This window comes from Eptatretus burgeri, unplaced genomic scaffold (assembly GCF_056783735.1).
Source record: "Eptatretus burgeri isolate ZD-2024b unplaced genomic scaffold, Ebu_testis_v1 Ebu_testis_scaffold_3155, whole genome shotgun sequence".
Classification (NCBI taxonomy): domain Eukaryota; kingdom Metazoa; phylum Chordata; class Myxini; order Myxiniformes; family Myxinidae; genus Eptatretus; species Eptatretus burgeri.
In genome coordinates, this window is record NW_028225103.1 from 540,579 (window position 1) to 611,763 (window position 71,185).

The window sequence follows — 71,185 nt, forward strand, 5'->3', positions numbered from 1 at the left end:
CTGTGTCCATCTTATCCACTCCATGTACCCTCTGTGTCCATATTGTCCACCGCATGCACCATATGTGTCCATCTTGTCCAACCCATGTACCCTCTGTGCCCATATTGTCCACCGCATGCACCATATGTGTCCATCTTGTCCAACCCATGTACCCTCTGTGTCCATCTTGTCCACTCCATGTACCCTCTGTGCCTATCTTGTCTACTCCATGTACCCTCTGTGTCCATCTTGTCCACTCCATGTACCCTCTGTGCTTATCTTGTCTACTCCATGTACCCTCTGTGTCCATCTTGTCCACCCCATGTACCCTCTGTGTCCATCTTGTCCACTCCATGTACCCTCTGTGTCCATCTTGTCCACTCCATGTACCTTCTGTGTCCATCTTATCCACTCCATGTACTCTCTGTGTCCATATTATCCACTCCATGTACTATCTGTGCCCATATTGTCCACCGCATGCACCATATGTGTCCATCTTGTCCACCCCATGTACCCTCTGTGTCCATCTTGTCCACTCCATGTACCCTCTGTGTCCATCTTGTCCACTCCATGTACCTTCTGTGTCCATCTTATCCACTCCATGTACTCTCTGTGTCCATATTATCCACTCCATGTACCCTCTGTGCCCATATTGTCCACCGCATGCACCATATGTGTCCATCTTGTCCACCCCATGTACCCTCTGTGTCCATCTTGTCCACTCCATGTACCCTCTGTGTCCATCTTGTCTACTCCATGTACCCTCTGTGTCCATCTTATCCACTCCATGTACCCTCTGTGTCCATCTTATCCACTCCATGTACTCTCTGTGTCCATATTATCCACTCCATGTACTATCTGTGCCCATATTGTCCACCGCATGCACCCTATGTGTCCATCTTGTCCACCCCATGTACCCTCTGTGCCCATCTTATCCACCCCATGTACCCTCTGTGTCCATCTTGTCCACTCCATGTACTCTCTGTGTCCATCTTATCCACTCCATGTACCCTCTGTGTCCATCTTATCCACTCCATGTACCCTCTGTGTCCATCTTGTCCACTCCATGTACCCTCTGTGCCCATCTTGTCCACTCCATGTTCCCTCTGTGTCCATCTTGTCCACCCCATATACCCTCTGTGTCCATCTTGTCCACCGCATATACGTGTGTTTTGCGACTTGTTTACCTCCACCGCCGAAGGTGGACGCAGGTTATGTTTTCACCCTTTGTCTGTCTGTGTGCAGGTGATACCTCAACAAAGTTGTGACCGGATTCGGATGAAAGTTGTTGGACACGTAGGGTGTGTGACAAGGGCACGTTGGGTGTGTGACAAGGAAGAAGTGATTCGATTTTGGGGAAGATCCGAATCCGGATCTGGATATGAGAATTATTTAATTTTTTTATTTTTGAAGCCATTGTTCACCATTGAGAGATTGGACCATGAAGGACAAATCGCACGACATTTTAAACACGTATTGTGCCCGAGATGTTCTCATGGATCAGACATTGAGTGGTGGAGGTGTGCGCTCCACCGAGTGTCCTTCTTGTTTTGTCTGTTACGTCCTGATCCGTTCAATGCACTCTGTCTTCCACGACACGAGCTCTTCCATTCAACCCAACCGATGGAGATGAAAATTGAGGACGAGGAAAAGTTCATGGAAGACCCAAACCTCAGGAGAATGAGAAGGAAAACCGTGTTGTGGAAGGTTTCAGTGTGAAGCTCGGTTCGAGTATCAACGTCAGCTTTCTTTCTTCCAAACGATCACAATTATTTAATGGATTGTTATTACCATTAGACAGCAAGACCACCTCCTCCTCCTCACGGCATCGAAGGTCAACTCATCTCAGGGATCACTGACTTTCTCCACTCCCGTATTCAGCTAAATGGCCGCGAGTTGTGTCATTACTGGATGCGCGGTTGTGCCGCTGATGCAGTGCCCCCTGTTTCCAGGAAAATGGTACTCATTTTGCCGACCTCAGAAGGATGGCAGGCTGAGTCAACCTACCTGGTGTTATTTAACGGCACAATAGACGCTCAAAGCGAGCCACCTTAACCGTAAACCCCACACCAGGATGACCATAAACTGACGTTTGCAGACAGACAGACAGACAGACAGACAGACAAACAGAACAGAGAGTCAGACAGACGGCTAAACCCCGCTTTTCGCTTTTTGGACAGTCGTCTGTCCTTGGTGCTGCAGTAAGGGTCTCGTAGTGGGTCCCGTGAGTGTCTGAGTGCAGTTAATCAATGTAAAGATTTATTTTTAACTCTCACTCCAAACCCCAACACAACACGGGGTCAGTCATGGGCACAAAATAACCTACCCCCCCTATCCTCCTTCCATGAGGATGGGATGGGTAGATGATGTGATTTCCCCCCTTGCGCACATGGTATACTGACCCCTGCTAGAGGGAAGGGATATTCGTAGCCAGAACAGCAATGTGGAATGATCACAATTATTATACATAGACCCTGTTGGGTGGTCATCTATGTATTACTAAAAGTCTCATCTTGTATGTATGTGTGTATGTATGTATGTATGTTCCCAAAATACAGCCAAAACGGTACACGATAGCGCAAAAAATTTCGGGCCACCTTAATCACCATTCTCCTGCGGTGTGCAGTATCAAGTTTCGTTCAAATCGGGCAATTAAAAAATTATTAAATAATCAATTCCCGATTCAGTCAAATACTCTTTGGGATTATTTGATCAATGCAAACAACCTCAGCGATATAGTTTGCTGGAGCTATCTTTTTATATTTTTTATGAAATTATTATTTTTATCAACCGCTGTCACTGCGGGAACCCAAAGGGTCGTCTAGTACCCTGTAAAGATGTCCCCACAAAAAGGGGAATCAATGAATGGAAAAAGTACAAAACGTTTCTTTCGTTTTGTACATCAATGGACGTTACGGTCGAGGTGGAGAATAACAAGTATCAACACCACCTGCGTTTGAACCTCAGGTGTTTCCTCATGCCAGCTTTTCACCCATCAATGTACCTGAACTCCATCCCGACCCTGTACCCCTTATTGAGAAACCCACAGCAGTCGTAAGCAAGGACAGACCTCCACGAGCCCTTAGAAGGTCAGCTCGTGTCTGTAAACCTCCTGAGCATCTGGATTTGTAAAATTAATAAATAAATAAAGGGGGCGGGGGTGAGGAGATGAGGTGGTTAAGGAGGGTCATGTGACCCGCCCGTGTTCCGATGCTGTGCTGCGTTGTCCCCGTGCCTGGATTAAACCTATTGTTCCCACTTTAGAGTCTTCGTCCCTGTTTATTGAGTACAACACACCACTCATACAGGGTGACGAGACAAATGGAGAGAAAAAACGGGACGTGAAACACCTGAGGGCACGAGCAATCTTGCTGAGACCGAAGCCTCCACCTGGGCCTTTCGATAAACAAACACAAAGGTAAATCCGTAAACAGTATAAACACCAACAAAGCATGAGCGCCTCCCTCTTCTTCCTCCCCTTCGCACCACCACACCCATCCTGAGGCCACAGTTCTATTCCACATCAACAGCTGCTCACACGAGGCTCCCCACACGACCATTGAGCAAGTTCCTCGGCTCCAGCTGACTCGAGTTGGCCATCTCCATCTTCATCTTCATCCTCATCCTCGGTCGGCGGGGAATCCAAGGAGGGCATCGGTTGTTGCCTGCAAACCGAACACAAAATCATTGGGGTCACGTGATGAGGACAACAAACAACACATACTTAACATGACAAAAACTCCAGCGCTTGTTCATTTCCCAAAAGGCTTTTGCTCGACTCTCCCTCGGCATATTTATTTAATTCTCGTCTCTTCTGCCTTGTGAAACCGCCTTTCCGAGTCCGCTGTCTTGAGGTCTTCCCTGCGGGGTTTCGGGTCAGCCGGGCTTGCCACCACCTCGTGATCTCCCCCAATCACAAGACCGACCTTCACTACACCTGTTGACTGCTGACACTGTGTTCCCACCCACGTCCTGCTGATCCCCTCCTTGTGTCTGGTGTCTCCGTACATTGTTGTCCGGGTGTTTTCCCTCTTTCCCCATTTTGATTGTTCATCCATCGCCCTTCCCTATTCTCTTGTCTTCTTCATATTCACTTTTTTCACCAGTCGAGCACAATAAAGACTTAAACGATTACAATGATTCCAATTTCTCATACGAGGAAGTGACATTGTCTATAATCCAAGTAATATGTGCCATAATCAAATGGTCATGTGACGTGTGGTGAAGTTTAAACTTCCTCCGTTGAACGGTTTTCGATGTGCGCTCTTCACATTCGAACTGCCGCTTCATAACTACCGGCAGTGATGACCGGTTACCAAGACGTCCCGCTTTGATGCGACGCCTGATCCATTACATCCTCTTTATTAAATAAAATTCAGGATGGGATTTTTAAAAAAACAAAAATTACAAATCAAAATGGAAGACCAAATCGGACCAGTCCTGACATTGGAGTAATCAGAAGGAACCCAAACAAGGAAAAAAAACAAAGATATCATCAGGAGGAACCTGGATAGGATTCTCATTACAGCTGCTGCTCCTCGACCCTCAAACCCGTCCAGGAACAGCCAAGTGAACCTCATTCAAAAAATAAATAAATAAACCCAGATTTAAAAAAAATTAAACAATTCTGACAATGCCAGACCTTGTATCCGATCAAGTTGAAATTTAAAACGTGTATTCCCCCTTCACGACTAGATCATAATTGTGAAGTTTCACTTCGATCGATGAAGCGGTTTCAAGAGAAAGAATTTTTGTAAAAAATATTTTCTCTCAATCTAATATGGCTGTCAGACCATGTGACCGATCAATTATGACCATATGTGAAAAGGATCAATTATGACCATATGATAAAAAAAAACAGACTATATGGCAGTCAGACCATGTGACCCGCCACGCACGGGACCGATTGCTTAACACCACTTTTCGCTGCACAGGCGCGGAGCTAATTATAAAGCCTCTCGCTCCCTTCAAATCAATTGTGGGATCAAGGTATCGCGAAAGAGCGTCCGCTGGATTTGCTTGGGAGGATGAAGAAACTTTCCCCTCGCCATGAGGAGCAGTGTCAAGCGACTCCTTTAACCACAACCAAATAGTCCAGCCATGAGAGTGGTACGACCCTTGCTCGACTTGACTCGTTTGACTCCCTCCACCTTCGTACACCCCCTCTTGACTTCCCCCCTCTTGACTCACCAAAGTTCATTCAAAACATCTGATAATCCAGTCTGCAAAACAGCGTTGGTGTCTTCCCGCCCTTCCAGCATTTTTTTAACATTTTGAAGCTGCATGTCCAACCAATCAAAGTCCAGCTCAGAATCCCCCAGTTGTTGCTTGGTCATCTTCAAATTGAGGTTCACCTGCACAAAGATAAACAGCCCCCCACAACCCCAACCATTAACAATCAGCCTCAGGTGTCGTGGAGAGCCACGAACAATCAAATGTGGAGAAACAGATACGATTCCCAAACCAAGGTGTGTCGTTTCTCAAGAGTGAAACCTTCGACCGGAGTGAGATGGCGTCCTTCCTGTATTGTGCTTCACAATATTGAGATACTCAAGAACGACATTGTTATAACTAGCAGGTACCCACAGAAATTCAGCGTCATGCAAATGGTGACTCGCAATATTATGCAAAGAATAGTCACTTCATTAAATCAACCCCCATTCCAACCCCAAGACCTCAACCAGAAGACCTTGATAGGAAGCGATGATGGATTCCATAACCTTGCTGATGATTGGGAGAAGGCTGATTGGTCTGGAGTTGCAGGGATCTGTTTTTGTACCTTTTTTATGCAGGGCAGTAATGTTTCCATCCAAGCAGATGGAAGATGACCTTGAGCAAATGAGAGGGTGAATAGAACAGCGAGAGGGTGAGCAAGAGCAGAGGAGCAGGTTTTTAGGACACGTGGGCTGATGCCGTCTGGACCGGTTGCAGAATCTGAGTCGATGTTTGACAGCAAGCTCTCCACCTTGTCAGGAGAAAAGGACACAGAGTCCAGGGACAGCTGGGTGTGACTGGGTAAGGTGGGTAGAGAAAGTGATGGGTTTTGGACACAAGATTTAGTTGCAAACACCGAGTTTAGGCATTCAGCCTTTTCACGTGCGGTATCAGCAGTGCGGCCATTTGAGGTAAGGGAGGGGATGGAGGGGGAACATACACCAAAAACAGATTTGTTTAGACGGCACCAGGATTTTGAGGAGGGAGAGAGGTTTGAGAGTTCAGACTTGAGATGAGAAAGATGTTTTCTGGCTCTCCTGAGGGTAGATACACATTTGTTCCGAGCTTTATGGAAGGAACTGAGATGACCCTCAGTTGGGTTTGCCCTCAATGAGACGAAGGAAAGTTCTTTCATGACAACTGCTTCACCACAAGCTTCAGTCTACCCAAGGGTGGGAGGAAGGTTAGGTCAACTGACGATGACATGGGATAAATCTGTGCCTGAGGGAGAGCAAGTCTCTTTGAAAGAATTCCCAGGATGAGTTGATGTCGGAAGTAGCGATGGGAGACTAGTCAAGAAGTTTGATAAGTCCCTGCTGCTTGAAGTCCCTGCCAGTCAGCCTGAGTGAAGTGCCAGACTCGTCGGCCCTGAGGTCGTTCTCTAATAACAGCCAGAGGGATGACCGCTTTAACAAGCATATGGTCAGATGAACCGATTGGAGCGAAGGAAGAACTATATTCCAGATATTTTCTGTAAAATTGGTCAAAATCAAATCCAGAAGAGATGGAGTACAGTTAGTTGAGATCCCGGTTGGGAAGTTGACCGATTGAGTCAGTCCCAATGATTCGCAGAAAGCTTTTTCTGAAGTGCCATGACAGGTGAGAGAGGTACCTACACTGAGCCAACTGGCACGATGGCAACTGAAGTCACCGCATATGAGGAAGAGAGAGTTTGGACGAGTGGATCGAAGTTGGTCCATGTTTTCAGCGAGAGAGATGTAAATGGAGTCATCGCTGTTTGGTGGACGGTACAACACACATGTAAACAAGAAGTGGCAGCCGAGGGGAAGCCGTAGCCAGAGGTATTCCTGGGGGTGTGGGAGAGTGAGGGCAGTGCTTGGAGAGTGAGGAATAGAGTCTTTGATGAAGAGAGCAACTCCTCCACCGGGACGAGGCTCAGGTCTGTCGTACCGGAGCAGGGAGTAACCAGGGAGCGATACTCGGAGTCAGAGACGTCTTGAAGGAGGAAAGTTTCTGTTAAGCAGATTATGTCTGGTTTGTCAGTGGCAACCTGGATGGAAAGACCTGACAGGTTTGAGTGAAGGTCCCGGATATTTGAAGTCCACACTTTTAAGGAAGAGGGAGGGAAGGAGGCTTTGGGTGCAGGGTAGGGGAGGGATAAGGGATCGTGTGAGAGAGGAGAGGTGGAGGTCGTGAGAGTTGTTGACAGTTGATGACAGATTGTATAAGAGCTCGGGGAGAGGGTCGGATGAGGAGGAGGACAAAGGGCTAGGTGGTGAAGGGATGAGTAGCAGTGGGGCGTAATAAGAGAGGAGGCAAAGGGAAGTGGGAGATTGGAGAAGGTGGAGGAATGAGCTGCAAAGGAGAAGTTGGGGGATGGAGACAGCTCTGAAGATGTGAAAGGGGGGCAGCTTTAAGAAGGGGGAGTGAGGGGTGAGATTTGAAAGGGAGGGGTGAGAATTGAGGGAGAAGGGTGAGGGGGAAGAATTGAGGGAGAAAGGTGTGGGAGGAGCTTTTGAGGAGGAAGAGAGTGAAGTTTGCTTTGAAGAGGGAGGAGGCGGTTGATTTGCGAGGGAGGGGTGAGAGGGTAGCTTTGAAGGAGAGAGGAGACGATGAGAGCAGGCATGGCCATGGAGGAGGAAGGTGAAGGGAGGGGTGGGGAGAGGGGAAGGATGAGACTGGGTAGACGTATTGTGGAGAAGGGAGCGGGTGGCCGAGGAACAGAAATTGAGGGGGTGGGAAGAGGGGGAGGTTTGATGAGAATTGAGGAGGTGCGAAGAGGGAGGGGGCAGCTTTGAGTTGGGGGAGTGGGGAGGGAGATTTGAAGGGGAGGAGCAAGGGGAGAGATTTGAAGAGGAGGTTTTTTTTTTTTGAAACAAAACGAAAACAGAAAACACGAAGGCAACAAAAAAAGAGGCCATAACGCGACAAACAGTAAGAATTAATGAATGGAATCATTCCTAGCAGTGCCCATCCTCCCTGGTCTTCTGAGAACAGGGATGGTCTGAAGGAGGAAATTGGGGGGGGGGGGTAGTGTTATGGAAATGATGACTTCTGGTTAGTAGATGCTTAGTAAAGCACAGTTATTTCATTACTAACAGAGTCTACCTGTCGCTCCATTTTGAGCGAGAAGGAAAGGAAGACAAATATACCTGTGTATAGAGGGCATCACGTCGTACACACACCTGCTGTTCACACTATAAACCCCACCACTGGAGGCCCGTCCATCCAGCAATGAACCTGCTGTTAAGTTTGTCCACAGGAGCTACAGGTGACACTGTGCTTACCTTTTCCTTCTGTTTGGCCGCCTCCTGACGTTCACTATCAATCTGTTTTGAAAGTTGCTCCACCTGCTTGGCCAGGCAGCGGTTCGTTGCTCGCAGCTTCACTCGTTCGCTGCGCATGGAAACATGGACACGATGCTTTGACTTTCTAATTATTCATCAGAATATCATGAAAATTCATCCCTATTATTGATTATCAATCAAAACACCTGACGACCAATGGAAAACGTGGGGACAGGAGCACTGCACTGTAACTGGTGTAGACTTGTAATACCCTCCTCCACCTGGAGGCGGCGCTACACGATACACATTTCCATAGATAATTTGCATCACTGCTTCATCCCCCCAAGACCACCAGCAAAGATAAAACACCCCTGTACATTAATTGGGGTCATGCTGATCCTCCATAACCAGTCTGGATGTAACTGGGCTCAAACTACAGGAGTATATCCCAACAAACAAACCCACAAACACCGGTCAGTGAATTATCGTAAGAACACCGAAACAAGACCCGTTTACGTGAGACAGCATGTTCCCACACATCTTTGTGCAAAAGAAATGGGGAACCCCTCGACCCGCCGAGACCCGGCAGTTCCGCCACATTTACGTGTCTCCACACAGGTGAGGTTTCCAGGTTTGTTTTAATGTCGCATTCACGTGCCCAACGTACCAATCATCGGCTTTCATTCGGAGCTCGAGTTTGTCGGCCTGTCCTTGCAGCTGGGCGAGGGCGTCCTCAAAGTTGGCTCTCCCAAAGTCCTCGATCCCCACCATCATTACGCGCATTCTCTTGACCTGCAGGTCCGCATCGGCGGAGGGAGGAAAATGAAACAACACGTCGGAAGATTGGCTGATGCACAATCAAAAAAAAATCCACTCCGTATCAAATGAGTATTTTTAATTTGTAGTGGTCATCTAAAATACCACGTTCAAATCTCTACTCTTCTTCTTCATGCATTGAGAGGCAACGTACGGTTGTTTTGTGTCTCATTGTGTGAGTTTCCCCTGCGCCCTCTACCGTCTCCTCAATATGAGCACACAGGTCCTCATGCAGACACCTCTGTGACCGGAGCGTTGGACCGCATGAGGCACGTCCTTTCAAACAAACCTCGGGTTGGTTGAGCTTTTGCATTTTCCACTCTGCGGTTGTCGCTGTATTTGTAAATAAATAAATAAATATTTTTAATTACTTGGCCATTTTTTTTTTTGACAAATCTGTTGATCACTTCTGTTTGTTTGTTTGTTTATCCGCTCACCTTTAATGGCCGACAGGTCACAATTTCAAACCGATCTTCACAAACCTTCACCAAACGGATGAGTTGGTGGTCCGACAGAATGCAATTTTTTTTTAAAGTCAAAACGTCAGCATCGGCCAAAGGTCAACAACTCTTTCAAATTTCTAAAACCTCAATTTTCATTCGATTGACTTCAATTTCAAACCGATCTTCACAAACCTTCACCAAATGGATGAGTTGGTGGTCCAACAGAATCCAACATATTTTGGTTTTTTTTAAGTCAAAAGGTCATAATAGGCCAAAGGTCAACAACTTTTTTAAATTTCTAAAATCCTCAATTTTCATTGGATTTATTTAAAATACGAAGACCATTTGCGTATCAGGTCAATGAATTCAACCATTATTTTTGAGGTCAACGTCGGTCAAAAGGTCATGAGAGGCCAAAAGGTCAACATTGGCCGCATTTCTAAAATTGTCAATTTTTATCCAATTGACTTGAAATTTGAAGAGGATTCATACATCAGGTCACTGAATTCAACCACCGATTAATTTTTAGGTCAACAAAGGACAAATTCCTAAAACTGTTTCGAGAATTGTCAATTTTCATCCAATTGCTTTAAAATTTGAAGACCATTTGCAAATCCGGTTCTTGAATTCAAGCACCAACTATTTTCGAGGCCAACGTCGGTGAAAAGATCAACATTGGCAGAGATTCTAAAATTGTCAATTTTCATCCAATTGACTTGAAATTTGAACAGGATTTGCATTTCAGGTCAATTAATTCAACCATTATTTTTGAGGTCAACATCGTTCAAAAGGTCATCAGAGTCCAAAAGGTCAACATCGGCCAGATTTTTAAAATTGTAAATTTTTATCCAATTCACTTGAAATTTGAAGAGGATTTACACATTAGTTCACTGAATTCAACCACCTTTTAATTTTTAGGTCAACGTAGGCCAAAAGGTCAACAAAGGCCGAATTCCTAAAACTGTGTCTCGAATTGTCAATTTTCATCCGATTGCTTTAAAATTTGAAGACCATTTGCAAATCCGGTTATTGAATTCAAGCACCAACTATTTTCGAGGCCAACGTCGGTGAAAAGGTCAACATTGGCTGAGTTTCTAAAATTGTCAATTTTCATCCAATTTACTTGAAATTTGAACAGGATTTGCATAGCAGGTTCATGAATTCAACCACCAATTATTTTTAGGGTCAATTGTGAACACAGGCCTAGTTTATAAAATTGATAGATAGGGCCAAAAAACTATGTGTATATATATATATATATATATATATACATCATTACATCTCAAAAAGTTGTGGACAAGCAATGACAAAACAAGGTGGATGAGGTGGTTTGGTCACAAGAACAAGCGGATTCCATTTTGCTTCAGATCCAGCCCATCAGGGGCGACAAAACGTAAACTGTTCAGCCTGGTGGAGGTGTGTGCTCTATTGAGTGTCGTTCTACTTTGTTATGTTTTGACAAGTGTCGCTCCATGAGTGATTTTTCATTTATTTATTGTTTCGTAAAATAAATATTATTTATTTTAATTAATAAATTAACTTTAAAATAAACGTTCTCTCAAATATAAACTCTTCGTTGATTGGTTGGTTATACTGTACTGCTTTCTTACTGAATACCAATCTGTTCAGCAAATATGGAGGAAGTTACTGACAAAGCATCATTGGTTTTAGCAAACTGACGTTTATGATGGAAACTTTGAGGGTGAAGGGGACTCGGGTCCGAGGTAACTCAGCAACTTACTGAGACAAATGTTTGTGCTGCCTCACGTGGAGGCATTTCTACCTACAGAACTGCAACAGTTTGAAAAGGCCGACTACAACTACCCTCGTAAATCCTACCCAAATCCCTCCTCTTTCCAAATTTCCAGTTTTCCCTCCTTGGCGTTTCCCTCTGTATCCATATTATCCACCCCATGTGTGCTTCTTTTCCATCCTGGTTTTATCTGTTACGTCTTGATTCACTCAGAGCACTGTGATCTCTTCCACGAGCTTCAACTGTGAATACAAAAAGAATGAATTAAAATTCTACCACGCTTCATTATCATACTCCGCATGAGTAAGATGCTGTCTCTCCGAGGCCCAGCACACACACACACACACACACACACACACACACACACACACTCACACACACACACACACACACACACACACACACACACACGCGCGCGCGCACACACACACACACACACACACACACACACACACACACACACACACACACGTACACACACACACACACACACACGGAGGGATTGAGGCCCTCACCTGTTGCTCCAATGACATCTTGTTACGGTCAAGGTTCTGCCGCTCACCTTTTTCTTGCAGGAGCTCCATGCACAGCCGGTTGACATGCAGACGTACAATTTAATACATATTGTTGCGGAGCCGGGTATCGGCCGCGAGCACGACCGCTAGGTGGAGCGGTAGGGTCGACTCTACCGAACACCCGGAATCTAGATCGTACCTTTTGGAAAACTCCGAGGGTACGGGTCCCTTACAGGACCGTGAAGCGTCAATAAATCAACCACGTGGTACAGGGTTATTTGCCAATCTTCAAAATACCGAGAGATCCACGTGGCGAGCTACCGAGTATTCACACCCTCGACGGCCCTCATACGAGTCGATACCGATAACGTGCCCGACCTGCGCGCAACCCGAGCGGATGGTTGCCGAAACCCCGTTGGTCCAAATATATCTTTACAGCGGCAACAGCCTTTGTAATTCACCAACACACGCCGTGCTAAGCCAATGGAAGAAACACAGCAACGAACTGATACATTTAACAAATGTATTTATTTATAATGGGGGACGGGGAGAGCACGCAAGAAGCAGAGTTATCCGACTATAGAGATGCAAGTATGTACAGCAAAGAGCACTTAAACAATTCCTACTTACAGACGGGCCCAGACACAGACGCACACCCAAAAGAAACGGACCCAAAATGGTCTTTATTATCCCTTCGGCTCAGAGGGAAGTCGAGCTGAGGGATGAGAAAATTGCAGGCTACCTGGCCGCGAGCGCGCGGCTCGACATCCGCACCTTCCCGGAGCACCAGTCGGCCAAGAAGGAACCAGGGCAGCTCGACGCAGACCACGCCAGCCACAAGACGAGCCGTGAACCAGAGCACGCCAGCGACGAGGTGCCTTTCGCCCAGCCTCGAGAGATGCGTTTTGAACGGGCGCGAATTCTTCCCCTCCGAACTCCAGCAGATCCTCACGCTCGAGCAGATTCTGACGCTTCCGCAGATCTTGACGCTCTGGCAGATTTCCTCGCTCTCCCGATTCTGACGCTCTCGTTCCTTTTACCGCTCTCGGGCACGGTTCGCTCCTCGTGACTCGCTCTCGGGCGCTGTTCGCTCGGGCGGGGCCCGTCCTCGGGTGTGGTTCGCTCGGGCGTGGCCCGTTCTCCAGTCGGTGGGCCACGACGCACTCCCTTACTTGGCGCGCTGCCAAGCAAATCGGTTCATGTCCATATTTGGGAATGGAATTCCATAGCCGAACGAATTCCGAACACGCCCGCATACCAGCGAGTGCACAGAGAATGCCGGGAGCAGAGGATTATCATTGTTGTAGTTGTAGATGTAGGAGCCATAGTTGTTGCGAGTGGTGTAAAAACCCTAAGTATCAAAATAACTCACAGCGCATGTACATTTATTCACCCATTAAACAAGGGACGGGGACCCTAACTAAAACACATACTTACCGACATAACTATTCTGAAGGACCTGTATGTTGTTTGCTCATGGCTTCCTTACCTTTTCCATCTGTTTGTCCGCCTCCTGACGTTCACTATCAATCTGTTTTGAAAGTTGCTCCACCTGCTTGGCCAGGCAGCGGTTCGTTGCTCGCAGCTTCACTCGTTCACTGCACATGGAAACATGGACAGGATGCTTTGACTTTGTTATTATTCATCAAAATGTCATGAAAATTCTTCCCTATTTTTCATTATAATTCAAAACACCTGATTATAATGGAAAACATGGGGACAGGTAAACTGCACTGCAAATGGTGGAGACTTGTAATACCCTTGTAATACCCCCACCTGGAGGCGGCGCTACACGATACACATTTAAAGAGAGAATTTGCATCACTCCTTCATCCCCCCCCCCCAAGACCACCAGCAAAGACAAAACACCCCTGTACATTAATTGGGGTCATGCTGATCCTCGATAACGAGTCTGGATGTAACTGGGCTCGAACTACAGGAGTATATCCCAGCAAACAAACCCACAAACACCGGTCCGTGAATTATCGTAAGGACACCGACACACATCTTGTGCGAAAGAAATGGGGAACCCTGCGACCTGCCGAGACCCAGCATTTCCGCCACATTTACATGTCTTCACACAGGTGAGGTTTCCAGGTTTGTTTTAATGTCGCATGCACGTGCCCAACTTACCAATCAACGGCTTTCATTCGGAGCTCGAGTTTGTCGGCCCGTCCTTGCAGCTGGGCGAGGGCATCCTCAAAGTTGGGTATCCGAAAGTCCTTGATCCCCGCCATCAGTACGCGCATCTCCTTGATCTGCAGGTCCGTATCGGCAGAGGGAGGAAAATGAAACAACATGTCGGAAGATTGCCTGATGTACAATCAAAAAAAAATCCACTCCGTATCAAATGAGTATTTTTAATTTGTAGTGGTCATCTAAAATACCACGTTCAAATCTCTACTCTTCCTCTTCATGCATTTATAGGTCATGTACGGTTGTTTTGTGTCTCATTGTGTGAGTTTCCCCTGCGCCCTCCACCGTCTCCTCAATATGAGCACACAGGTCCTCGTGCAGACACCTCTGTGACCGGAGCGTTGGACCTCATGAGACACGTCCTTTCAAACAAACCTCGGGTTGGTTGTGCTTTTGCATTTCCCACTCTGGGGTTCTCGATGTATTTGTAAATAAATAAATAAATGTTTAATTACTTGGCAATTTTTTTTTTTGACAAATCTGTTGATCACTTCCGTTTGTTTGTTTGTTTGTTTGTCCGCTCACCTTCAATGGCCTACAGGTCACAATTTCAAACCGATCTTCACAAAACTTCACCAAATGGATGAGTTGGTGGTCCGACAGAATCGTTTCTTTTTTGTTTTTTTTTAAGTCAAAAGGTCATTATAGGCCAAAGGTCAACAACTTTTTTAAATTTCTAAAATCCTCAATTTTCATTCGATTTATTTAAAATTCCAAGACCATTTGCATATCAGGTCAATGAATGAATTCAACCATTATTTTTGAGGTCAACGTCGGTCAAAAGGTCATCAGAGGCCAAAAGGCCAACATTGGTGAGATTTCTAAAATCGTGAATTTTTATCCAATTGATAAATTTGAAGAGGATTTACACATCAAGTCACTGAATTCAACCACCGATTAATTTTTAGGTCAATGTCGGCCAAAAGGTCAACATAGGCCAAACTTCTAAAACTTTTTCTAGAATTGTCAATTTTCATCCGATTTATTTAAAATTTGAAGACCATTTTCAAATCCGGTTATTGAATTCAAGCACCAACTATTTTTGAAGCCAACGTCGGTGAAAAGGTCAACATTGGCTGATTTTCTTAAAATTGTCAATTTTCATCCAATTGACTTGAAATTTGAACAGGATTTGCATATCAGGTCAATGAATTCAACCATTATTTTTGAGGTCAACGTCGGTCAAAAGGTCATCAGAGTCCAAAAGGTCAACATTAGTTGAGTTTCTAAAATTGTCAATTTTCATCCAATTGACTTGAAATTTGAACAGGATTTGCATATCAGGTTCATGAATTCAACCACCAATTATTTTTATGGTCAATTGTGAACACAGGCCTAATTTATAAAACTGAGTGATGGGACCAAAAACTATGCATATAAATATAAATATGTATATACTGTATCTCATTATATCTCAAAAAGTTGTGGACAAGGAATGACAAAACAAGGTGGATGAGGTGGTTTGTTGACAAGAACAAGCAGATTCGATTTTGGTACAGAATTCGATTCGCCCATCAATGGCGACAGAACGTAAACTGTTCAGCCTGGTGGAGGTATGTGCTCAACTGAGTGTCATTCTACTTTGTTATTTTTTGCCAAGTGTCGCTCTATAAGTGATTTTTCATTTATTTATTGTTTCGTAAAATAAATATTATTTATTTTAATGAATAAAATAATTTTTAAATAAACGTTCTCTCAAATATAAACTCTTCGTTGATTGGTTGGTTATACTGCACTGTTTTCTAATTGAAAACCCATCTGTTCAGCAAATGTGGAGGAAGTCACTGACAAAGCCTCATTGGTTTTAGCAAACTGACGTCTGTGATGGAAATTTTGAGGGTTAAGGAGACTCGGGTCCGACGTAACTCAGCAACCCGCTGTGACAAATGTTTGTGCTGCCTCACGTGGAGGCATTTCTACCTTCAGAACTGCGACAGCTTGGATAGGCCTACCACAACTACCCTCGTGAACCCTACCCAAATTCCTCCTCCTTCCAAATGTCCAGTTTTCCCTCCTTGGCGTTTCCCTCTGTATCCATTTTGTCCACCCCGTACGTGTTTTTTTTTCCATCCTGGTTTTATCTGTTACGTCTTGATCCGCTCAGAGCACTGCAATCTCTTCCACGAACTTCAACTGTGAATACAAGAATAATTAATTAAAATTCTACCACGCTTCATTATCATACTCCGCATGAGTAAGATGCTATCTCCCCGAGGCCCAGCATACACACACACACACACACACACACACACACACACACACACACACACACACACACACACACACACACACACACACACACACACACGGAGGGATTGAGGCCCTCACCTGTTGCTCCAATGACATATTGTTACGGTCAAGGTTCTGCCCCTCAGCTTTTTCTTGCAGGAGCTCCATGCACAGCCAGTTGATCAGCAGACGTACAATTTAATACATATTGTTGTGGAGCCGGGTATCGGCCGCGAGCACGACCGCGAGGTGGAGCAGTAGGGTCGACTCTACCGATCACCTGGAATCTAAATCGTACCTTTCGGAAAACTCCGAGGGAAGGGGTCCCTTACCGGACCGTGAATCGTCAATAATTCCACCACGTGGTACAGGGTTATTTGCCAATCTTCAAAATACCGAGAGATCCACGTGGCGAGCTACCGAGTATTCACACCCTTGATGGCACCCGTACGAGTCGATACCGATCACGTGCCCGACCCGCGCGCAACCCGAGCGGATGGTTGCCGAAGTCCCGTTGGTCCAAATGTACCTTTACAGCGGCAACAGCATTTGTAATGCACCAACCTGCGCCATGCGAAACGCCCTGTCACACCTTGACGATTTACACAGCGTATGCCTGACGTATGAAAAATTTGGCTAAAACGCTGGCACACGTCGAATACGTTATGGGTAAGTTTGTATACGTTAAGAGCACGCTGGCATATGTCGTTGTACGCTGGCATTCGTCGTAGTACACCGAGCTGTTAAACAAATTTTCCATGCTTGAAATTTTTTGACGTATGCCAGCGTATGACTCACACGTTCCGCATAACGCTGGCCATAAGTTGTAGGCACGTTACACGATCATTGACACACGTCCACACACGTTACTTGTAAGTTACTCATAAGTCGAAACACGTCAAGGTAATGGTTAGCGTCAGTGTTCCAGACTCCCTGGATTTTTTTGGGGTTTTTTTTTCTTCTTCGGTATGACGGTGATGTTGACACTTCGATTTCTTGTGCGGTTATAATATAATATAATATAATTAATAGGCTGCCGCTCAACGATTTAAATCATAATCGCACGAGAAATCAAAGTGTCAACATCACCGTCATACCGAAGGAAAAAAATAAAAATAAAAACCAGGGAGTCTGGAACACTGGGCGAACCATTACTTCAACGTGTTTCGACTTATGAGTAACGTACAAGTAACGTGTGTCAACGATCGCGTAACGTGCCTACAACTTATGGCCAGGGTATGCGGAACGTGTGTCATATGCCGAGTACGTCGAGAAATTTTCAACATGCTGAAAATTTCTCGACGTACTCAGCGTATGACGACGTATGCCAGCATACTACGACGTATGCCAGCGTGCTCTTAACGTATACAAAACTTACCTATAACGTATTCGACGTGTGCCAGCTTGGTTCGGGCAAATTTTTCACACGTCGGCATACGCTGGCTAAAACGTCAAGGTGTGACAGCGGCTTCAGCCAATGGAAGAAACACAGCAACGAACTGATACATTTAACAAATGTATTTATTTATAATGGTGGATGGGTGGGAGCACGCAACAAGCAGAGTTATCCGACTGTAGAGATGTAAGTATGGACAGCAAAGAGCACTGAAACAATTCCTACTTCCAGACGGGCCCACACACAGACACACACCCAAAAGAAACGGACCCAAATTGGTCTTTATTATCCCTTCGGCTCGGAGGGAAGTCGAGCTGAAGGACGAGAAAATAGCAGGCAACCTGGCCACGCCGCGCGGCTCGACGTCCGCACCTTCCCGGATAACCAGTCGGCCAAGAAGGAACCAGGGCAGCGTGACGCAGACCACACCAACCACAAGACGAGCCGTGAACCAGAGCACGCCAGCGACGAGGTGCCTTTCCCCAAGCCTCGAGAGATGCGTTTTCAACGGACGCGAATTCTTCCCCTCCGAGCTCCAGGAGATCCTCACGCTCGAGCAGATTCTGACGCTTCGGCAGATTCTGACGCTCTGGCAGATTCGCTCGCTCTCCCGATTCTGACACTCTCCGTTCCTTTTATCGCTCTCGGACGCGGTTCGCTCCTCGTGACCCGCTCTCGGGCGCGGTTCGCCTGGGCGGGGCCCGTCATCGGGTGCGGTCCGCTCGGGCGTGGCCCGTTCTCCAGTCGGTGGGCCCCGACGCACTCCCTTACTTGGCGCGCTGCCAAGCGAATCGGGTCATGTTCATATTTGGGAATGGAATTCCATCCCCGAACGAATTCCGAACACACCCGCATACCAGCGAGTGCACGGAGAATGCCGGGAGCAGAGGGTTATCGTTGTTGTTATAGTTGTGGATGTAGGAGCCATAGTTGTTGTTGCGAGTGATGTAAAAACCCGAACTATCAAAATAACTCACAGCGCATGTACATTTATTCACCCATTAAACAAGGGACGGGGACCCCAACTAAAACACATACTTACCGAGATAACTATTCTGAAGGACCTGTATGTCGTTTGCTCATGGCTTCCTTACCTTTTCCTTCTGTTTGTCCGCCTCCTGACGTTCACTATCAATCTGTTTTGAAAGTTGCTCCACCTGCTTGGCCAGGCAGCGGTTCGTTGCTCGCAGCTTTACTCGTTCGCTGCACATGGAAACATGGACACGATGCTTTGACTTTGTTATTATTCATCAGAATGTCATGAAAATTCATCCCTATTATTCATTATAAATCAAAACACCTGATGATAATGGAAAACGTGGGGACAGGAATACTGCACTGCAAATGGTGGAGACTTGTAATACCCTCCCCCACCTAGAGGCGGCGTTAAACGATACACACTTACATAGAGAATTTGCATCATTCCTTCATCCCTCCCCCCCCCCCAAGACCACCAGCAAAGACAAAACACCTCTGTACATTAATTGGGGTCATGCTGATCCTCCATAACGACTCTGGATGTAACTGGGCTCGAACTACAGGAGTATATCCCAGCAAACAAACCCACAAACACCGGTCCGTGAATTATCGTAAGGACACCGGAACAAGACCGGTTTGCGTGAGACAGCATGTTCCCACACATCTTTGTGAGAAAGAAAAGGGGAACCCCTGGACCTGGCAGTTGCGCCACATTTACGTGTCTCCACACAGGTGAGGTTTCCAGGTTTGTTTTAATGTCGCATTCACGTGCCCAACGTACCAATCATCGGCTTTCTGTCGGAGCTCGAGTTTGTCGGCCTGTCCTTGCAGCTGGGCGAGGGCATCCTCAAAGTTGGGTCTCCGAAATTCCTCGATCCCCGCCTCGATCCTCGCCTCGATCCCCGCCATCAGTACGCGCATCTCCTTGAACTGCAGGTCCGTATCGGCGGAGGGAGGAAAATGAAACAACACGTCGGAAGATTGGCTGATGCACAATCAAAAAAAAATCCACTCCGTATCAAATGAGTATTTTTAATTTGTGGTGGTCATCTAAAATATCACGTTCAAATCTCTACTCTTCCTCTTCATGCATTTATAGGTCACGTACGGTTGTTTTGTGTCTCATTGTGTGAGTTTCCCCTGCGCCCTCCACCGTCTCCTCAATATGAGCACACAGGTCCTAGTGCAGAAAACTTTGTGACCAGAGCGTTGGACTTCATGAGGCACGTCCTTTCAAACAAACCTCGGGTTGGTTGTGCTTTTGCATTTCCCACTCTGGGGTTCTCGATGTATTTGTAAATAAATAAATAAATATGTTTAATTACTTGGCAATTTTTTTTTTTTGACAAGTCTGTTGATCACTTCCGTTTGTTTGTTTGTTTGTCCGCTCACCTTCAATGGCCGACAGGTCACAATTTCAAACCGATCTTCACAAAACTTCACCAAATGGATGAGTTAGTGGTCCGACACAATCGTTTCTTTTTTGTTTTTTTTTTTAAGTCAAAAGGTCATTTTAGGCCAAAGGTCAACAACTTTTTTAAATTTCTAAAATCCTCAATTTTCATTCCATTTATTTAAAATTCCAAGACCATTTGCATATCAGGTCAATGAATGAATTCAACCATTATTTTTGAGGTCAACGTCAGTCAAAAGGTCATCAGAGGCCAAAAGGCCAACATCGGGCTAATTTCGAAAATTGTAAATTTTTATCCAATTGATAAATTTGAAGAGGATTTACACATCAGGTCACTGAATTCAACCACCGATAAATTTTGAGGTCAATGTCGGCCAAAAGGTCAACATAGGCCAAATTTCTAAAACTTTTTCTAGAATTGTTAATTTTCATCTGATTTATTTAAAATTTGAAGACCATTTGCAAATCCGGTAATTGAATTCAAGCACCAACTATTTTTGAGGACAACGTCGTTGAAAAGGTCAACATTGGCTGAGTTTCTTAAAATTGTCAATTTTCATCCAATTGACTTGAAATTTGAACAGGATTTGCATATCACGTCAATGAATTAATTCAACCATTATTTTTGAGGTCAACGTCGGTCAAAAGGTCATCAGAGTCCAAAAGGTCAACATTGGCTGAGTTTCTAAAATTGTCAATTTTCATCCAATTGACTTGAAATTTGAACAGGATTTGCATATCAGGTTCATGAATTCAACCACCAATTATTTTTATGGTCAATTGTGAACACAGGCCTAATTTATAAAACTGAGTGATGGGACCAAAAACTATTCATATAAATATAAATATGTATATACTGTGTCTCAGTATATCTCAAAAAGTTGTGGACAAGCAATGACAAAACAAGGTGGATGAGGTGGTTTGTTGACAAGAACAAGCGCATTCGATTTTGGTACAGAATTCGATTCGCCCATCAGTGGCGACAGAACGTAAACTGTTCAGCCTGGTGGAGGTACGTGCTCAACTGAGTGTCATTCTACTTTGTTATTTTTTGCCAAGTGTCGCTCTACAAGTGATTTTTCATTTATTTATTGTTTCGTAAAATAAATATTATTTATTTTAATGAATAAATTAATTTTTAAATAAATGTTCTCTCAAATATAAACTCTCCGTTGATTGGTTGGTTATACTGCACTGTTTTCTAACTGAAAACCCATCTGTTCAGCAAATGTGGAGGAAGTCACTGACAAAGCATCATTGGTTTGAGCAAACTGACGTCTGTGATGGAAATTTTGAGGGTTAAGGGGACTCGGGTCCGATGTAACTCAGCAACCCGCTGTGACAAATGTTTGTGCTGCCTCACGTGGAGGCATTTCTACCTTCAGAACTGCAACAGCTTGGATAGGCCTACCACAACTACCCTCGTGAACCCTACCCAAATCCCTCCTCCTTCCAAATGTCCAGTTTTCCCTCCTTGGCGTTTCCCTCTGTATCCATTTTGTCCACCCCATACGTGTTTTTTTTTCCATCCTGGTTTTATCTGTTACGTCTTGATCCGCTCAGAGCAATGCGATCTCTTCCACGAACTTCAACTGTGAATACAAGAATAATTAATTAAAATTCTACCACGCTTCATTATCATACTCCGCATGAGTAAGATGCTGTCTCCCCGAGGCCCAGCATACACACACACACACACACACACACACACACACACACACACACACACACACACGGGGATTGAGGCCCTCACCTGTTTCTCCAATGACATCTTGTTACGGTCAAGGTTCTTCCGCTCACCTTTTTCTTGCAGGGGCTCCATGCAAAGCCAGTTGACCAGCAGACGTACAATTTTATACATATGGGCTGTTTCACAGTCATGGTCATTTCTGGTATTTTGTACCCTTGCATGCTAAATAGCTAAATGAGAGGCTGTAGTATCTCTGTCATTAGGGCCAGTAGTTGGTACTCGTGATGGCACAACTTGGACCACTTTTTATTTGACAAAAAATGTCAATTTTTGGCAGAATGGCATAAAAATTGCCATTTTTTTGACAAATAGCTGTCTCATTTTCTCCAGGTACACTGCATTCACAGTGTATAAACAAATACAAGCAGAAATTGGTACTTTTATTCGTTGTTGCATCAATTTAATACCTCTTCTGTACTTTGTCCACAACATGTTATTCATTTCAGGCATTGAATATAACTTTTTCACCCTCAATAAATATGTCCCACCGTTCGTCCGTCAAAAAATGCCCTCTCCGGAAATGCTTATTGTAGAAGAATTTTTTTTATATAAATAAAGGGTCTTTTTAAAAGTTTATTGTGTGTTTTACCAAGTGTGTATATACCTGCACTGATATTATGCTACAAAGTTTGAGTGTAACCAATAACCTTCTATTTGCATGGCCTGCACTGATTGCCTTACATGTGTCCGTCAAAAATGTGTCCTCTCCGGAAACACCTAACTGCCACAAGTTATAAGGAAACTACTTGCTGGCTATAAATTTTGATGTTTTGTAACGTTGATATGGTCATAAATACCCATTATCAGTAAAAGGTATTTACATTTATGTGATTTATCTTGTTACAACACTGATTGAATGTGCATGTCAAAAATGTCCTCTCCGGAAGAATTTCCTTATTTTTGATTGTACAGATTAATATTTAGTTCAGGAGATGAACTCTTTATTTTTCCTTCAGGGCAGGGTGAATATTTCAGTTAGATATAAATTTTAGTGGCTAATCATGTATTACTTAAATGTCTGAGTAACAATACATTTCCAACTGGTCTTGCCTGTGTCAAATGTATGATTAATGATGTATACATGACAAATGATCATGTTGAATAAGATAATATCTTCTGTTCTGATTTAATAAATATATATTTTGTATCTAAAAATAAGATAAATGTATTTCGTTCAAGTTATATCATTCAGAATATTCATACATTCATGTCAAAACATATTGTCCTCTCCGGAAGCATTTTGGGGAATTTCCAAATGATATTTAACATTCTGAGAAACTTTTAGTGCATGGATTAAACTGCTGTTTTTTTAAGGACAGGTCCTATTTTGCATATAGCTTTAAATTATATCACTAAATTAAATAAAATATATTATTCAATAAATGTCTGAATACCAATACATCTCAAAGTTATCGCATCTTTAGAAACCGTTGGGCTAAATGATACAGCCGGTTTTTAAAAGTGTCAAAATCCCGTTGAGATTCACTTACTAGGTGTATTTTGTATTGGCATTATAAGAAAAATGTATTATTTTGCAGTTATATCTTGTACAGAATGTATTTCTTCATGCCAAAAAATTATGTCCTCTCTGGAAGAAATATGTGATTTTCGTCATATTTTTCATTGTGGTGGTAAACTTTTATTTTCAGAGATAAATTAGTAATTTTTTTAGAATATGTAGAAAAGTACGTGTCGTTTTAAAATTTTGTGCTAAATTCCATCATATGCAGTGCTATTAGTGACAGTGGAAATTAAAACATATCTTTTTTCTGGATATTTGAAACAGTTCAGTCTGTATTGATATTTCTACTAATATAATTCATTTGTATACTGAATCATAATTCCAGGAATGGAATAATACTTGTGGAACATATGGAAACCACTGAAGTTTGATAGTGTTGTTATTTTGTGGTTATAGTTGAATTGTATTAATGACTGTTATAGTTTAAAAAAATACTCCCCTAACATCCTTGGGGTATTATTTTTAATAAGAAATATTCATTCAGATGCTCCAGAAATTTGGATTTAAGTATTGTAATTAACAATGTTGGATTTGGAGAAATAAAAATATCAAAATATTGAGTTGGAATTTTTAGTGGTTGTGAGACAAACTTGGTACTCTCATTGTGAAACAGCCCATATAACAATTCATCATTTTATGGCCTGGCAGGATAACCTAGAACCCACCTGCCAACGGGGTCCACCAAAAGATCCCAAGTCCTTCCCTCTCGGGCTCTGAGTTTACGGGTCATCATCGGTCCCATCGCGTGATCTTTTCGACCCTCCCCATATTGTTTCAGGTTGCTATGATTCCATCCCTCTTCACTCTCATCGCCTGATTCATTCATCACCTTCCCATCCGAGTGTTGTCCCACAGCCAGTGTCGTGCCTAATCACATTATGTAACCTCACTGTGTTTGTCCACAAAATACATTTTGTTAAATGTGTAAAAATGAGTTACTTGAAGTTCTGGATCCTGATATTCTGGTTTCCGTGTACCCTATCACTCCAGTCCCCATGTACCCAATCACTCCAGTCCCCATGTACCCAATCACTCCGGTCCCCATGTACCCTATCACTCCGGTCCCCATGTACCCAATCACTCCAGTCCCCATGTACCCAATCACTCCGGTCCCCATGTACCCTATCACTCCAGTCCCCATGTACCCAATCACTCCAGTCCCCATGTACCCAATCACTCCGGTCCCCATGTACCCAATCACTCCGGTCCCCATGTACCCTATCACTCCGGTCCCCATGTACTCTATCACTACGGTCCCCATGCCCCCTCTGGGCAAGCATGCGATCTCCCGCTCCCTCAGGTGAGTCACTGAGTGTAAAATAAAAAATTATTTAATAATTAAACTGAAGTTCCTCACCTGTTTTTTCCTTCTCTCAGCGTTTGCAGTGAGCGTTTGAACCTTATTGCGTTCTTCCTTGAGCTCGGCCTCCAGTTCCAGGATTCGGTTCTACAAGAGCAAAACAACAAGCATGCCATATTAACGTGAGAAAAAAACAAAACAAAGGAACCTGCTGCTTGTTCAACAGGAAAGGGATGGACTGAGTGAGAAAGATGGACGAACGGCACTTTGAGTGATTGAACGGTGAAGGAACAGTTCCATTTGAATGAATCAATGCCGCGTGATGAAAAGTACGAGACCGTTGCAAGACCATTGGGCGTGCACACCTCGACGGGACGTGACTCCAGCTGAAACTCCAATTCCAGGTTGCGGCGCATCAGCTTCATTTTCTCCGCCGAAGCTTCCTCTCGAAGAGCCTGCTCTTTATGGAGAATCAGCTCGACTCGGTTCAGCTGTGCGAAAGGCAACGTACCGCACAAGGTGACGACACCTGCACAAGCCTGCAGTACGTACCCTCCCCACGATAGGACAGCACAATTGTAGAACCCCTTCATAAATAAATAAAATCAGTGGTCTACCTCTCCCACTGTTCACCCAGTTGGAAGCTTTTAAAAGCGAAACAAGGTCACCAGAAGTTTCATGGACGTACATTGTGATGAAGTTCCTCGCCAAAGTTCATGGACAATTTCAGGACCTCTTGGGTTTCCCTGCAGTTGCTGCAGAAAGATGGTGTCACCCTGACTGCTCCCTCAGGTGTCCTCTTGTGGTCGCAAAAACAAAGGAACCGAGTTAAAGGGTAATTATGATGATATGTGTGCTGATAGTCGGCAACTACTTCACTGGTGTGTGCAGCTGGCAGCACTCACCTGCCTCTCAAGGCTCTCTCGGAGCCGGTCCTGCACTTCTTTGAGAAACCATTCACGCAGCTTGTGATTGAGCTGTTCAAGTTCCTTTAATCGATCCATGTCAGCAGCTTGGTCCGGGATCTGTTGGGATTCCCTGCAGTTGCTGCATAAATTTGGCGTCACCCTGACTGCTCCCTCGGGTGTCCTCTTGTGGTCGCAAAAACAAAGGAACCAAGTAAAAAGGGTAATTTTCATGATATATGTATTGATAGTTGGCAACTACTTTACTGGTGTGTGCAGCTGGCAGCACTCACCTGGCTCTCAAGTCTCCCTCGGAGCCGGTCCTCTTCCTGTCTGGGCATCCATTCATGCACCTTGTGATTGCTCTGTTCAAGTTCCTTTTTTTGATCCATGTCAGCAGCTTGGTCCGGGATCTGTTGGGATTCCCTCCAGTTGTTGCAGAAAGATGGCGTCACCCTGACTGCTCCCTCAGGTGTCCTCTTGTGGTCGCAAAAAGAAAGGAACCAAGTTACAGGGAAATTTTCATGATATATCTGTTGATAGTCGGCATCTACTTCCTCTACAGCATCTTGGAGCATCTTGGAGACACACCGAGTGATGAGTGTGAAGTTGGAAATTGAAGGGGTGATGATGAATGTCATCAGTGCATATGCCCCACATATGGGGTGTGAGATGGAGTATAAAGAAGATTTCTGGAGTGAGTTAAATGAAGTGGTGGAGAGTGTATCCAAGGATGAAAGAGTGGTGATTGGAGCAGATTTCAATGGACATGTTGGGGAAGGGAATAAAGAGGATGAGGAGGTGATGGGGAGGTACGGTCTCAACAAGAGAAATGTGGAAGGGTAAATGGTGGTAGAGTTTGCAAAAAGAATGGAAATGGCAGTGGTAAATACGTATTTCAAGAAGAAGGAGGAACACAGGGTGACATACAAGAGTGGAGGAAAGTGCACACAGGTGGATTACATCTTAAGTCGGAGATGCAACCTGAAAGAGATGAGTGACTGTAAGGTGGTGGCAGGGGAGAGTGTTGCTCGACAGCATCGATTGGTGGTCTGTAGGATGATTTTAGAGGTGAGGTTGAGGAAGAGAGTGAGGGCTGAACCAAGGACCAGATGGTGGAAGCTGAAGGAGGAAGACTGTTGCGTGAAATTTAGGGAGGAGGTGAGACAGGCGTTGGATGGTGGTAAAGATGGGTGGGATGATTGGGCAACTACAGCAGAAGTGGTGAGGGAGATAGCGAGGAAGGTACTTGGTGTGACATCTGGACAGAGGAAGGAAGATAAGGAGACTTGGTGGTGGAACGAGGAAGTACAGGAAAGTATAAGGAAGAAGGGGTTGGCGAAAAGGAAGTGGGATAGTCAGAGAGATGAAGAAAGTAGGCAGGAGTACAAGGAGTGGGGTCGAAAGGCAAAAAGAGAGGTGGCAAAGGCCAAGGAAAAGGCATGACGAGCTGTATGAGAAGTTGGATCCAAAAGAAGGGGAAAAGGATTTATACCGATTGGCAAGACAGAGGGACCGAGCTGGGAAGGATGTGCTGCAGGTTAGGGTGATAAAGGACGCAAATGGGAATGTGCTGACGAGCGAGGAGAGTGTGTTGAGAAGGTGGATGGAGTACTTTGAGGAGCTAATGAATGAAGAAAATGAGAGAGAGAGAAGGTTGGAAGAGGTGGAGATAGTGAATCTGGAAGTGGGATGGATCAGTAAGGACAAAGTAAGGACTGCTATGAAGAAGATGAAAAGTGGAAAGGCGGTTGGCCCAGATGGTATACCAGTGGAGGCATGGAAGTGCTGAGGAGAGATGGCAGTGGGGTTGTTAACCAGATTGTTTAATAAAGTCTTGGAAAGTGAGAGGATGCCGGAGGAGTGGGGATTAAGTGTACTGGTTCCGATTTTCAAGAATAAGGGTGATGTGCAGAGCTGTGGAAATTACAGAGGGATAAAGTTGTTAAGCCACACCATGAAGTTGTGGGAAAGAGTAGTGGAAGCCCGGTTGAGAGGAGAGGTGACGATCTGTGAGCAGCAATATGGGTTTATGCCAGGAAAGAGCACCACTGATGCGATGTTTGCTTTGAGAATGTTGATGGAGAAGTATAGGGAAGGCCAGAAGGAGTTACATTGTGTGTTTGTGGACTTAGAGAAAGCTTATGATAGGGTGCCAAGAGAGGAGTTGTGGTATTGTATGAGGAAGTCGGGAGTGGTGGAGAAGTATGTGAGGATCGTGCAGGATATGTATGAGGACAGCGTGACAGCGGTGAGGTGTGTGGTAGGAATGACGGACCGGTTTAAGGTTAAAGTGGGATTGCACCAAGGATCGACTCTGAGCCCTTTCCTGTTTGCAATGGTGATGGACAGGTTGACGGACGAGATCAGGCTGCAGTCTCCATGGACTATGATGTTCGCGGATGACATCATGATCTGTAGGGAGAGTAGGGAGCAGGCTGAGGCGAGCCTCGAGAGGTGGAGGTACGCACTGGAGAGAAGGGGAATGTTAGTCAGTAGGAGTAAGACGGAGTACATGTGCGTAAATGAGAGGGAGGGTGGTGGCATGGTGCGGTTGCAAGGAGTTGAGGTGGGGAAGGTGGATTGGTTTAAATAATTGGGATCAACTGTCCAAAGTAACGGAGAGTGTGGGAGAGAAGTGAAAAAGAGAGTGCAGGCAGGATGGAGTGGGTGGAGAAGAGTTGCAGGAGTGATTTGTGACAGAAGGGTAGCTGCAAGAGTGAAGGGGAAAGTATATAAGACGGTAGTGAGACCAGCTATGTTGTATGGTTTGGAGGCGGTGGCACTAACAAAAAGACAGGAAGCGGAGCTGGAGGTGGCAGAGTTAAAGATGCTGCGATTCTCGTTGGGAGTGACGAGGATGGACAGGATAAGAAATGAGTATATTGGAGGGACAGCGCAGGGAGGACGGTTTGGAGACAAAGTGAGAGAGGCGAGATTGAGATGGTTTGGACATGTGCACAGGAGGGAAACGGAGTATATCGGGAGAAGGATGTTGAAGATGGAACCGCCAGGCAGGAGGAGAAGAGGAAGGCCAAAGAAGAGGTTCATGGATACGGTGAGGGCGGACATGCGGGTGGTTGGAGTGTCAATGGAAGATGTGGAGGATAGAGCGAAATGGAGACGGTTGATCCACTGTGGCGACCCCTAACAGGAGCAAGCCAAAAGAAGAAGAAGAAGAAGAAGTCAGCATCTACTTAACTGGTGTGTGTAGCTGGCAGCACTCACCTGGCTCTCAAGTCTCTCTCGGAGCCGGTCCTGTATGAGCATCCATTCATGCAGCTTGTGATTGATCTGTTCAAGTTGCTTTTTTTGATCCGTGTCAGCAGCTTGGTCCGGGATCTGTTTGGTTTCCCTGGAGTTGCTGCAGAAAGATGGTGTCACGCTGACTGCTCCCTCAGGTGTCCTCTTGTGGTCGCAAAAAGAAAAGAACCAAGTTATAGGGTAATTATGATGATATGTGTGCTGATAGTCAGCATCTACTTCCCTGGTGCGTGCAGCTGGCAGCACTCACCTGGCTCTCAAGTCTCCCTCGGAGCCGGTCCTGTTCCTGTATGGGCATCCATTCATGCACCTTGTGATTGATCTGTTCAAGTTCCTTTTTTTGATCCATGTCAGCAGCTTGGTCCGGGATCTGTTGGGATTCCCTCCAGTTGCTGCAGAAAGATGGCGTCACGCTGACTGCTCCCTCGGGTGTCCTCTTGTGGTCACAAAAACAAAGGAACCGAGTTAAAGTCGAATCATTGTGATATATTTGTTGATAGTCCGGAACTACTTCACTGGTGTGTGCAGCTGGCAGCACTCACCTGGCTCTCAAGTCTCCCTCGGATCTGGTCCTGCACCTGTTTTAGCAGCAATTCACGCAGCTTGTGATTGTGCTGATCAAGTTCTATTATTCGATCATCCATGTCAGCAGCTTGGTCTGTACTTCCTCGGCCACCGATCTAACACACACACACACACACACACACACACACACACACACACACACACACACACACACACACACCGTATCTCTGTCAATCCAGGTGTTCCGTGCACACACAAGGTTCGTCGGCATTTCCATAACAGACATCTTGTTCATCACTGTTCGTCATTGCACAGTGAAACTTGTTCCCTCCACCACCCGGAGGGAGATGGACGTCATGTTTTCATCCCCGTCTGTCTGTCTGTCTGTCAACAGGATGTCTCAAAAAGTTGTGGACACATTCACATGAAACTCGGTGGACACGTTGTGTGTGCGACAAGGACGAATTGTTTCGATTTTGGTGAAGATCCGAATCTGGATCTGGAAAAGCGAATTATTTAATTTCTCTCAGTGATTCTTCACCCATTGAGAGATTTCCTCCTGTGTCACGTGACATTTCAAACATGTAATGTTCTCGTCGTGTTCTCGTGGATCAGGCATTGCGTGGAGGAGGTTCGTGCTCCACCGAGTGCCCTTTGAGTTTCTCACATGTTTTGATGTTGAATCCATTAAAAAAAGTTCTTGATTTCTATTTTTATTTATTTATTTGCTCGTTCATCGTACAATTTCAGTTAAATGTTCTCAAATAGAGAAAGTTTCATGAAATAGAAGTTTTTTTTAAATCAATTTGATAAATTTGTATTTTTTTTTTTGGACAAAATGTCGGTCGGGAATCGGTGGACTCGGACTCTCCAAAATCGGTATCGGCATCGGAGCCAAAAAATCTGGCATTGGGACCAAAAGGGCTCTAATAGCAATGATACCAAACACTAGGACACTCGGTGGAGCGCACACCTCCGCCACACAATGCCTGATTCACGAGAACACAACGAGCCCATGACAAGTTTGAAATGTCACGGTGTCCATCGTTTTTGGGGCCGATCTCTCAACGGTGAAGAATCACTTGGGGAAATTAAATAATTCTCCTATCCAGATCCAGATTCGGATTTTCACCAAAAATGAATCAATTCGTCCTTGCGACACACCCAACCCGTCCACCACGTTTCATCCGAATCTGTCCACAACTTTTTGAGATATCGTGCTGTATATCGTTGTTGGCCCGATCAACGGTGAAGAATCACACAGCAAAATTAAATAATTCTAGTAGCCGGATCCGGATCCGGACCTTCACCAAAATCGAATCGATTCTTCCTCGTCCCACGACGAACCTGTCCACAAAATTTCATCCGAATCCGTTCACGACTTTTTGAGATATCCTGGACACACACAGACAGACAAACAGACAGACAGAAAGGGGATGAAAACATCATCCGCTTCACCTTCGGTGGTGGAGGTAACAACAATGGCACACCATGGTCCTCCTACTAATACTTTGTAATTGGTCACCGTCTTTGACAACAATACAAATTTTCATTACGGACCCGAGGAATCAAAAATTCAAAAAAAAATCAAAAAAAAAAAAAAAATCAAACACGTCCTGAAGGTCACCTGGATCAGGAGCAACAGTCACTCAACCTCCGCCCCCTCCACCTAGACCCTGATTTTTTTTTATGCTGATGAAGGTTGTGGTCCAGTTTCATAAAAATAGTGTGTGTAGTTTCAGAGAAGAGAGAAAATACCTATTTTGTGGGGTCAACCCCCCCTGTGGATCCTCTTAATGAGGACAGATTTTGATACACTTTGGTACATGATGGGTGATGAAGGTTGTGGTCATTTCGAGATGTTTTCGAGTTAAAGTTTTATTGTACGAACGGAATCATCACTCACTGTCCGTCCCTCATCATGTCTCCACAATGAGACTCACAATGAGTCTCCACAATTTTAGGACCCCCTCTCCTCACTCATCCACATCACACATCACCACCACCCCCCACCCCCCCCTCCAACACTCCCCATGCCAAATCACATAATCCTCATTTCTCCACTCCCACTCTTCACAAAGTTCCTCTCCTTCCTTCAACCCCCCCGCCCTCCGCAAACAGCTCCCCCACCAAGGGTTACTCCTCTCACCTCCCACCCCACCCCCGATACTCCCTTATATTACCCACTTATCCCCCGACTGTCAATGCTCCTTTCACCCTCCCCTCTCTCACCCCCACATCATCCTCCCCCTCCACGTTCCAATCGACACCTTCCCTCCACATTATCCCCCCTCTCCCACCCCCCACATCATCCTCTCCCCCCTTTACGTTCCAATCGACACCTCCCCCCACATTATCCCCCCTCTCCCACCCCCACATCATCCTCTCCCCCTTCCAAGTTCCAATCGAAACCTTCCCCCGACATTATCCTCACCTCTCCAAACCCCCCCCATCTCTCCCCTCCAAGCACTCTCTCGTTCTATATCTTCATTTAACCTCCCCTCCCTCCCGTGTGTTCACAGTTCCACAACACACAAGGAACTATTATACAGGAGGAGACCATTTGGCCGATCAAGTGTTCGCAATAACCGACGACCTTTAACTCCGACCTATCGGCCCGACCTCACCCCCCGCACAATGACAACCCGTGTTCACCATCTGCCGCGCTTTCCTCCACGTCACCTCCTCGGACATCGCGCACTCCGAACCAAGAGGGACTGGACGCGTCGCTCGAACGTTACTCTCGTTCAACGTCTTCCTTCGATTCAAAAACCGCGCTCCTTCTTCTTCTGAATGTTGTTGTTGTTTTAGGAACGTTAGGTTCTCGGAAGGATGTTTAAACACACAAACAAGTTTGTAAACCTCACGTTGTGTGGTATTAAATGTGAATAAAATTGTTTTATTGTTAAACACGTGAAGCTTGCGGATGGGCGTGGCTTAAAAAGGAAGGGGATCGCTTGATGACGTCACGCGTTCGACTCGTTCAACGTCTTCCTTCGACTCAAACCAGCAGTTCTTCTCCTCTCCTTATGAATGTTGTTGTTGTTGTTTTACGTCTGTAAAAAATTTTGTGAACAACTTTTTTTGTTTTAAACAATTTTGTAAACCTCATGTTGTGTGGTATTAAATGTGAATAAAATTGTTTAATTGTTAAATACGTGAAGCTTGCGGATGGGTGTGGCTTTAAAAAGGAAGGAGAACGCTTGGTGACGTCACACGTTCGACTCGTTGAACGTCTTCCTTCGATTCAAAACAGCTGTTCCTATTTTTCTTCTTCTTCTCTTTATGAATGTTGTTGTTGTTGTTTTACGTCTGTAAATTTTTTTGTGAACAATTTTTTTGTTTTAAACTATTTTGTAAACCTCATGTTGTGTGGTGTTAAATGTGAATAAAATTGTTTTATTGTTAAATACGTGAAGCTTGCGGATGGTCGTGGCTTAAAAAAGAAAGGGGATCGCTTGGTGACGTCACGCGTTCGAAACGATCCGACTGAAGGCCCAAGTGGTGCTGGAATCGAACCCAGACTCAGCACCCACCCCACGTGTTTATACCATCCTCATGCGGTTGGTGAAGGATTAACAAAAACAGCAGATTCACAAAGAAGGACTCACGGGTGTCGGCATGGACGCACGAACACTGAACAACGATAAATGACGAAGCACAACATGCACAGACAAAACTACTCCAATGTTTGAACGAAGCAAGCCCAGCCAGCCGCCTCGACTTCAACCGCAACCCAGAAAGGAAGAGTGTGTGTTCGTGTTACACTCGTTTGGTTCATTGTTTAACGACGGTGCACTCATGGGGGCTGGGCTTGTGATTATGAGAACCTGTGAGTGTTCGAGTATGCCGGTCACAGGTTGTCATGGTTACGAGCATCCTCCAAGAGGAGGGGAATCCACTTTGACCCCTCCAAGCTTCACCCCTCCAGAGATGCTTCAGTAGCAACGCTGGTTGAGGTGGTTAAGATTTAAGAAGGTTGTTCGCTGGTCAGTGAGTTTGCTGCTGGTGAGAGAAACACTGGGGGAGCGAACCGTCCGAGCGTTATCCAGTGCAGGCGCGGTGTGGAGCGGAGGCCAGACCAGTAACGCCATCCATTAGATCATGGTCCTTCTTCCCTGTTCTTTCTCTCTTCCAACTCGTCCACTGTGGGTACACAAAGACTAATTACGAGGGCAACGCCTGATGAACCGTTATTTTCAGAGCAACTACTGACTCACACCCCGTCCGTTCTTAATCTAAAGTACTGGCATTACACCCAGCTCCACCTCTTCAACATGCATCTCAACATCCCTTCACTCCATCAAGTTAGATGCCACCCCAAAACGAGGTGGTCGAGTTATGATAAAACGAGGTGGACGAGTTATGATAAAACGAGGTGGATGAGTCTTGATAAAACGAGGTGGACGAGTTATGATGTAACGAGGTGGACGAGTTATGATAAAACGAGGTGGACGAGTTATGATAAAACGATGTGGACGAGTTATGATAAAACGAGGTGGACGAGTTATGATAAAACGAGGTGGACGAGTTATGATAAAACGAGGTGGATGAGTTATGATATAACGAGGTGGACGAGTTATGATAAAACGATGTGGACGAGTAATGATAAAACGATGTGGACGAGTTATGATAAAACAAGGTGGACGAGTTATGATAAAACGAGGTGGACGAGTTATGATAAAACGAGGTGGATGAGTTATGATATTACGAGGTGGACGAGTTGTGATAAAACGAGGTGGACGAGTAATGATAAAACGATGTGGACGAGTTATGATAAAACGAGGTGGACGAGTTATGATAAAACGAGGTGTATGAGTTATGATATTACGAGGTGGACGAGTTATGATAAAACGAGGTGGACGAGTTATGATAAAACGAGGTGTATGAGTTATGATATTACGAGGTGGACGAGTTATGATAAAACGAGGTGGACGAGTTATGATAAAACGAGGTGGATGAGTTATGATATAACGAGGTGGACGAGTGATGATAAAATGATGTGGACGAGTTATGATAAAACGAGGTGGATGAGTTATGATATAACGAGGTGGACGAGTTATGATAAAACGATGTGGACGAGTTATGATAAAACGAGGTGGACGAGTTATGATAAAACGAGGTGTATGAGTTATGATATTACGAGGTGGACGAGTTATGATAAAACGAGGTGGACGAGTTATGATAAAACGAGGTGGATGAGTTATGATATAACGAGGTGGACGAGTTATGATAAAACGATGTGGACGAGTTATGATAAAACGATGTGGACGAGTTATGATAAAACGAAGTGGACGAGTTATGATAAAACGAGGTGGACGAGTTATGATAAAACGAGGTGGACGAGTTATGATATTACGAGGTGGACGAGTTATGATAAAACGATGTGGACGAGTTATGATAAAACGAAGTGGACGAGTTATGATAAAACGAGGTGGACGAGTTATGATGAAACGAGGTGGACGAGTTATGATAAAACGAGGTGGACGAGTTATGATATAACGAGGTGGACGAGTTATGATAAAACGAGGTGGACGAGTTATGATAAAACGAGGTGGATGAGTTATGATATAGCGAGGTGGACGAGTTATGATAAAACGAGGTGGACGAGTTATGATAAAACGAGGTGGGTGAGTTATAATCGCTCTGTGCGATCACATCGATTCCATTGTGGTTCAGGTCCGGACATCCATATCCAGCCAATAAATGGATACAAAACGGAAACTGTTCAACCTTCTGAAGGGACCAATGAGCTCGATCGAGTGCCGTTGTTGTTGTTGTTTTTTCATGTTAGCGGCGGCACGAGGAACAAAAATCCTTATTTTAAACTCGTTTAATACCCTCACTCATTGTGAATATTTTATTTAGCTTTTACTACTTTCAAAAATGAATTTATAACGACACAACGTCATCACCAAACGGACCAATGAACGACGCGCTTGGTCCACAACCGGAAAAGGCGCCGACATCCGGGTCCTTCACTAAACGTCATCACCCAACGGACCAATGAACGACGCGCTTGGTCCACACCCGGAAACAGCGCCGACATCCGGGTCCTTCACGCGAAGCGCCGTCCAATCCGCGGGAGAGATCGACCTGAAAATGGTGAGTGCCGCACTCAGGACAGAGATTTCAATGTTTTTCCTTTGATGAAGGGTTCATCCCGAAACGTCAGCACCTTGTTTTTATCCACGTCGGATCGACATAACCACCCTTGGTATTTGCTTGAGGATGGCGTCCCCTTTCGTCCCCGCCGCGTTCCGAACATGGCGCCCACGGTCATTCTGTCCCGTTTGTTGTGTGACGAACATGAAATTATTTATTTATTTTGTCGTTTTGTAATTTTTTTTCCCCCTTTACTTCCTCTCAGGGGAGGGGGCATGGGCTCGGTTAAAAACACACAACCCCCCCCCCCTTGACAAGACCCCCACCAACAGCACTCCGTACACAATGACCCATCAATACTCAAACTACCAACAAGTCTTATCACCATCCCCATCCCCCTCTACCTCCATAACTCCCAGGTACCGATCTCATTCTAATTTAAACTTATCTACTGTTTCTGCTGCCACTACCTCTCCTGGGAGACCATTCCATACATGAACTACTCTCTGAGTGAAAGTCCTCTACCTCACGACCGTCTTCAATCAACTCTTCTTTACTCTCAGGCTACGGCTCCTGGTCCTATCACTGTCTTCTCTGTTGAATAATTAATTTTCACTTATTTTATCTCTACCTTTCATTATCTTGAACATCTCCATCATATGTCCTCGTAACCGCCTCCTTTCTGGTGAATAAAGTCCCGTCTCCTTCAAACGCTCCTCATGGCTGAGTTGAGCGAGGCACCGAATCAATCCAGTAACCCTGCACTGAACCCTCTCCATGGAATCTGTCCTTCCTGAGTTGTGGTGACCAAAACTGCACAGAATATTCTCGATGTGGCCCTCACTAAATTCCTATACAATATTAACACCTCCTCTTTTGATTTATATAATTGATCCCCCTCCGAATACAACCTAAAACCCTGTTTGTTTTACCTAGAGCTGCCTGGCACCGTGCTGACTGCTTACCTCCCGTATCTATTCCCACCCCCAGATCCTTCTCCTGTGGTGACACGCTCCAACATGATCCCTCACATCCTGTAATCTCTATTTTCATTGTTCTTCCCCATCCCCAACACCTTGCACTTGCTCAGGTTAAATCACATCTGCCAGTCTTTTTATCCAATGTACACAATAATCAATACTTTCCTGAATCTGATCACCACCCCCTCCGCTATCCACCTCACCTCCAAGCTTTGTGTTACTCTTTACCCCATTATCCAAATCGTTGATGTAAATAATGAATTGTAATGGTCCGAGTACTGATCCCTGAGGTTCCCCACTACTTACATCCCCCCGAGCAAGAGATCCTCCCACTCACAGCCACTCTTTGCTTCCTACCACGAAGCCAGTTTGCAATCCAATTATCTACCTGACCAGCCACTCCACAAGCCCTCACCTTGGCTAACAACCTCCGATGTCGTACCTCATCAAATGCCTTCTTGAAGTCTAGATATACTATGTCCACTGCCTTTCCGTGACGTTCTACCGTGGCGCACACGGGTTAGTCGAGTTACTAATGAGGGATTGTTTTGTTGATCCTACAATGAATCGCAATGTGGATTTGCTTATCGCCTTTCAAATCAAGGGAGGCGTAAAGCGTCCCTCCCTTTATATGTGGAACCGTTTCTCTGTACATGCAACTTTAACACAGGGACTGAAAATTCACTTCTCGACTCACGCCGGACGAAATCGGCTGCAAGTTTCAGAAGTAAATCCTTTGTGCGCCGACGTAATGTGTTCCAAATTTCAGCAAACGTCCATTTCCGCATTCTTGAGTTTTTAACGAAAACCCTCAAAATCAACGTTGCTGTCTGTCAGTATGTCCGTCCGCCAGAAATGTGTTGGCACTCAAATCTCAAAGACTGTACATCGATACTGATAAATGTCAGTGTGAGTGTGAGTGTGTGTGGGTGTGTGTGTGTGTGTGTGTGTGTGTCAGTGTGTCAATCTCCTCCATAACTCCAAAACCATAAAACCTAGCAGCCTGAAACTTTGCCTGCACAATAAGAAAACTTCAAGCCTGTTTTGCGAATGCCTGTTCATCATGGCCATGAATCGTTGGGTACATTGCAATGCTTACAAACGCCCGGAGATGCCAGCCCATAACTGTGGCTTTATTTCATTTCCGCCCATGCCATAACCTCAAGAATCTCTTGAACGAAACCAATTTACAAAATGTCGAATGCCTGTTCATCATAGCTACCAATCGCCGGGTACATTGCAATGCTTCGGTGTAGGACTATGTCCAATGAAGATCGGGAGAGTGCTTGCCACACTCCACATGTTTCCATTTACCCGCCAATCGCATCACGTTCCTTCTGGTTGAATGGTTTCCATTAGCGGGAATAATCACCTGGGGTGGCAGATGGACGGTTGTTCTTTGCGGATTATGCGGTTTTACCCTGTGAGATATAATCCGCGGCGATGCTCATCATAACAGTCAGGAGGTGCTTCTGATGTTTAAACGATGTATGTGGTCATCATCAGTTCGATATTTATCGGTATGCCGTCCTGATGGGGGCAAATAAGCCCGAAATCCAGATAGGCGGCTCCGTTTGATGTTTAACTGATGTTCACCATGTAATCTTTGTCTGTTTGACAGAGTCGCTGGGCCGAGGCCTCCGGATTGGAGGTGACACTTTGGTGTGGGGCTATGTCCAATGGAGATCGGGGGGGGGGTGTAATTCGTGAGGCAGTATTCAACGCCAGGGCTCACCAACCGCCATGCGGGTTCTTCTCATGAACGAACATGCCGAATGTTCTTCTCTTACACCAGGTCTGCTCACAACGATCGCCTGCCCTGCTCTTTGAACACACACGGGATAACGCCGAGTTCGCTGAGAGGTGTGCTCCTCTTCCTCTTTTTCTCATAATCGTACAACTTCGCGACTCAGCTGAACAGGAATGGTGAGTGTCTTGCCCAGGACGCGGACAGATTCACACAGCACGAATATGAGAATCACGCAGCCTTCTTCACCATGTCGAGGAGAAGCGACCGTTATGCCCTTCTCTTCCAACCGCCATCTCCTCACTTCTTCTCGCCCGAACCTTCTTCGTGTCCCGCTCCGAACCCAACTTCCCTCCAATCTGACATCACGCCCATCAATTGTCCACTCCGGGGGCGTGGTTTGTCAGTTGTCCCCCTGGAGGCGGGGCTTCCCGGCCGCTTGGACGTGGCAGCTCGGCCGTCATTGCCCGAAGGACATGATCCCCCTTTATAGTCTTGAAACGCAAAAACATAGGAGAAGGTCACAGGGGGTAATATTGGAGAAATTGGGAATACATACTGGGAGAAATTGGCCTTAATCCCTTCCTAATTAACACAGTACCACCCCCGTGTGGTGACACGTAGCACTTTAAGCTTACAGTTTCCTTTTTTTTTTTTTTTTTTTTTTTTTTTTTTTTTTTTTTTTTTTTTTTTTTGTATACCTTGGTCGAGGCTCGTATGAGAGCTAACACACAACTCACAGCAAGGAGGCATGAGACAAGAGGGGCGGGAGTGGAAGGGACAAAACATTGGGGAACAGACACAGGTGAACTGTGGAAGGGGGAGGGATGGGGATGGGACGGGGAACATGGCGAGGGGAAGATGGACATTAAAGGGACTTTCAGGAAGGAAAGCAGGAGAATTGAAGGAAGTGGGCTTGGGTGGATTATCGGGGGTAGAAAAGATCGAGGATTTGGATGGGGGAAGATAAGAGGTGGTGGTGAACAGCTGTTTTGAAAGCCTGGAGGGAAGAATGGGAAAGAATAGAGTGAGGAAGTTTATTCCAAAGGCGGGAAAAAAGAGGAATGAAAGAGTGAAGATGAGCAGTGATTCGTGATTTTGGTAGTTTTACCAGAAGGGGGTTGTTGGCGGACCTTGAGCGCCCTGTGGAAATGTGGTTGGGACAAATCACAGAGAGAGCAGGGGGGCAAGGCTGGAGAGGAGTCGGTAGAAGACAGAAAGACCACCGACCAACCTGCGGTGATTGAGTGAGAGGCCCAAAGACTCAGCTTCATTGCGGGAGATGCCAATGATCTTAAAAGCCCTGGTTTCGACAGCGTGAAGTCGAGAAAGGTGGGAGGCAGGAGCACCAGCCCAGAGGGGAGAGCAGTACTCCATCAGGCTACGGACAAAAGATTTGTAAGTGGTCAGGAGCTCAAGAGGGCCGAGGAAGGACTTTGCACGACGGAGGATTCCCAGTCGGCGACTGGCTTTTGAGGCAAGGTTGGAAATGTGACTTTCCCAGGAAAGGTCATGGCAGATAGTGAGACCCAGAAGCTTGAAAGAAAAGACTTCTTCCAGAGGATTGTTGAGAAAGTGGATGGGGGGTTTTGTAAACGGTCCTTTCGAAGAGACATAGTGAGAGTGTGAGATTTGTCTGGATTGAAAGACATGTTCCACGTGTTGGACCAGTTTGTGATTTTATCCAGATCTGCAGTGAGCGAAGAAGCTGCTGCTTGCCGGTCTGAGGGATGACAGATGGTACGGCAGAGGGTGGAGTCATCGGCAAAGAGAAATAGAGGATTTTCCAGAGAGTCCGAGAGATCATTGATGAAAACCAGAAAAAGAACAGGGCCCAGAACGCTACCTTGAGGAACTCCAGCCTGCACAGGAAGAGGGGATGAAAGAACTCCATTTAGGGCCACACGTTGACTGCGACAGGAGAGGAAGTCTGCGAGCCATGAGTGGAGATGGCCTTGAATACCATGGGAAGAGAGTTTGGTGAGTAGGGCAGGGTGCCAGACTGTGTCAAAAGCACGTGATATGTCCAGGGATACGGCTCGGATTTCCTGTCTGGCATTGAGGACCTCCATCCATTGATGGGAGAGCAGTAGCAGCATATCTAGGGTAGAGTGACCTGGTCTGAAACCAAATTGATGATTGGAAATCAAGCCATTGGAGAAGAGGAAGGATTTCATGTCTGAAGCGATGATGGATTCCATAACCTTGCTGATGATTGGGAGAAGGCTGATTGGTCTATAGTTACAGGGATCTGTTTTTGCACCTTTTTTATGCAGGGCAGTCCCTTCATCATTTACATCGAGATGTCTTCTGCTCATCCATAGGCCATGCTACTCGATACAATCCTAACTTTGCGATGAAATTCCTCCATCTACCCCCACAACCGAAACCATATCGTGTCTGTACATATATATTTTTATACTACTGGCAGCGCTACGTCGACAACATCACTCGGCGATAGGAATTTTTCAGCTACATTTTTTTTATTTTTTTTTCAGAGCTGGCAGATCCGTCGTATATGCGATCCGTCGTTGCCCGGAATGGCGTTAAGCGGCGCATGACTGTATATATATATATATATATATATATATATATATATATATATATATATATATATATATATATATATATATATATATATATATATATATATATATATATATATATATATATATTAGGTGTTTATTGGGCCTTCACAACAGAGCATTTTCTCACCAGCATGGTATGATTGAATACCAATTGCAACCTTTTCCAAACAGACTCCAGCAATCAAAGAGCAGGTCTTCTTTTTTCCTTCATGTTCCACCACCCCCTTTCACCTCGTCTTACGCACCACCCCTCTCTTACATGTATCTGTAGCTGCAACATTCCTAAAAGAATGACTGGAATTAACCATGACTAATTAGGGGTGCCCCTTCCAGTGGGACAGGACCTGCAGGTGAGGACACCGTGACTTGCCGAATGGCGGTGAGCTTGGCAAGTCTCAAACAGAAGTTTGCAGAAGACGAGTGCTGCATTCAATTGTGGGGCTGCATCGTGAGTATGAGATTGTGTGCTCGTATGAGTCACACTTGACACATTGGCCTTTTTACAAGTATTTAATTCATTGAAACCAGCAGCTCTCATCATTGGGATGATTAGATGGTTGGCTTCTACTGAACTGTGCACACACACGTACACACACACACGTACACACACACACACACACACACACACACACACACACACACACACACACACACACACACACACACACCGGCAGTCTTGTTCTTTGTCTTTTGCTCGAGCTTTTCCACACTGCCTGAAACCACAGCTCCATTTTGTGATGGTAAATCAGAACTTTTCATTCAAATTTCACGGTTTTAATGTATTTGCCTTTCCCTGAACCTGAAAGTCAACTTTCCTCATTATTTTCCTCTTTCACAGATTGTACCTCGTGCTTGGGTCTTGAAGAAGCGCGTACGTCTTCTGCAGCTCTCTCTTCACAAGCTTCAACTGTTGGGCGACTCAAAGTCACTCCGTCGCTTGGTGCTTATTCAACACCTGTTTGATAACCTCCTTGTCCTTTATTAATTGTGATGTTGCTGCCACTGTCAAGGTCACCTATTGATTAGAGCCAATCAGATGCTGGAATGTCAAACCCATAATCCTCTGTAGAGACTTTGGACAGCAAGCGACCTCGTATAGGCGTTTGACCGCAAGACTCGGCATCTGGAAGGTCATTTTATTCCAGCCGGCAAGCACACGCCGAATGATTCGCACCACCTGCTTAGTTGCACCACCACCACCACCCCCTGATGTAGCACATGCAATTTCCACTGAACTTCCCACATCTGAAGTGCAAAGCACTGATGTGTCCGTAAGGGTGATCCTGATACTGATGCGACAGCAAATTTTGATGATAATGAAGAAGAGTCGTCGGATGATGTCGAGTCTCCAGCGTGCGAACCAAAAACGACTTCGCTCGAGGAGTCGCCAGGCAAGCCGAATTCGATCATTTTTTAAGATCATTTGTAGTGTTACGAGTATATGACGAGATGTGGCTTATTCATTTCCCATGAATGTTGTCATTGCTCAATGTTGTCTCGATGAAAGATCGTTAATAAAGCCGAAACAGGTAGAGATGATCATGTTCAAGCTGCATCGACCCTGGGTGCAATGTGCGCTGAACCTTTGTCAGCTTTGACCCTCGCCCCTGTAAGTGCCGCTCACACACTCTTCTTGTAAACAGCCCTCGCATCTGTTGCAGAAGCTAACATTGACATGTCAGGCAACTTTTGCATGGCTTGGTGAAATGATTGTGTTGTCTCGAATCAGTGTGGCCACTCAATGTTTAAAACCGCCTTTTACAGCCCACCCTCTTTGCTATTTATCTCTCCTTTCTTCGCGCTCAGTGTTTTTAAGGCAGTGTGTACGTTTATACATCCTGCATGTACTGCATGATGAAGAAGAGTAAATAAACACATCACAAAGTTTCTGAACTTTTCTCTGCCTGGTTTTCTTCTTCTTTTTTACAAGCGATCTACAAGTGCTCGGTGTTGTTGTTATTGTTGGGATCCTTGTCAGGGATTGATTTTTGTAATGTGCACCCATTGGTCAGACAGCAGCTGGACCACACGCACATCTGCCGTTTCACTGCACCCACCATGGCACTCAGATGAAATGATATGGCTGCCATCTTAGTTTTTTGTTGGATCGAATGAAACGGAAGATCAAGAAGGAACCCAAAGAAGTAAATAGCAAAGATGGAGTCATCAGGAGGAACCATCATCTCCCTTCCCTCTGAAAGTTTCCCTCTCACCTTTCTCAAAAACGACCCCCTTCTCCCTCCAATCTTCCCCCTCACTACCCCTTCCCAAAGTTGTCCCCCTCACATCCACAAAGGTGCCTCCTTTTCCACCCTCTCTCTTCCATCTCATCACTCCACCTCTTCCAATCTTCAACTGCCGTCTACTCCCTCCCTTATGACTCCCCACTGGACTTCAACCCATCACCAACGAGCCTTTTCTCCTCCTCATCCAGCCCTCTCCGCAAGCTCTTCTGCAATCCCCCACACTGTTTCAATAACTCTTCTTACCTCCCCCCTTCCTCCCTCGTCCTACCCTCCCCTCCCCTCCCCAGCACCTAAAACCTCCTCCCCTTTCTCTTCCTTAACAGTGTGGATCTCAAACCTCTGGAGCCGATGCTCAAACGTGACATCTTTCCATACAGGTTTCCACTGACAAACCGGACATAATCTGCTTGACAGAAACTTTCCTCCTTCAAGATATCTCTGACTCCCAAGTATCTCTCCCTGGTTCCTCCCTCCTCCGGTATGACAGACCTGAGCCTCGTCCGAGTGGAGGAGTTGCTCTCATCATCAAAAACTCTATTCCTCACTCTCCATGCTCTGCCCTCTCTCCCCCACACCCCAAGGAATTCCTCTGGCTACGGCTTCCCCTTCAATCCCACCTCATGTTTACATGTGCACTGCACCGTCCACCAAACAGTAATGACTCCATTTACTTCTCTCCAAAATCATGGACCAACTTCTATCCTCTCATCCAAAACCTCTCTTCCTCATATGTGGTGACTTCAACTGTCATGCCAGTTGGCTTGGTGTAGGGACCTCTCTCACCTGTCATGGCATTGCCTTTGCCTCATGGAAAGCAAACCCAACTGAGGGTCATCTCAGTTCCTTCCACAAAGCTCGCAACAAGTGTGTATCCACCCTCAGGAGAGCCAGAAAACAACATCTTTCTCATCTCAAGTGTAAACTCTCAAACCTCTCTCCCACCTCCAAATCCTGGTGGCGTCGAATCAAATCTGTTTCTGGTGTATGTTCCCCCTCCATCCCCTCCCTTACCTCAAATGGCCACACAGCTGACACTACACATGAAGTGGCTGAATGCCGAAACTCCATGTTTGCTTCTAAATCTTGTGTCTGAAATCCATTGCTTTCTGTACCCACCTTCCCCAGTTACACCCAACTGCCCCTGGACTCTGTGTCCATTTCTCCTGACAAGGTGGAGAGCTTGGTGTCAAACCTCGACTCAGATTCTGCAACTGGTCCTGATGGCATCAGCCCACGTGTCCTCAAAACCTGCTCCTCTGCTCTTGCTCACCCTCTCTCTGTTCTATTCACCCTCTCATTTGCTCATGGTCATCTGCCATCTGCTTGGAAATCAGCAAACATTACTGCCCTGCATAAAAAAGGTGCAAAAACAAATCCCTGCAACTACAGGACAATCAGCCTTCTCCCAATCATAAGCAAGGTTGTGGAATCCATCATCGCTTCAGACATTAAATCCTTCCTCTTCTCCAATGGACTGATTTCTGATCATCAATTTGGTTTCAGACCAGGTCACTCTACCATGGATATGCTGCTTCTGCTCTCCCAACAATGGATGGAGGTCCTCAATGCCGGACATGAAATCAGAGCCATATCCCAAGACATATCACGTACTTTTGACATGGTCTGGCACCCTGCCCTGCTCACCAAACTCTCTTCCTATGCTATCCAAGGCCATCTCCACTCATGGCTCGCAGACTTCCTCTCCTGTCGTAGTCAACGTGTGGCCCCAAATGGAGTTCTCTCATCCCCTCTTCCTGTCCAGGCTGGAGTTCCTCAAGGTAGCGTTCTGGGCCCTGTTCTTTTTCTGGTTTTCATCAATGATCTCTCCGACTCTCTGGAAAATCCTCTTTATCACTTTGCTGATGACTCCACCCCCTGTCGTACCATCTGTCATCCCTCAGACCAGCAAGCAGCAGCTTCTTCGCTCACTGCAGATCTGGATAAAATCACAAACTGGTCCAACACGTGGAACATGTCTTTCAATCCAGACAAATCTCAAACTCTCACTTTGTCTCTCTGAAAGGACTATTTAGAATACCCCCCACACCCCTCCCCCCATCGAGTTTCTCAACAATCCTCTGGAAGAAGTCCTTTCATTCAAGCTTCTGGGTCTCACTATCTGCCATGATCTTCCTGGGAAAGCCACATTTCAAACCTCGTCTCCAAAGCCAGTCTCCGACTGGGAATCTTCCGTCGTGCAAAGTCCTTCCTCGGCACACCTGAGCTCCTAACCACATACAAAGCTTTAGTCCGCAGCCTGATGGAGTACTGCTCTCCCCTCTGTGCTGGTGCTCCTGCCTGCCACCTTTCTTGGGTTCACGCTGTGGAAACCAAGGCATTCGGATCATTGGCATCTCCCACGATGAGGCTGTCTTTGGATCTCTCACCCTCTCTCTCACTGCAGGCAGGATGGTGGTCTTTCTTTCCTCTGCCATCTCTTGGCCAGTCTCACCCCCCCTGCTCTGTCTGAGATATGACCCCACATATTTCCGCAGGGCGCTCAAGGTCCGCCAGCAACCCTTTTCTGGTAAAAATACCAAAATCAAGAATCACTGCTCACCTTCACTCTTTCATTCCTCTTTTCCCCACCTTTGGAATAAACTCCCTCACTCTCTTCAATCCCATTTTTCCCTCCAGGTTTTCAAAACTACTGTTCACCAACACCTTTTATCATCCCCCATCCAAAACCACAATCTTTTCTACCCCCTTTGATCCACCCCAAACCCACCTTCAAATTTCCTGCCTTCCTTCCTGAAAGTCCCTGTAATGTTCATCTTGTTTACCACGTGTTCCCCGCCCCATCACTCTTCCTTCCACAGAATATCTCCTCATGTCTCTGTTCCCCAGGGTTTTTTCCTTTCCTCTCACACCCCTCTTGTGTCCTGCTCCCCTTGTTCATCCCCTCTCTCTCTCTCTCTCTCTCTCTCTCTCTCTCTCTCTCTCTCTCTCTCTCTCTCTCTCTCTCTCTCTCTCTCTCTCTCTCACCCCATCCCCTCTCCCTCTCTCTCCCCTCCCCTCTCTCTCACCCCATCCCCTCTCTCTCCCCCTCCCCTCTCTCTTCATCCCCTCTCTCCACCTCTCCTTTCTCTCTATCCCCTCCCCTCTCTCCCCCTCCCCTCTCTCTCCCCCTCTCCTCTTTCTCACCTCTTCTCCGATGCGACCGATGTGGCAAGGCCTTTCACCAGAGTTCGGGCCTAAGGATGCACATCCGTCGTCACGTCAACAAACGGGCCGCTTCCGGCACGTCATGTGTCCGTAACACCTGCGCCCAAGTGACCCCGCGAAGCCTCGTTTAAAAAGCTTTGACACCGTGATGAACCCACGAGGAAATCCGGACGTGTGAGGTGGCCATTTGGCCCGTCAAGCCCGTGTCATCTCCACATTCCAATCAACCGAGGTACACACAGGGCCGGTGACTGGGTGTTCGACACCCCAAGTGAACCCTCACCTTTGACCCCCTTCCCCCCCTCCAAACATATTCCACATTAGTTTGAAGAAAACTTTTCTGTTTATAATTACAGATTTATTTTCATTGATAAAGGAGAATCTGATAAACTGATTGCACATTGTCAATGCACACGGTGTGGCCATAAAGTCTGGAAACAAAGGCGAGTGTCCATTATGCATGGTTTATTCACATTACATCACTTGACTCACATGTTCAATGACATTACATCACATGTTCAATCACATTACATCACGTGTTCAATGACATTACATCACATGTTCAATCACATTACATCACATGTTCAATCACATTACATCACGTGTTCAATGACATTACATCACGTGTTCAGTGAAATTACATCACATGTTGAATCACTTTACATCACATGTTCAGTGAAATTACATCACATGTTCAATCATGTTACATCACATGTTCAATCACATTACATCACATGTTCAATCACATTACATCACATGTTCAATCACATTACATCACATGTTCAATCACATTACATCACGTGTTCAATGACATTACATCACGTGTTCAGTGAAATTACATCACATGTTCAATCACGTCACATCACATGTTCAGTGAAATTACATCACATGTTCAATCACGTTACATCACATGTTCAATCACGTTACATCGCATGTTCAATCACATTACATCACATGCTCAATGACATTACATCACATGCTCAATGACATTACATCACATGTTCAATCACATCACATCACATGTTCAATCACATTACATCACATGTTCAATCACATTACATCACATGTTCAATCACATTACATCACATGTTCAATCACCACATGCAGCGATGGCGCTGCAGGAGTCGAGTGAGGCCTACCTCGTGGGTCTGTTTGAGGACACAAATTCGTGCGCCATTCACGCCAAGCGCGTCACCATCGTGCCCGAGGACATCCAGCTGGCACGACATATCCGCGGCGAGCGAGCTGAAACCTCTCCGCCGAGCGCACGCCTTGCGCAGCACCCAACGACTCCTTTCAGAGCCACCACACTTTTCTTGAAAGCGTAATCGACCTTTCATGTCCTTTCACAATGCTTTGTGTATCATGTGAATCATTGTCCAAAGGAAATACATTTTGTGAAGCATTTTTGGTTTGTTTTTTTTTTCACCAAGACTGGGAGAGGGAGCTCTGATGAACAAGATGGTGGAGGCTGGCGGGGTCTGAGTGGGACGGGCTTCAGGATGGTTCAATGAAACGTCCACACAGCTCATAATTCTCGGGGTTCACACGTCATGCTCCAGCTACATGGAAGGAGGTTCATATTAAAATCCACAGTCCCGGTCACGTCGATAACCACGGAAGGTTGAGCACGATGATCGACATTAAACATGTATCGTGGACTTCACGTGCCTTCCAACGCCCTTCGCAAGGCGACGAACAGCACGATCTGTGATTCCCTGGATATTGTCACACTCCACCTGACCATGCCCTTTAGCTCCTTTTCCAAGACCCTTTCCACCTTCACCACCTGGACATTAACATTTGCTCTTTGACCCTTACCAAATTGTACCCTACATTTAATTATTTCTCTGGACGAAGGGGGTGAAGGGGCCGAGTGTGCTCTTCGTGAACATTCACTTTTCCACTCCATTGCCGTGGAAGTGAACCTCGTACTTTCAATTTGACAATCTCAAACTACACTCACTCTTACGGAACTCCCTCTTCACTTCACTAAAAGTAAACACGGAATCCTGTCAAATGAGGTTTAAGTTTTTATTTTAATTTTTTTAATCCAATGTCGAGGCTCGTATAAGAGCTAACACAGAACGTACAACAAGCGAGGGAAGCAGGAGACAAGAGGGCGGGAAAGGGAAGGACAAAACAGTGTGGAACAGAGACGTGAGGAGATCTGTGGAAGGGAGAGGGATAGGACGGGGTACATGGGGTAAACAAGATGGACACTGCAGGGACTTTCAGGACCTTACACTGCAGGGACTTTCAGGACCTTACACTGCAGGGACTTTCAGGACCTTACACTGCAGGGACTTTCAGGACCTTACACGACAGGGACTTTCAGGACCTTACACTGCAGGGACTTTCAGAACCTTACACTGCAGGGACTTTCAGAACCTTGCACTACAGGGACTTTCAGGACCTTACACTGCAGGGACTTTCAGGACCTTGCACTGCAGGGACTTTCAGGACCTTACACTGCACTTTCAAGACCTTACACTACAGGGACTTTCAGGACCTTACACTGCAGGGACTTTCAGGACCTTACACTGCAGGGACTTTCAGGACCTTGCACTGCAGGGACTTTCAGGACCTTACACTGCACTTTCAAGACCTTACACTACAGGGACTTTCAGGACCTTACACTGCAGGGACTTTCAGGACCTAACACTGCAGGGACTTTCAGGACCTTACACGACAGGGACTTTCAGGACCTTACACCGCAGGGACTTTCAGGACCTTACACTACAGGGACTTTCAGGACCTTACATGACAGGGACTTTCAGGACCTTATGCGACAAGGACTTTCAGGACCTTACACGACAAGGACTTTCAGGATCTTACACAAGGACTTTCTGGAAGGAAAGCAGGGAATTTGAAGGAGGTGGATTTGGGTGATCCTGCCTCACGTCTTGCTCATCATGATGTCCGTGGAAACAAAAGTTTTCAAGATAGTAATTGGAATCTCTTGTCATGAAGCTGAGTCTATGACCCTCTCACTTCACCATCGCCAACACGTCGGTGGTCTCTGTCTTCTTCTGCCTCATTTCTGGTCTTGCACCCTCTACCCTCTCAGTGCTCCGTCCCCTCCAAGTATCGACACGATGTATGCGTCCACCAGAAACTCATTCCTGATGAAACGACCTTAATCCAAAACCCCTGTAAACCTTCACTCAATTATTCCTCTCTTTTCCTGCCTGTGGAACCACCTTCCACACCCTCTTTAATCTCATCCTTCCCTCCACGTCTTCAAGACATCTGTTATCTCAGGTCATCCCCCATCCAAAACCATGATCTTTTCTACACCCATTAAACCACCTCACACCTTCCCCAGTTTTGCCTCTGCATCCATCCGGTCCACCTCCTGCGTTCTCCTTCACCCCTCACCCCTTGTTTGTCCATCTCCATCGATTTTCTCCCTCCGGTAAATACAAACTTCATCATTGAGTGTTCTGTATTTGAACGGAGTGAAGCACCTCACTGAACGTGGTGCCAATGTTTTAGAATTGGATTCTTTTGAAGAAGAATTCGGATCAGGAATGATACACGCCCACTTTTCATCCGTCCAATGGCTGAGCGCCGCGTGGGACGGCCCCGCCTCCAAACCCCATTTGATCAGAGGACTGAAGCGCCTCACTGAACGTGGTGCTAATGTTTGCGAATTGGATTCTTTTGAAGAAGAATTCGGATCAGGAATGGTACACGCCCACTTTTCATCCGTCCAATGGCTGAGCGCCGCGTGGCACGGCCCCGCCTCCAAACCCCATTTGATCCACAAATTTGCATATGAACTCCTTTAAAATGACGGACTCGATTTTAAATCACTTTGTTGTTTTTTTTTTAATCCTGTGTTCTTGATTTTTACTCATCATGCGCTCGGATCGTCGCCGGCAAGCGGTGGTGAAGAAGGGTTCGAAGAAAGCCGTTTCTAAGGCGACGCGAAAGGCTGCCGTTAAACGGCGGCGTCATCACAGAAAGGAGAGCTACACCATTTACATCTACAAGGTCCTGAAGCAAGTTCACCCCGACATGGGCGTTTCTTCCAAAACGATGAACATCATGAACTCGTTCGTGATTGACATGTTCGAGCGAATCGCGTCCGAGGCGTCTCGTCTGGCGCATCGCAGCAGCCGTTTGACCGTGTCATCGCGGGAGATCCAAACGGCAGTTCGCCTGCTCCTTCCCGGGGAGTTGGCCAAGCATGCCGTGTCCGAAGGTTGCAAGGCCGTGGTCAAGTCCGTCGGCTCCAAGTGAACTCGGGACTCGCATCCCGCGTTTTTACACTTCATCCCCAAACGGCTCTTTTCAGAGCCACTCTCATGTTTCTTTAAAGGAGTGTAACATTTGATCTTCGTGTCACTGTTCGGGTGTTTGTGTGTGTGTGTGTGTGTGTGTGTGTGTCTGTCTGTGTGTATGTGCGTGTGTGTGTGTGTGTATGTGTGTGTCTGTCTGTGTGTGTGTGTATGTGTGTCTGTGTATGTGTGTGTCTGTGTGTGTATGTGTATGTGTGTATGTGTGTGTGTTTGTGTGTGTGTGCGCGACCGCCGTTTCTCGACAACCGCCAGTCCGATCTAATTGACACTTGCCAGGAATATCACCGGGGCCCCACAGATGTGCCTTTTCAAGGTTTCATATTAATCGGACAAGCGGTTCCCAAGTTACGGCCTTTTATTTGTCAACCAATGACAGGACACAGTGCTATGACATCACGACTGACGTCACAATTCGTCTTCTTCTTCGTTTGATATGACGTCACAACTGACGCTGGAGACCTGAGTATGTGCCTTTTCATTTTTTGATATCGTTCTTCATCCGTTTCAACTGTTTCCCAAGTGTTTCCCAAGGTTTGAAAGCTGTTTTTTCCCAAGGTTTGAATTAATTGTTCAAATTATTAATTGATACCAAGGTTTGAATTTTCCCAAGGGAAACAGCTGTTTCCCAATGGTTTGTTTCAAATTATTAATTAATCCCAAGGTTTGAATTTTCCCAAGGGAAACAGCTGTTTCCCAAGGGTTTGAAAGCTGTTTTTTTCCCAAGGTTTGAATTAATTGTTTCAAATTATTAATTAATACCAAGGTTTGAATTTTCCCAAGGGAAACAGCTGTTTCCCAATGGTTTGTTTCAAATTATTAATTAATCCCAAGGTTTGAATTTTCCCAAGGGAAACAGCTGTTTCCCAAGGGTTTGAAAGCTGTTTTTTCCCATGGTTTGAATTAATTGTTCAAATTATTAATTAATCCCAAGATTTGAATTTTTCCAAGGGAAACAGCTGTTTCCCAATGGTTTGTTTCAAATTATTAATTAATCCCAAGGTTTGAATTTTCCCAAGGGAAACAGCCGTTTCCCAATGGTTTGAAAGCTGTTTTTTTCCCAAGGTTTGAATTAATTGTTCAAATTATTAATTAATACCAAGGTTTGAATTTTCCCAAGGGAAACAGCTGTTTTCCAAGGGTTTGAAAGCTGTTTTTTTCCCAAGGTTTGAATTTTCCCAAGGGAAACAGCTGTTTCCCAAGGGTTTGAAAGCTGTTTTTTCCCAAGGTTTGAATTAATTGTTCAAATTATTAATTAATCCCAAGGTTTGAATTTTCCCAAGGGAAACAGCTGTTTTCCAAGGGTTTGAAAGCTGTTTTTTTCCCCAAGGTTTGAATTTTCCCAAGGGAAACAGCTGTTTCCCAAGGGTTTGAAAGCTGTTTTTTCCCAAGGTTTGAATTAATTGTTCAAATTATTAATTAATCCCAAGGTTTGAATTTTCCCAAGGGAAACAGCTGTTTCCCAAGGGTTTGAAAGCTGTTTTTTCCCAAGGTTTGAATTAATTGTTCAAATTATTAATTAATCCCAAGGTTTGAATTTTTCCAAGGGAAACAGATGTTTCCCAAGGGTTTGAAAGCTGTTTTTTTCCCAAGGTTTGAATTAATTGTTCAAATTATTAATTAATCCCAAGGTTTGCATTTTCCCAAGGGAAACAGCTCTTTCCCAAGGTTTGAAAGTTTTATTTTTTATTTTTTGCACGTACAGCCACGCACGTACGGGTTCAACGAGTTCTAGTTCTCAATTAAATTGAATAATTAATAATAATTTTAAAATCGTCACGGGTCAGGGTAAGGTGTCCCATCAAAGCGGGACCCTGTCACCTGTGCCAGCAGTTATAAAGTGGCAGTACTAATTATGTCTCATTAATTATGAAACACACACACACATAAACACCACACACAAACAAGTCCTGGCGAGGGTCTGCAATCTCTGATTGCTCTTTTTCTTGTTCTTATTACCTCCACCACCCAAGATGAAGGAGGTTATGTTTTCCTCTCCTTCTGTCTGTCTGTTTGTTTGTTTATTTACCTGTCTGTGAGCAGGATATCTCAAAAAGTTGTGGACGGATTAGGATGAAACTTGGTGCACAGGTTCTGTGCATGACAAGGAAGAATTGATTCGATTTTGGTGAAGACTGGGAGAATCATAAATAAATAATATGTTTCCTTACAAGGAAGTTCAACGCAGGAGAAAGGCATGAGGTCCCGGGGGTAGTGTGTGGTTCATGTTGGGTTTCTCACCCAAGAATCACCTTCACCCAGGCAGTCCGCTGACTAAGCGGTGTCCTTGGCTTTTGGGCACAATCCTGGACGGGTCACCACTCCGACACAGGGTACCGGCAAACATGGTACTCATTTTGAAAACTTCAGAAGGATGACAGGCTGAATCAACCCCACCAGGTGTTAATTCAATGGAGAGCGGGATTTGAACTCGGGCCTCAAGGATCTCAAGCCCACCTCCCGAACCATTAAGCCAACACGAGGCATGGGTGGTTTAACGGGTGCAGAAAAGAACATGGTTTTGGATGGGGGATGACCTGAGATGGTGGTGAACGGCTGTGTTGAAGACGTGGAGGGAATAATGAGATAAAAGAGGGTGTGGAAGGTGGTTCCACAGGCAGGAAAAAAGAGGAATAATTGAGTGGAGGTGAAGAGGAGTTTTGGATTCAGGTAGTTTCATGAGGAATGAGTTGCTGGTGGACGCATACATCGTGTAGATACAGTACTTGGAGGGGACAGAGCACTGAGAGGGTAGAGGGTGCAACACCAGAAATGAGGCAGAAGAAGACAGAGACCACCGACGTGTTCGCGATGGCGAAGTGAGAGGCCAATAGACTCAGCTTCATCACAAGAGATTCCAATTACTATCTTGAAAACTTTTGTTTCCACGGACATCATGATGAGCAAGACGTGAGGCAGGAGAACCCAAATCCACCTCCTTCAAATTCCCTGCTTTCCTTCCAGACAGTCCTTGTAGTGTAAGGTCCTGAAAGTCCCTATCGTGTAAGGTCCTGAAAGTCCTTGTCGTGTAAGGTCCTGAAAGTCCCTGTAGTGTAAGGTCCTGAAAGTCCTTGTCGTGTAAGGTCCTGAAAGTCCTTGTCATGTAAGGTCCTGAAAGTCCTTGTCGTGTGAGGTCCTGAAAGTCCTTGTGTAAGGTCCTGGAAGTCCTTGTCTTGTAAGGTCCTGAAAGTCCTTGTCGTGTGAGGTCCTGAAAGTCCCTGTCGTGTCAGGTCCTGAAAGTCCCTGTCGTGTCAGGTCCTGAAAGTCCTTGTCGTGTAAGGTCCTGAAAGTCCCTGTCATGTAAGGTCCTGAAAGTCCTTGTCGTGTAAGGTCCTGAAAGTCCCTGTCGTGTAAGGTCCTGAAAGTCCTTGTCATGTAAGGTCCTGAAACTCCTTGTCGTGCAAGGTCCTGGAAGTCCCTGTCGTGTAAGGTCCTGAAAGTCCTTGTCGTGTAAGGTCCTGAAAGTCCTTGTCGTGTAAGGTCCTGAAAGTCCTTGTCGTGTAAGGTCCTGGAAGTCCTTGTCGTGTAAGGTCCTGAAAGTCCTTGTCGTGTGAGGTCCTGAAAGTCATTGTCGTGTAAGGTCCTGAAAGGCCTTGTCGTGTCAGGTCCTGAAAGTCCTTGTCGTGTAAGTTCCTGAAAGTCCTTGTCGTGTAAGGTCCTGAAAGTCCCTGTCGTGTCAGGTCCTGAAAGTCCCTGTTGTGTCCATCTTGTTTACCCAATGTACCCCGTCCTATCCCTCTCCCTTCCACAGATCTCCTCACGTCTCTGTTCCACACTGTTTTGTCATTCCCTGTCCCACCCCTCTTGTCTCCTGCTCCCCTTGCTTGTTGTACGTTCTGTGTTTGCTCTTATATGAGCCTCGACATTGGATACAAAATATTTTTAAAACAAAAACCTCATTTAACAAGAATATGTGTTTACTTGAGTGAAAGCGAAGAGGGAGTTCTGAAAGTGTGAGTGCAGTTCCGCAGGGAGGGAGTTCGTTAAGAGTGAGTGCAGTTCCACAGGGGCAAGGGCAGTTCCGTAAGAGTGAGTGCAGTTCCAGAAGAGCGAGTGCAGTTCCATAAGAGCGAGTGCAGTTTCAGATTGTCAAAGTGAAAGTCCCAGGTTCACATGCACGGCAATCGAGTGGAAAAGTGAATCTTCACGAAGAGCACACTCGGGCCCTTCACCCCTTCGTCCAGAGAAATAATTAAATATAGGGTTCAAATTGGTGAGCAGGGCAGGGTGCCAGATCGTGTCAAAAGCACGAGATACTGTATGTCTAGGGATATGGCTCTGATTGCTGGTACTTTATAAATTTAATTTCTATGCTATAGTCGAATTGGCTGTCAGGAATGTTTCCCTTTACCCAAGAGTCTTTTGACCTACATATTGATAAAAGGAATGTCTTACTATGAAACAGGGTGAACTGGTTGATAACACTGCAAAGTTTCACCGTAATTGTGTCGTTCTCTCCCTTACACCCAAACTGGACACATATTGTAGTTTTGAGTTCTTTTGCCGAATGCTTATCAGCTAATCATGTAGTTGAGTTGCCAAATGTCTCCCCCTCCCATCCTTTGGAATGTCAAATTGTAAATAAGAGGAATTGCTTCGGGATTCTGTTTCAGTGAAGTCCATTCGAATGTTTCGGTGAATCATTCATCCCCCTCCTTATACAGCCTAAAACCCTGTTTGCTCTACCTATAGCTGCCTGGAATTGTGCTGCCTGCTTACCTCCCATGTCTATTACCACCCCCAGATCCTTCTCCTGTGTGACACACTCCAACATTACCCCCGCCCCCTCCCAGGAACCTGAGGCTCACCTAATTAAGGGTCAGGTCTAAACATTTCAACACAAACTCTAATTATATCTTAACCAATAAATTCGAGGAAGTTGTGGAAGACGAGGCTGATGCAAACGTGTCTAATCAAAAGCAAACAACCAAAAGGATCGTGAGATTGATCGAGTGATTCAATGAGTTCGCTCAGAGTGTGAACAAATGGAGTCAGACATAAAACAACTTTTATTCAATTTTAAAACTTCATCAACATTCACACGACAAAGCTTACAAACTACAAGGAAAAATCACGAAATAGAAAACGTCTTGTCGTTTTAAAACACGTTGAAAAAATAATCCACAAAACAACATTGCGGATTGTTTCCAACCAAAAACAAGGTACAAAAATAAAACACCTGATGACAATTTGAAAGTTAAAGCTCTTTCACTAACTACGGATGGTTACGATTCAACGATCAAAACCACAACTGTGTTCACACCGTTGTGGATCACACCGTTCACAAAACCACAACTGTGTATGGAGGAACCTGACCGAAGAAATTCAACACAATTTTGATCCACTGTCAAGTTTTGGCATTCACATTACCAATCGTTAATAAGGTGCAGGCGACAACTTAGGATGACGTCACGAGATGTGGCGTTGTTGGAGTTATAAGGTTATCCTGGAGAACTCCATGCCATGGGCAAGCTTTCACGACCTATGAGTACCACGTCCTCAAAACAACGAGTCACGCCTTCAAACAGCGAGCCACGCCCTCAAACAGCGAGCCACGCCCTCAAACAGCAAGCCACGCCCTCAAACAGTGAGCCACGCCCTTAAACAGCGAGCCACGCCCTCAAACAGCGAGCCACGCCCTCAAACAGCGATCCACGCCCTCAAACAGTGAGCCAGGCCCTCAAATAGCAAGCCACGCCCTCAAACAGCGAGCCACGCCCTCAAACAGTGAGCCACGCCCTTAAACAGTGAGCCATGCCCTCAAACAGTGAGCCACGCCCTTAAACAGCGAGCCACGCCCTCAAACAGCGAGCCACGCCCTCAAACAGCGATCCACGCCCTCAAACAGTGAGCCATGCCCTCAAATAGCAAGCCACGCCCTCAAACAGCGAGCCACGCCCTCAAACAGTGAGACACGCCCTCAAACAGTGAGACACGCCCTCAAAGAGCGAGCCACGCCCTCAAACAGTGAGACACGCCCTCAAAGAGCGAGCCACGCCCTCAAACAGCGAGGCACTCCCTCAAACAGCAAGCCACGCTCTCAAACAGTGAGCCAAATAAGAGGAAGAAGAAGAAGGGGGAGGAGAAGGAGAGTAAGAAGAAGAAGAGTGAATTATGACACAACACAGAGTACCACAGGTGGGAAGAAGAAGTTGAAACATTTTAAGAGACCGTTTTTTTATTTTATATTTTTTGATAAACATTAAGTGAGATTGGGTGAAGGAAATGTTTCAAAAAAATGGAAGTTCGACGAGTTACAGAAGAAGAAGAAGAGTGGGAAGAGAAACACGTGGTTTCAGGAGGTGTAATGTGAAAGGTTAAAATAAAAATTTTTTTTTTAAAGCATTCGGTAAGATGAGGTAAAGGAAAGGTTGAAGAAAAAATCGTGAAGGTGGATGGTGAATGTGGGTTTATTAAAGTAGTCGATGGTAGATCGGCAGGAGGAGGAAGAAGAAGAAGTCAGAGACAGAGGAAGTCACGTGGTCACGTGACGTACAACCTGAGGTGAGAGGTTTTTTTTATTTACTTTTAAGACATAAAAACAGAGGGGATCGTTGAGAGGGACAGAAGGAGGATGGAGGGACAAGTGGAGAAAATAAAAACTGATAATAAGGAGAAAACACAATAAACACGATGGTGCACACGGACGGGAAGAAGGGTCGGCCTCATGGAAACCCGACACGACAAGACTGAGGAAAACTCAACAAGTTTTAACACAAGGACCGAACTAGAAACACACAGTGAACACAGAGACAACAACATGACAGGAAAATCGCGACAAAAACACTGATCTTTGAGAGAGTCGGCAGAGACCCTGAAGAGGAACCGCCACAGCCGCTCAAGACCCAGAACCATGTTTGTGATAATTATATAATATGTTTTGTCTGATGGATTATGGAGCTGGTTTGGACCAAAACCAAGAGGGATGATAACGATGTCGGTGGTGGAGTTGTGTGTTCGTTACTCGGTAGTTATCGAGTTCCGTGAAGTCGTGTCCGAGTCCTGGTGACATCGACCGTCGGGTTTGTCCGAACACGCACGTCCTGCACGGCTTCCCGAACCTCTGGCAGACACAGCTTGTGTGTCCGGTGTCCTGTATATTATTAGTGTGGCACGCTCACACGCTGCAAGCAGGTACTGGGGTGCGTCCTGTGTGTGTGACGTCACAAAGAGAATGTTCACCTTCGATGAAGTGCATTGTGATCCCATCCGGCGAGAGCAGATCAACAAATCAGAATAAATCCACAACGAGGGATCACAATGGGATCTTCATGTCACGGGTCACAAGGATGGTGATTTTAATGGGCAAAGGTCAAAGGTTAAACAAGGAAACGATTGTTTACACTTTACACTCGAATCGAATGGGTTGTTGGACGACGTGAACAGAGGCATCTTCCTCGTCTGTGTGGGAAGGAAAGGGAAGGCAGTGTGAGGGGAATGTAAGGCAGTGTGAGGGGAATGGAAGGCAGTGTGAGGGGAATGGAAGGCAGTGTGAGGGGAATGGAAGGCGGTGTGAGGGGAATGGAAGGCTGCGTGAGAGGCGGGGAACGGTGATAAAACACACACAAACAGCAACATTTTATTTTTAACTACCGGGTTCCATATAAAACCTGGCGAGAGCATTTAAAATCCACGCGATCTTCCTGGCAAAGACCTGCGTGCATGCTCACACATGCAGCGACCTTTGCACCCCTCCGTTGAATCTGATTCCTACATGCCACCCTATGGGGAAGCAGTTTTAAAATCAAAACAAAACCGTCAGTCCTTAACAGTCCCTCAACAGAGGAGGAGGGGTAGGGAAGCAGGGGGAGATGGGGTGGGTGGGAGAGAGAGGAAGGGGAAAGAAAAGGGGAGGGTGAGGGAAGGTGTCAGAGAGAGGGAGAGGGGTGGGAGAGAGAGAGAAGGCTGGATAGGAAGTCGAGGGGAGGGGGACAGGTAGGGGAGAGTGCAGCGGGATAGTGGAGAGGGGAAGGGGATTCCGGAAGATGTGGCGCCCAGTTTAATGTCCATCCAAGAGACGGCGCACACATTGATGAACCACCCTGCCTGTGAAACACCGGGATGACAATTTATAGCAGGGTCAGGATTCTAAACCCAAGCTGGACAGCTTCGAGCGAGCATGTGTATCTCTCGGCTATCTTTCCATGATGTGGAGATTCATTATTTTGTAACAACTAAAAACATTTTTTACTCATTGTAATCATAGAATTTATTTCGCCTCCCAAACTCCAATATCGAACCGTGGTATCGCCATTAAAGCACGAAGAGTGCACGCCAAGTGGCTTAACCAAGCACCCCAACAAAATGGTTAAATAAACTTTTTAAAACGAAACGTTAAATTTTGTTATTTGTATTTATTTTGTTTGGAGTTTGAATTTTGTAATTCAGCTCCGTTTAACAGATTCTCGAGGTTATGGAATGTGCGGAAATGAATAAAGTCACGATCGCTGGCGTGTCCGGGTGTTTACAAGCATTACAATGTGCCCAGCGATTCGTAGCTTCGATGATCAGGGATTTGAGTGAGGAAAGTGAAAACAACAACTTTATCATAAAGAAATTGTTGTGGCCTGTTCCAAGTCAGGGCATGGTTGAGCAGACCAAAAAAACATGGCGGCTTCAGATCTCGATCTCCCTCCCTCCTCGCTCCCCATCCCTCATCGCTGTAAGATAAAGTGGGTGTTCGGGAAATAAATAAATAACGTAAGAATGGGGATGAGGACGAAAAGAAGGGGAACCAGGGAACTGTAAGAATCGAACTAAAACACGGGGTTAGTGGGGGCTGGTGGAGTACGGATGACATGGAATGCTTGTAAGTCCAGACGAAAGAGAAAATGATTTGTATCCGGATGAGAGATCTGTTCAGCAGTTAAGGATATTGTGTTCATTTACCTGACGTTTCTTTTCATTGGTTGTTGCTTCAGTACAGGTGATGGAGCCATTAGATCGCAGGTGTCTGCCGCCCAACCCCCCGAGGACATTTCAGCAAGACCTTCCTCGAGTTGGCCCAGCCGATCCGGTTCACCAGGGATCCCGACTCCAACCTGATCTGGTTCAGCGTGGAGCCGCACTCATAAGAGGACAGAGTCAACAAGCTGAACAGAAACGTCAGGAAGGGAAAACAATGGGCCAGGAAGTCGACCAGAAACGTCAGGAAGGGAAAACAATGGGTCAGGAAGTCGACCAGAAACGTCAGGAAGGGAAAACAATGGGCCAGGAAGTCGACCAGAAACGTCAGGAAGGGAAAACAATGGGCCAGGAAGTCGACCAGAAACGTCAGGAAGATAAAACAATGGGCCAGGAAGTCGACCAGAAACGTCAGGAAGGGAAAACAATGGGCCAGGAAGTCGACCAGAAACGTCAGGAAGGGAAAACAATGGGCCAGGAAGTCGACCAGAAACGTCAGGAAGGGAAAACAATGGGCCAGGAAGTCGACCAGAAACGTCAGGAAGGGAAAACAATGGGCCAGGAAGTCGACCAGAAACGTCAGTCAGTTTGGCTGCTCCGTGACAATCTACACCAGCAATTGAAAAATCTCCACCAGAAAGCTGATGCGATCAACCACCGTGTCCTCCAACTGTCTGATCAGACACACCAGGAAAATGAACAAAGATCCATGCGTATCGAACAGAGACGCCAGCAAAGCGAACAGCAACGCCAAGAAAGCAAACAAATACGCCAGGAAAGCGAACCGATACGCCAGTATACCAAAGAGGTACGCGAGCGTACAAAACAGATAGGCCAGTGTTCCGGGCAGAGACAGGAAAGCCAACAAATGCACTTGTGGACAAAGCAGAGACACCAGGAGAGTGGTCAGCTATTCCAGCGTACCGAAATGATACCCAAGCAAAATGAAGACAGACTTCAAGAATCCCTACACCGAGCCGTTATGGAGCACCTGTCCCGTAGATATGATCACCAGCTCCTCAAGCAGCAGCAGGTACACCAGAAGAATGAACATTCACATCAGCAATCAGAGCAGAGACCAGGAGTACGCTCACTTGATGCAACCTGTAGTGAGACTACAACGAGGTCTCCGCCTTCAAGGGAGGTCCAGAACACCGAATCACCTCTGAATCGGGACGCGGTGTCTCATTGGGTGTAGTCCACAAATGATCGCTCCCTCTCAACCGGCCAATAAAAGATCACCCTTTGCAAGTTCACCACCGAAAGAACCATCCTGCCCGAAACCACCACTGAGATCTTTGAGATGACTTGGCGCCATTTTTGGATCTTTCATTCCCATCACGTTACATTTTGTTCATGTGGAAGTCCTTTTGTGTTATAATCACCATTTAGTCTTGTGTTTCCCCCCTTTGCCCCGAGTTGACCAATAAAACATTTTCCTTATGAACATATTACGTTTGCACTGACCCATACAGACCACAAAAGGGCAATGAGAGCCTCGTTTACCTTCTCCAAAGGATGAAATCACAGGAGGTTGAGGTATGCTAACCTTGGGGGCAAGAAGCTGACGTTTCAGTTGTTAACCCTTCATCGGAGCATAACAGGGGGACAGAGTGGGGTCGAGCCTTTATTTTTAATGGAGACGAGTCAGAGAGAGCTCTGGAAGTGCTTGGGGATGAGAATGACTAATTTTGACACCACGAGGAGAATTGGAAGGTTCTGGAGGTTTCAAGGGACCTGGAGAAAAGGGGGGATAACGGGAAAATAAACAAGAAGCAAGGGAATGACAAAAGTGCATCAACACATCTTTCGAAAGTATTAAATATATGTGCAGGAGACAAATGAAAGTGGAGAGATAAAAGGGAAGAGGAGAGAAAGGAGTAAATGGAGGGTGTCACTGTGACAGAGAAGAGGAAAAAAATAGGGGAAAATACCCCTGCGCACTCGCTTGGTAGAATAATGACACTGAGGACGAAGTCAACGTGGGACAGAATCAGCAAAATGGACCAATGAACCAAATGTTATAGTAAATACCGATTTTAGGGAGTAACCTCCTCCCCTGTAAACTACTTTAGACCCTGAGTTTGCTTGGAGGATCTGCGCTGTTGCTTCGGACATCGAGCAAGTGTTCTCGGAAGCGATTGCCCACAGATTGTTGTCATCATTAATAGATCACGTGATGAGTCTCTTTTTTCTCTCGTGGTCATCAAAATCGATCAATATCTAAATATGATTAATTTCGGACCAGTTCATGAAAATAAAAACCTTCTGCTCAACAGATACAACATTCCAGGTGATAGTATGGAGCACACATTAAGTTCAAATTCAACCAATCACCGTTGGACTCCTCTGGGGACACACGGGAGGGGCGGGTGGTGGCGAGCTGGGGCGTGAACATGTGTGTGTGGGTGGGGGCGTGCACATGTGTGTGTGGGTGAGGGCGTGCACATGTGTGTGTGGGTGGGGGCGTGCACATGTGTGTGCGGGTACCTGGACCCCCCTCCTCTCCCCCTCCCCTCTCTCCCTCCTCCCTTCCCTCTCTCCTTTCTCCCTCTGCCTCTCATCCCTATCCCTCTCTCTCTCCCCCCCCTCTCCCTAACACCTCCATCCTCTCTTCTATCCTTCCCATCCCTCCTCTCCCTCTCCACTTGAATATTCCCATCACTAAAGTGACAGGTAGTATTTGCTGGTAAACAAGTAAACAAACACGAATTAAGTTTTATATATTACATTTTCACACTTTCCTCAATTAAAAGAAGTTATAATTAACGATAAATTATTTAATTAGTAAGCTGCTCATGAGAGCTCACGTCCCTGACCCTCAGTGATGGGTCATGTTGTTAAATGTGTCATTTATGATCCATCCATGACGACCACACTGTACAGAAAGAGCATCAGTGGTGCTACAGCAGTCTCCTGGGTTATTGGATACAATCCGAGACAGGTGACCACTCTGACACAGGATACTCAAACGGCTCAATAATCCCAGGAAGCTGGTACACTTTGCCAATCTCAGAAGGATGACAGCCTGAGTCAACCCCACCTGGTATTAATTCAACAGCCAAGTGGGATTTGAACTCAAGACCCAAGTAAACCAAGTCCACCACCCAAACCATTAAACCAACACCTGGCATACCCGAAGGCTTTGCCCCAATCCCCTCATCCGTTGAGCTGCCCAAACCAGATGTGAGCCGAGAAGGGTACCCAGACGAGAGATCCTGCTCGTACAAACAATAAATTCTACGTTTACAAAACAAAACATGTCCCTGAGCACAGGTAAGATGAACCAGGTAAGGAAATATCCCGAACCCGAACAGGTTGGTTCATTCAGACTGTGTTAAATTGGAAGTGAGTAAAGTTATAACAAATAGTTTAATTGATGCTGAAAACAAAGAAAAGGTTTTGTTACTGAAGCACACACAAGGTGATGCAGAGTGACGCAGCGGAAGCATGTTGGGCTCATAACCCAGAGGTCGATGGATCAAAACCATCCTCTGCACATCAAAAACATTTATAAAACCTTAATTCAATTTGAAAATATTTAATTTCACTTCTTGTCACTTCAACAATGAGACTCCCCAACAGATAATTGTTTCCCTTTCCCCACTTTGTTTTTCAGTGAAACTCCGATAAACACGTCACCAATCATTCACTTCATGTTAAAAACAAGAAAAAGAGCAATCAGACATTGCACACCCTCACCAGGACCTCTTTTGTGTTGGTGTTTGTGTGCTGGTGTGTTCAGTAATTAATAAGACATGTAATTAGAACTGACACTTTGTACAGTAACTGCTGGCAGTAATGGCCGGGTACCAAGACGTCCCGCTTTGATCGGACACCTGACCCTGACCCATTACGTTTTATTTTATCATTCAATCGAATTCAGAATGGGATTAAAATTAATTAAATTCAAATCAAACGGAAGACCAAACAGGTACAGTCAGTCCTGCATCGGAGTCATCGGAAGGAACCCGATCAAGCAAAAAGAAAACATGACGTCATCAGGAGGAACCTGGATAGGATTCACGTTTCAGCCGCCAGTCCTCCACCCTCAAACCAACCCAGACACAGCCAAGTCAACCTTATTCAAAAAAATAATCATAAAAATGAAAAAACACAAAAAGAACCCAAATCAAAAAAATTAAATAATTCTGCCTGCCAGACCATTCATCTGATCAAGTTGAAATTTGAAACATGTGCGCCCTGTCAATCTTCGATCATCAATCTGAAGTTTCACATCGATTGATGAAGCGGTTCTAGAGAAAAGATTATTTATTTATTTTTCGATCGAACGTAACCACCAAACCATGTGACCGATCAATTATTCGTTAACAAACTTGTCCACACGTGGCTTGGGGAACATTTGTGTGAAGTTTCCCCTCGATCTGTCCGGACATTGCGGAGAAGGTTTCTCTCGGTTTTCGGGTGAACCGTTTTATCCAATCGTGGGTCTTTTTAGACCCGGGCCAAACTTGTTTGTCTGTTTTGTTTTTGTTTTGTCTTACGAATAACTTTGTGATAAAAACGTTTTTATTCATCATTCTTCATCCATGCTGCGAGTGAAGGGTGATCATTAGCACAGTAGGATAGTGAAGGGTGATCAGTCGCTACTGATTCGATTAGACAAACATTAGATTTTGCTGAAGATCCGAATCCGGATTTGGAAAGGAGAATTATTTAATTTTTCAAAGTGATTCTCCACCATTGAGACAAAGGGCCATCTCAAAAAACTATCGGGTCAGATATGTTCTGGTGGATCAGGCATTGCGTGGCGGAGGTGTGCGCGCTCGACCGAGTGCCCTTCGAGTTGTAGTGTAATCACGACCGAGTTGGGGGAAGAACGCGACATTCTGGAATCAAGTTGGTCAACGTCACCATCAGGTCACTTTGGTGGTTTAAAAAAACAACAAAAATAATCACCTTGTGGGGTCTCATGTTGGTGGCTGTGTAAAAAAAAAAACACATTTTGGAATTTTCTTCTGTTTTGGGATATCCTCGAGTTTCCCATTTTGAAATTGCACCACGGATAGATTGTAAATCAGTTAGGAAACATCCAAACCATTTTTAGCTCATTCGATCGATTATATTCTTGTCTGAAGCCGATACACCAGACAAAAAAGGTGACGCATAAAGGTTTATTCAAAATAAATAATTTCAAAACAAACAAACAAAAAGCAACAATGGTATTTGTGTGTGAAAGTTTTTCCAAACTATTCATTGGATCGTCATTTAGTCGATGCAAACAAGAAAAGGATCGATACTTTCTTGATGAGCTGTTTCACGCTGGAACATGTCCCTTTTGAAATGAAATCAAATCAAAGCACTTTTTTTGGTCCTTTCTTGGATTATGCTCCTTCCAAGGTTGTTCGCGACGGCTTCACGGATAGCCGTGATGTTTTCCGCGTACACCTCTTCGTTCTGCAGAAACACGAGTCTTTGATGATGAGGAGCAGCGAATCATTCAGCCGATGCTTAAAAACTGTATGTTGTGGATAAACAAGTTCGTTTAAATTTACTTTCATGGAACTTTCAACTTTTCATTGCTCGTCCAGTGATGTATTTTTAATATGCCAATTTTTTTTAGTCATCTACGGTTGAGAGCAAAGGCTGGCACCTCATCAAAGGAAAGAAGTTTCGGGTTTAAAAAAAAAAAGTCAGCATTTTCTGAGATAATATCATTGTTCATGCACCAATCATCCCTGACAATTACTTTTTGTGGAGGTGTACTGTGTGGTTTGAGGTACCATCGATAAATCCTTCGTTTTGTATTGCTCAGAAGATGTGCTTTTCCATTATGACGTCACAATGGGTTGACAATAACTCAGAGGTAGAATGTGTGCAGCTATCTAGTCTGGGTTCCGCCAGTTGGGTATAAACTGTCATCCAAGCACTTCACAGGCAGGGCGTCACATCGTCGAGTAAGCCCATCCTAACGAAGGGACGTTTAATCAGTTATCAATTGCCTGTGGATATTAAGGATGTTGGAACACCTGCCAATAGGTGTGGGCCACTCTGTGCCAGTATCTTGGCCAATTTATAAATTCCTACCCAACTCCAAAGGGGGCACTGTATCAATAGCAATGTATCAGTAGTTCCCGGAGCAGCTGCCTCTGGTTTTGAACAATTCACTTTGAAAAGCAAAAATTTTAAATCGTTTGGGGAATCGAGATGATAACGATGAATGAAGAATGATGTTGCAATGAGTGTGACAAGGAGTGTGGGGCAGCACCTGTCAATACACCGAGGGGGCACAGCCATCCCACACAGAGGCTGCGACGGCGGTGTGAGAACCGAGCCAGTTCGGGCTCCGAACAGGCTCGTCACGCCCGGCCACCATCATCCAGTGGCGATCACAAACTTGCACTTCCCTCCATTTCATTATCATCGCAGTTTTCTTTTGATTGGTTCCTATGATTTTGGTTCTGCGGCCATAGTCAGGTTATCTTTTCTTTTGTCTCCATGGTCGAGGCTCATTGAAGAGAGAGCAGAATGGAATGGAATGCAAAAAATGTAAAGGGGGGGGGGGAACCCCAAAATAGAAGTAAGAGAAAGAGTGACATCAAATTGATGGAGAGAAGAACACGTCTCGTGCACAAGATGCACACAACACAGCAAGAAGAGGAAGGGGGAAAGTGGGGATGAAACAGAAAAGGAACAAACAAAAAGAGGGTGAAAGAGGGGGGGAAATCACAATCACCTGGAAAACGGGGAGTGCTTGGTAGTTGGGTAATTAGGGGAGAAGAAATAGATGAGTATGGATGAGAGATGAGCTCAGGTAGTGGTGAACAGCTGTATTGAAGCTCTGGAGGGAAGAATGGGACTGAACAGACCGGGGAGTTTGGTTCCACAGGTGAGAGAGAAAAGGGAAAAAATGAGTGAAGGTGAGCAGTGAGCCTGGATTTGGGGAGTTGTACAAGAAGAGGGTTCGTGGCAGACCGTGTGCATCCTGCAGAAACCTGTGAGGTACAGAGTCAAGAGAGGGCAGAGGGGGCAAGACCAAAAATGAGGCAGGAGAATGGAGAGAGGCCAACCTGTTTGTGATGTAAAAGTAACAGGTCGAGGTCATCAGCTTCATCATGGGAGATCCCAATGTATTTGAGGGCTTTACTTTCCACAGCAATCAAGGGCAAGGTGTGATACAGGGACATCAGTCCAAAGGGGGAGCGCAGTCCTCCATCGGACGGTGATTGAAGACCTTGTAAGTTTATCAAATGTTCAGAAAGACCTCGCATGATTCCTGTTATTTAATTGTCATCAATCTCATCACATTGGTCAATACCAGTGAGAGGTTGCCATCTTTGTTTGCCATTCGGGAGAGAAGACCCTTCGTTGTCCCATGAAATGTCAATTAGACGAGGTGCCAACCGAGTCACGTGATTTTCACCTCCGTTTTCATTCGGCAATCTTGGGGCAAAGGCTGGAGTGCATCATCTCACCATGACGGTTGTGGTATGTTCAAGAGTAGTGCACATCAAACATCCTATCAATCACACAAGGAAACATTCATGATTTAAACAACGTCCCACTGCAGATTCTGTATTCCTTCCTGTCACCATTTCTTGCAAGCACTCCAACAGCCTGCAGCACTGCTGGGATGACAAAACAACCTGAGAAAGAAAAACAAAACATCATGTTTCATTGGGACATCCGACACAGAAGGATCAAAACATCAGAGATTCCTCAACAATCTCCATGGAAAAGTTTTGAAGAAATAAATGTTTCGTTCATCTTAGAATATGAGAACAGTTTCAGAGTTATCACTTCCCAAGCAACCGTGAAAGTCTTCCCATCAATACAATCTCCCCCCAACTCCGTGACACCTGAGGGAGGGACAATTTAATTTTTGAAAAGGTGCGCAGCAGGCACGGTGACGTCACAATGAACCGACCTTCTCGTGGGTGAGGAGGGGAAGTGCGTTGGTTATGAGGTTCAGCCAGAAATATCGTGGAGCCACACGGGCCATCATGAGTGAGAGCAGCAGCCGAGCTGCTTCCTTGTAGCGGTTCTCTCCGGAGAGTTGATGGAACCCCCGGAACTTGGCTAAAATCGTGCACAAGATTCACGATGACGCAACAACTCACGGCACAAATAATTTCACCAAAACTGTGTCCATATTCAATGAAAAAACAACAAAATGCAGCTGAAGAACACAAGAGTGAGAAAAGGTGTTAAAAGTCCTACAACTTGCAGCGTGGCCCAACTTACCCAAGAAGGTGAGTCTGTCGCTCACCAACATGCTTGGGCCGAGGTTATCACTGATGTCAAGGTGAGAAAGGAAGCCAAAAGAGAGATAATCTTTCAATAATCTAGGGCATCATGAGAAGAGGAAGTTTTAAATTTTCAGGCGAACGGACATCGGAACACAAACACTTCCAATCTGCGCATCAATGGAACATTATTGTTGCTCGTCACATGTATTCCTGATATCGGTCATCTCTTCCACTCGCAATAAGCAGAAAACTTGTGGTGTACGTGCAACAATTGGAGAGAGAGAGAGAGAGAGAGAGAGAGAGAGAGAGAGAGAGAGAGAGAGAGAGAGAGAGAGAGAGAGAGAGAGAGAAGAGGGGGAGGGGTGAGACAGAGAGAGAGAGAGAGAGAGAGAGAGAGAGAGAGAGAGAGAGAGAGAGAGAGAGAGAGAGAGAGAGAGAGAGAGAGAGAGAGAGAGAGAGAGAGAGAGAGAGAGAGAGAGAGAGAGAGAGAGAGAGAGAGAGAGAGAGAGAGAGAGAGAGAGAGAGAGAGAGAGAGAGAGAGAGAGAGAGAGAGAGAGAGAGAGAGAGAGAGAGAGAGAGAGAGAGAGAGAGAGAGAGAGAGAGAGAGAGAGAGAGAGAGAGAGAGAGAGAGAGAGAGAGAGAGAGAGAGAGAGAGTGGAGAGAAAGAGAGAGAGAGAGGGAGAGAGAGAGAGAGAGAGAGAGAGAGAGAGAGAGAGAGAGAGAGAGAGAGAGAGAGAGAGAGAGAGAGAGAGAGAGAGAGAGAGAGAGAGAGAGAGAGAGAGAGAGAGAGAGAGAGAGACAGAGAGAGAGAGAGAGAGAGAGAGAGAGAGAGAGAGAGAGAGAGAGAGAGAGAGAGAGAGAGAGAGAGAGAGAGAGAGAGAGAGAGAGAGAGAGAGAGAGAGAGAGAGAGAGAGAGAGAGAGAGAGAGAGAGAGAGAGAGAGAGAGAGAGAGAGAGAGAAACACAGGAAGGTCACAAAGACGTCGTCACAATTACTGGAGCGCGAGTGTCCCGCGAAGGTACGTCGCTTGTCCCGAGGTCAGCGCTGCGTTTGTTTCGACGTCAGTCCGTCGTGTCGCGCACCTGTGTGCGTCGCAGCTCGTCCACGAGCCCCGGATGACGTCACAATTAATAACCATGGTGATAATACCGGTCAGTGATGCGTGTCACAGAGGCCGAATCCTTGGCCTGAACACTCCAAGCAAGTGCGGAGCGAAGACGCTCACTCCTCGGCGCTTTCATGGCCATTTGCTTGAGGATGCTTTGCTCTGACGCGGAGAGAAGAGTTTGATTAATTACTCGTTATCAAGCATTTCAAGAATTAAAAGTGTAAAATAATAAAAATATGAAGAACAATTAAAATAGACAACGGAAGAGAATTTGTAAACAGACTTGATGATCCCAAAGTGAACAAGAAATTGCCAACAAGAGGTTCATTAGAAGATGGAGGGGAGTTCGTGGGAAGGGAATGAATAAAAGAGGAATGAGGGAAATGGCCTCCAGCACTGAAATACATTGAAATAGCTTTTCAAAATAATTTTTGTGTTTCTCTCTGTTCTTCTTGAGAACAACACGTTGAAGTGGTGAGGGCAGTCAATCCTGATTTAGATAAAGGGTTTTTCTCCAAGAGCCCCCCCTACCCCCTACTCCTTGCCCCCACTGACTCCCCAGACACACGTGACATGTCCTCCCACGATGAAAACCACTCTTCAAGTTTCCCGTCGCCATCGTCCTCATCCCCCACATCGCGAAACACATCAGCTTCCTCTTATACATATCTTATTCTTCTTCTTCTTATACATAATGATCTTTCTGAATAATAAGATATTTTTCTTTTTTTTAATTGTTGTTATTAAAATATTTTTCTATTCTTTCTTTCTATTTTTTAATTATCTTCCTATTTTTCCATTTATTTTATTATCCGTACTGTAATTCAGTATCAGCGTGACCCCAATTAATGTAACTTTTAACGTAGCCGTGATCGCGGGGGTGGAGGTTCTCTCTGTAAATGTGTACCGTGTAGTGCCGCCTCCAGGTCTGGGAGGGTATAACAAGTCTCCACCATTTACAGTACAGTGTTTCTGTCCCCACGTTTTCCAGTACAGTGTTTCTGTCCCCACGTTTTCCAATACAGTGTTTCTGTCCCCACGGTTTCCAGTACAGTGTTTCTGTCCCCACGTTTTCCAGTACAGTGTTTCTGTCCCCACGGTTTCCAGTACAGTGTTTCTGTCCCCACGTTTTCCAGTACAGTGTTTCTGTCCCCACGTTTTCCAGTGCAGTGTTTCTGTCCCCACGTTTTCCAGTACAGTGTTTCTGTCCCCATGGTTTCCAGTACAGTGTTTCTGTCCCCACGGTTTCCAGTACAGTGTTTCTGTCCCCACGTTTTCCAGTACAGTGTTTCTGTCCCCACGGTTTCCAGTACAGTGTTTCTGTCCCCACGTTTTCCAGTACAGTGTTTCTGTCCCCACGTTTTCCAGTACAGTGTTTCTGTCCCCACGGTTTCCAGTACAGTGTTTCTGTCCCCACGTTTTCCAGTACAGTGTTTCTGTCCCCATGTTTTCCAGTACAGTGTTTCTGTCCCCACGTTTTCCAATACAGTGTTTCTGTCCCCACGTTTTCCAGTACAGTGTTTCTGTCCCCACGTTTTCCAATACAGTGTTTCTGTCCCCACGTTTTCCAGTACAGTGTTTCTGTCCCCACGTTTTCCAATACAGTGTTTCTGTCACCACGTTTTCCAGTACAGTGTTTCTGTCCCCACGTTTTCCAGTACAGTGTTTCTGTCCCCACGTTTTCCAGTGCAGTGTTTCTGTCCACACGTTTTCCAGTACAGTGTTTCTGTCCCCACGTTTTCCAGTACAGTGTTTCTGTCCCCACGTTTTCCAGTACAGTATTTCTGTCCCCACGTTTTCCAGTACAGTGAGGTGTTTTGAATTATGAGGAGTACGTACGTTTTCCCTTCATGCATGTAACCCAGGCTATATATTATTTTATTTCGGGGAGCGATTGAGGCAGTTGTCAGTTGCTTATACACTGCTTCTAAACAACTCTTCCAAACCCATCACCCCCTTGACGACAGGAGTAAAGGGGCTGGTGTTGGGGTCTAGAGGTTCCGAGCTGGTCTGAGATGCAAGTGTGCTGATGTTTCTCTCACAAGACGGGACCAGACTTGCTGACTAGTTTAATGTGGTAGGATGACTAGGCCTGTTCAGCCTGGAGGAGGGATGCACTCTACCGAGAGTCGTTATAGTTTAATGTGGTAGGATGACTCGGCCGGAGTGAGAAACATCGACCTCGAGACTTAGAGAGGGCCCTCGAACAAGAACCACACCACGTCTGGTTCAGAGGAGGGTTCTCCCCCGCCCCCACAAAAACTCACTATTCTGCTGGTTAATTACACTTTTTAATGACTTATTTAAACAAGTAACTCACCACGTTGGAACGAACTTCGCGCCCAAATGTCAGGCCTGAACAGACGTGGTTCAGAAACGCA

General features: G+C 45.6%; 3 protein-coding genes and 1 pseudogene across 18 annotated transcripts; 2 read left to right on the plus strand and 2 right to left on the minus strand.

Annotated features, from left to right (window-relative positions):
* Window positions 1-3,238: 3,238 nt before the first annotated feature.
* Window positions 3,239-32,852, minus strand: LOC147006738 (uncharacterized). Of its 9 annotated transcripts, none has more exons than XM_085868050.1 (17): window positions 32,103-32,851; window positions 29,465-29,602; window positions 29,173-29,358; window positions 28,887-29,066; window positions 25,952-26,137; window positions 25,659-25,844; window positions 25,442-25,552; window positions 25,119-25,244; window positions 24,811-24,900; window positions 19,549-19,697; window positions 18,884-18,992; window positions 14,102-14,226; window positions 13,458-13,566; window positions 9,109-9,233; window positions 8,442-8,550; window positions 5,230-5,333; window positions 3,239-3,644 (listed from the first exon to the last, which is right to left on the minus strand). In XM_085868050.1, exons 1-17 carry the CDS (start codon window positions 32,139-32,141, stop codon window positions 3,503-3,505), a joined length of 2,214 nt encoding a protein of 737 aa, XP_085724176.1. In that variant the 5' UTR covers window positions 32,142-32,851; the 3' UTR covers window positions 3,239-3,502. The 9 variants fall into 9 exon arrangements, with proteins under 9 accessions (XP_085724176.1, XP_085724175.1, XP_085724179.1 ...); XM_085868049.1 differs by having other exon boundaries at window positions 5,170-5,333; window positions 32,103-32,848; XM_085868053.1 differs by lacking the exon at window positions 25,659-25,844 and having other exon boundaries at window positions 5,170-5,333; window positions 32,103-32,852.
* A 5,088-nt stretch (window positions 32,853-37,940) lies between these two features.
* Window positions 37,941-42,754, plus strand: LOC147006739 (uncharacterized; annotated as a pseudogene). The gene is made up of 5 exons (XR_015054624.1): window positions 37,941-37,955; window positions 38,154-38,183; window positions 38,328-38,458; window positions 41,201-41,315; window positions 41,706-42,754. The product of XR_015054624.1 is annotated as an uncharacterized LOC147006739 (transcript).
* Window positions 42,755-50,127: 7,373 nt separating this feature from the next.
* Window positions 50,128-61,195, plus strand: LOC147006740 (uncharacterized). Of its 6 annotated transcripts, none has more exons than XM_085868109.1 (2): window positions 50,128-50,277; window positions 59,509-61,195. In XM_085868109.1, the coding sequence occupies exons 1-2, from the start codon at window positions 50,143-50,145 to the stop codon at window positions 60,682-60,684; spliced, it is 1,311 nt and encodes a 436-aa protein (XP_085724235.1). In that variant the 5' UTR covers window positions 50,128-50,142; the 3' UTR covers window positions 60,685-61,195. The 6 variants fall into 6 exon arrangements, with proteins under 6 accessions (XP_085724235.1, XP_085724240.1, XP_085724237.1 ...); XM_085868114.1 differs by lacking the exon at window positions 50,128-50,277 and adding an exon at window positions 56,581-56,720 and having other exon boundaries at window positions 59,504-61,191; XM_085868111.1 differs by lacking the exon at window positions 50,128-50,277 and adding an exon at window positions 56,583-56,720 and having other exon boundaries at window positions 59,509-61,192.
* Window positions 61,196-64,616: 3,421 nt separating this feature from the next.
* On the minus strand, window positions 64,617-67,793 carry LOC147006741 (nuclear pore complex protein Nup85-like). Of its 2 annotated transcripts, none has more exons than XM_085868129.1 (4): window positions 67,692-67,793; window positions 67,375-67,526; window positions 66,871-67,093; window positions 64,617-64,904 (listed from the first exon to the last, which is right to left on the minus strand). In XM_085868129.1, exons 1-3 carry the CDS (start codon window positions 67,720-67,722, stop codon window positions 66,974-66,976), a joined length of 303 nt encoding a protein of 100 aa, XP_085724255.1. In that variant the 5' UTR covers window positions 67,723-67,793; the 3' UTR covers window positions 64,617-64,904; window positions 66,871-66,973. The 2 variants fall into 2 exon arrangements, with proteins under 2 accessions (XP_085724255.1, XP_085724254.1); XM_085868128.1 differs by having other exon boundaries at window positions 65,716-67,093.
* Between the last annotated feature and the right edge of the window lie 3,392 nt (window positions 67,794-71,185).

Coding starts and splice junctions, on each gene's coding strand:
- LOC147006740 (XM_085868109.1), top strand. CDS start 50,143: ATGCGCTCGGATCGTCGCCGGCAAGCGGTGGTGAAGAAGGGTTCGAAG. Junction 50,278..59,508: donor ACACCATTTACATCTACAAG/GTCCTGAAGCAA, acceptor GCTTCAGTACAG/GTGATGGAGCCATTAGATCG.
- LOC147006741 (XM_085868129.1), bottom strand. CDS start 67,722: ATGTTGGTGAGCGACAGACTCACCTTCTTGG. Junction 67,527..67,691: donor CGACAGACTCACCTTCTTGG/GTAAGTTGGGCC, acceptor GCACGATTTTAG/CCAAGTTCCGGGGGTTCCAT. Junction 67,094..67,374: donor CCCTCCTCACCCACGAGAAG/GTCGGTTCATTG, acceptor TTTCTTTCTCAG/GTTGTTTTGTCATCCCAGCA.
- LOC147006738 (XM_085868049.1), bottom strand. CDS start 32,141: ATGTCCGAGGAGGTGACGTGGAGGAAAGCGCGGCAGATG. Junction 18,993..19,548: donor CGACAGAAAGCCGATGATTG/GTACGTTGGGCA, acceptor TTCCATGTGCAG/CGAACGAGTAAAGCTGCGAG. Junction 3,645..5,169: donor GATGTTTTGAATGAACTTTG/GTGAGTCAAGAG, acceptor TTCGGTTTGCAG/GCAACAACCGATGCCCTCCT.